Source organism: Heterodontus francisci, chromosome 34 (genome assembly GCF_036365525.1).
Source record: "Heterodontus francisci isolate sHetFra1 chromosome 34, sHetFra1.hap1, whole genome shotgun sequence".
Classification (NCBI taxonomy): Eukaryota; Metazoa; Chordata; class Chondrichthyes; order Heterodontiformes; family Heterodontidae; genus Heterodontus; species Heterodontus francisci.
Window position 1 is genome coordinate 49,170,602 of NC_090404.1, and position 72,089 is coordinate 49,242,690.

Sequence of the window (72,089 nt, forward strand, 5' to 3'; positions counted from 1 at the left end):
AAAATATTCAAAGACTCTGCTTCCACCGCATTCTGAGGAAGAGAATTCCAAAGACCTACGACCCTCTGAGAGAAAACATGTGCCTTCATTCTCCCCATCTCGTTCTTAAATGGTTGCCCCTTATTTTTAAACAGTGTCCCCTAGTTCTGATTCTCCCACGCGGGGAAACATCCTTTCCACATTCACTCTGTCAAGACACCTCAGGATCTTATATGTTTCAATAAAGTCAGCTCTTACTCGTCTAAATTCCTTCTGATACAAGCCTAACCAGATACTAGCCCGCTCTATCCAGGTATTAGTCTTGTAAACCTTCTCTTAACTGCTTCTAAAGCATTTACATCCTCCCTTAAAACAGGAGATCAGTACTGTACAAAGTACTCCAGATGTAGTCTCACCAATGCCCTGTATAACTGAAGCATAACCTCTCTATTCTTGTATTCAGTTCCCCTCGTGATAAACGATAACATTCTATGAGCTTTCTTAATTCCGTGCTGTACCTGCATACTAGCATTTTGCGATTCATGCACTAGGATACCCAGGTTCCTCTGCATATCAGAGTTCTGCAATCTCTTACCATTTAGATAATATGCTACTTTTTCTCTTTTTCCTGCCAAAATGTCCAAGTTCATATTTCCCACATTACACTCCACTTGCCAGGTCTTTGCCCACTCACTTACCCTATCGATAGCCCTTTGTAGCCTCCTTATACTTCCCTACCGATCTTTGTGTCATCAGCAAATGTAGAAACCATACCTTTGGTTGCTTTATCCAAGTCATTGAAATAAATTGTAAAAAGTTGAGACCCAGCACAGATTCCTGCGGCACATCACTCATTATATCATGCCAACCAGAAAATGACCCATTTATGCCTTCTCTCTGAATACAGTTATCGAGCCAGTCTTCTATCCATACCAATATGTTACCCACTACACCATGAGCTTATATTTTCTGCAACAAGCTTTGATGGAGCACCTTATCACATGCCTTCTCGAAATCTAAGGACAATATCTCCACCGGTTCTCAAGAACAAATAACAGTACAGCACAGGAATGGGCAATTCGGCCCTGCAAGCCTGCGCCGATCTTTATGCCTGCCGAAACTAACACCTTCTGCACTTCTGGGGCCCATATCCCTCTATTCTCTTCCTATTCATATATTTGTCAAGATGTCTCTTAAACGTCGCTATCGTATCTGCTTCCACCACCACCCCTGGCAGCATGTTCCAGGCACTCACCACCCTCTGTGTTAAAACCTTGCCTCGCACATCCCCTCTAAACTTTGCCCCTCGCACCTTAAACCTATGTCCCCTCGTAACTGACTCTTCCACCCTGGGAAAAAGCTTCTGATTATCCACTCTTCCAAAATGCATTACCTCACATTTGGATGGATTAAACTCCATCTGCATTTCTCCGCCCAAGTCTCCAACTGATCTATATCCTGCTGTATCATCTGACAATCCTCATCATTATCCGCAACTCCACCAACCTTTGTGTCATCCGCAAACTAACCAATCAGACCAACTACTTTTTCGGTCCAAATCATTTATATATACTGCAAACAGAAAAGGTCCCAGCACTGATCCCTGCGGAACGCCACTAGTCACATCCCTCCATTCACAAAAACACCCTCCACTGATCCCCTCTGTCTTCTATGACCGAGCCAGTTCTGTATCCATATTGCCAGCTCACCTCTGATCCCGTGTGACTTCACCTTTTGTACCAGTCTGCCATGCGGGATCTTGTCAAAGGCTGTACTGAAGTCCATATAGATGACATCCACTGCCCTCCCTTCATCAATCATCGTCGTCACTTCCTCAAAAAACTCAATCAAGTAATTAAGACACGACCTCCCCTTCACAAAACCATGCTGCCTCTCGCGAATAAGTTCGTTTGTTTCCAAATGGGAGTAAATCCTGTTCCGAATAATCCTCTCTAATAGTTTCCCTACCACTGACGTAAGGCTTACCGGCCTATAATTTCCTGGATTATCCTTGCCACCCTTCTTAAACAATGGCTCAACATTGGCTATTCTCCAGTCCTCTGGGACCTCACCTGTAGCCAATGAGGGTGCAAAGATTCCTGTCAAGGTCCCAGCAATTTCTTCCCTTGCCTCCCTCAGTATTCTGGGTTAGATCCCATCAGGCCCTGGGGACTTATCTACCTTACTGCTTTGCAAGACACCCAACACCTCCTCCTTTTTGATAATGAGATGACTGAGACTATCTGCATTCCCTTCCCTAGGCTCATCATCCACCAAGTCATTCTCTTTGGTGAATACGGATGCAAATTACTCATTTAGCACCTCACCCAGTTCCTATGACTCCACACATAGATTCCCTTCTCTGTCCTTGATTGCGCCAACCCTTTCCCTGGTTACCCTCTTGCTCTTTATATATGTATAAAAAGCCTTGGGATTTTCCTTAATCCTGTTTGCCAATGCCTTTTCATGACCCCTTTTAGCCCTCCTAACTCCTCGCTTAAGTTCCTTCCTACTGTCTTTATATTCCTCAAGTGCTTCATCTGTTCCTAGCCTTCCAGCCCTTCATCTCCTTCATCCATGGCATGTGTAACCCTCTCAAAAAACTCTAATAAATTGGTTAAACATGATTTCCCTTTCACAAAACCATGTTGACGCTGCCTGACTACCTTGAGCGTTTCTAAGTGTCCTGCTATAACGTATTTAATAATGGCTTCTAACATTTTCCCTAAGAGAGATGTTAAGCTCATTGGCCTGTAGTTTGCTGCTTTCTGTCTCCCTCCCCTTTTGAATAAAAAAGTTAGATTGTCTATTTTACAACAAAACGGAACTTTCCTCGAGTCTAGGCATTTTCGGAAAATTAATCCATCAGCTGCATTCATATATCTCACTAGCCACATCTTGTAAGACCCGAGGATGTCGTCCATCAGGACCCGGACACCTGTCAGCTCGCAGCTCCAGCAATTTATTCAGTACCACTTCCCATGTGATTGTAATTTTCTTGAGTTCCTCCCTCCCTCCCTCCGATTTCCTGACTTAAAGCTGATTCTGCTATTTTACTTGTATCCTCTCCAGCGAAGACCGATGCAACATACCTGTTCAATTCATATGCCATCTTCTTATTATCCATTCCCTAGACTCACATTCTATAGGAGCAACGCTCACTTTGTTAACTCTTTTCTAAATATCTATAGAAACTCCTACTAACTGTTTTTACATTTATAGCTAGCTTTTTCTCTTACTCTTACCCTTATCAATCTCTTAGTCATCATTTGCTGTTTGTATATTCTATTCAATCGCCTGACCTGCACATCTTTGCACAATAAAAGGCTTTTAATTTAGGTTTGATGCTATCTTTAACTGTTTTAGTTAACTATGCATGGCGGATCCCACCCTTGGAATCTTTCTTTCTCGTTGAAATACATCTATTATGTGTATTCTGAAATATCCCCTTAACTGTCTGTCACTGCATCTCCATTGACCTATCCCTTAACCTAATTTGCCAGTTCACTTCAGCTAGCTGTGCTTTCACGCCCTCGTAATTGCTCTTATTTAAGTTTATATACTAGACTTGGACCCACTCTCTATTCCTCAAACTGAAAGTAAAAGTCAATTATATTATGATCGTTGCTACATAGGGCTGCCTTAGCTACAAGGTAATTAATTAATAATATCGCGTTGCACAATACCAGACAAAGTATAGCCTGCTCTCTGGTTGGCTCCAGAACGTACTGTTCCAAGAAAGTATCCCAAAAACATTGTATGTACTCCTAATCTAGGCTGCCTCTGCCCACTTGATTTTTTCATTCGAAATGTTGGTTAAAATCCCCAACAGTTATCGCTGTACCTTTCTCACAAGCTCCCATTATTTCTTCCTTTATGTCCCGTCCCACAGTGTTGTTAATGTTCGGTGGCCAGTGCCCCACTCCCACAAGTAACTTCTTGCCTTTATAATTTTTCGTCTCTGCCAAACTGCTTCGACATCCTGGTTTCCTGAACTGAGGCCATCCCTCTCTATTGTGTTAATACCATCGTTAATTAACAGAGCTACCCACCCACCTTCACATTTTCCTGGCTTCCTTTTCTTCTTAAATGCCATATACCCTTCAATATTCAGCTCCCAATCTATATCATCCTGCAACCATGACTCCATAATGGCTATCAGATTGTACTTATTTATTTCTATTTTCACTCTCAGTTCATCTGCTCTGTGTCAAATGCTACGTGCATTCAGATACAGAGTCTTTGAGTTTTCTCTTTTTGTTAGCTTGGCAACCTCTAGCATTATCTGTTGATTTACTCTTCGATGGGTACGCAGTTCTGCATGGTGACATTCACTATGCATAGGTGCAGTTCCAAGTCAAGCCTGCGACTGTTGTTTCGAATGTGCACAGGTCGAAATCACCACAAGATGTATTCATTGTGGACAGCTCCAGTTATATTCAGTATTGGTAGGACCAGGTCCAGGTTCCGTTGCAGGTTAGCGGGAGGAATGTTGCATGTGGAAAAGTGCAGCTCAACATGATTAATTTCAGTGTGGACATGTTCACTTCAGCAGGGTTAGAGTCGTGTTCTGATGGAATGTAAAAGACCTGAAATGTTAACTCTGCTTTTCTCTCCATAGATGCTGCTTGGACTGCTGAGTAGTTCCAGGACCTTCTATTTTTTATATTAGAGTTTGTGTGGACTTATTCAGATCAGCATTGTTATCGTTGTGGTTCAGGATCAATTCAGTAAATTTATATTTAGTGTCTACAAGTCCAGTTTTGATTCAGTTTGCACATGTTTCATTTTGCACGCTTACGTTCAGTGTGCATAGGTTCAGTTCTGCACAGTTGCATTCACTGTGGACTGATCGGGTCCAGCAGCTTTACCTTCAGTGTGAACATGGGAAGTAACGACACTGACCTAGATCTGTCCACAATGAATACGCAGACAGCTACGTTATAGTGGCTGTACAATCTCAGAGATATTTGGAACCAAGTGCATGTGACCATAATTAAATGGACTGGAGCTCAATAATGATCAGGGCCTGCATTTAACTTCAGGAAGAAAGTCTCGCTGGACAGATATACTTTGTTCTGAGGCCACCTAACTCTGCAGTAAGGGGTTCAAACCGAAGATACCTCCTACAAAAAACTCACTTTCGCCATTACAAACACCTTTTAAACTTCGATGAATAACTGTAACCAGGATCATACAGTTGTCCCTGGATATTTCAAATTAGAAGCAAAATACTGCGGATGCTGGAAATCTGAAACAAAAACAAGAAATGCTGGATTCACTCAGCAGGTCTGGCAGCATCTGTGGAAAGAGAAGCAGAGTTAACGTTTCGGGTCATTGACCCTTCTTCGGAACTGACAAATATTAGAAAAGTCACAGATTATAAACAAGTGAGGTGGGGGTTGGGCAAGAGATAACAAAGGAGAAGGTGCAGATTGGACCAGGCCACATAGCTGACCAAAAGGTCACGGAGCAAAGGCAAACAATATGTTAATGGTGTGTTGAAAGACAAAGCATTAGTACAGATTAGGTGTTAATATACTGAATATTGAACATCAGCAAGTGCAAACCTGAAGAAAAACAACCTGAAAAAAACAGTGGGTAAGCAAACTGAACAAACTAAGATGAAATGAAATAAATGCAAAAAAAGATTGTAAAAAATGTAAAAAGGAATGCAAAAAAAAGGAAGAAAAAATAACTAAAAATGACTAAAAATGAAAGTAAAGTGGGGGGCTGTCATGCTCTGAAATTATTGAACTCAATGTTCAGTCCGGCAGGCTGTAGTGTGCCTAATCGGTAGATGAGATGCCGATTAGGCACACTACAGCCTGCCGGACTGAACATTGAGTTCAATAATTTCAGAGCATGACAGCCCCCCACTTTACTTTCATTTTTAGTCATTTTTAGTTATTTTTTCTTCCTTTTTTTTGCATTCCTTTTTACATTTTTTACAATTTTTTTTTGCATTTATTTCATTTCATCTTAGTTTGTTCAGTTTGCTTACCCACTGTTTTTTTCAGGTTGTTTTTCTTCAGGTTTGCACTTGCTGATGTTCAATATTTAGTATATTCACACCTAATCTGTACTAATGCTTTGTCTTTCAACACACCATTAACATATTGTTTGCCTTTGCTCCGTGACCTTTTGGTCAGCTATGTGGCCTGGTCCAATCTGCACCTTCTCCTTTGTTATCTCTTGCCCAACCCCCACCTCACTTGTTTATAATCTGTGACTTTTCTAATATTTGTCAGTTCCGAAGAAGGGTCACTGACCCGAAACGTTAACTCTGCTTCTCTTTCCACAGATGCTGCCAGACCTGCTGAGTGAATCCAGCATTTCTTGTTTTTATTTCAAATTAGAGGCATGTCATATCCTTTTAGAAACATTCCATTCCATCAAATCATAACTGTTTGTTTTAATTAGCATAATTAATATGAAAGATCATACCATCACCCTGGAGCATGATTTCAGGTATAAATATGAAAACCTTTGATTGTAATGTAGAGCGCACACATATAAATTCTAAATAAAATGCATGGATCGCCAGAACGACTGGCGTTTGCACTATACTATCCCATCCTTGCAGCTGTCGGTGTTCCAGGGAAGGTATTGTCGTCAGTCATAGTTACTGGAATCAGTTGTTAGCTGCATCAGTGCTCTCATTTCCTAACAGCGCATCACCACTGGACCAATATCCCTTCTCCACTTTAAAGGGGTATTCGGTCCCCTTTAATGTTATCGTATGGTCTCTTGAACTCTACTATTTATTCCATCTAGCAGTACCATTTCGACCCTTTAAAGTCATATTTCGACCCTTAAACAGTACCATCTCAAGGTGTAAATGGAGTTTTACTGTGTTACTGAAACTGAATTTTCATACTGTTTTCATGGCATGCATGGAATTCTGTAATGTGTTTGTGCTGCAACGTGAGAACATTTCTCTTTTAAATCGGTATAGATATTACATTAGCGCTCCTTTGAGCGTCCATAACTGTTGCATCTTTGCTCTTCTCTGCGTATTGAGTAAGGGTTTAATGCAATGCAGTATTGAGTGAGAGCTGCATCATAGGAGGCACTATTTTTGAATGGATCAGAAGTGTCTTTGACCAGAAACGTCTGCTCTCTTTTCACAGTTGCTCTCTGACCTGTGAGAATTTCCAAAATTTTCTGGGGTTTTTTCCCTCCCTCAATCACTGATTCACTGACTATGTCTGTCTTCCTCTTTCACAGCTAATTTGGCAGTGATTGTAATCCTGTTCCGAGGAAGATGCGGTCTCTCCATTTGTAGTACTAACTACCACGTATCCATGGCGGTGACAGATCTGGTCATTATCACCGCTGTGATATTAAACTGGAGTGTGGATATTTATTTCCCATTCTTGTCCATCACTCCAGTCTGTACTTTTAGGTATGGCTAATTTATGGAGTCAGAGATTGTTCTGTCTGGGTAACGATCTTGTTCATCTTTGATCAATATGTAGCAATTTGTTGTCAGAAGCTGAAAACAAAATACTGCACCGAGAAGACGGCAGCCCAGTTTATAGGAATGGTCTGTGCGCTGAGCTGTGTTAGAAACATCCCCTGGTATTTTGTTTATGAGCGTTTTTTCACAATTAATGATGTACCTTGGCTCTGCAACACAAAAATAATATTTAGTACCTCACCGTCATAGGCTGCATTTGACTGGACTCATCGCATTTTAACTCCCTGTCTGCCTTTCATCCTGATATTACTATTCAATGCTCTGACCGTCAGACACATTCCTGCGACCATTAGAATTCATAGAAGAATCCTGGTCCACAGAAATTGAAAATATCGCAGTGACACAGAGATGGAGAACCGGAGAAAGTCCAGTTTCATCCTTTTATGGTCGTTGTTTCTTAGAACTTTCCTCGATGTCAGAGTCGCAAAGGTCAGTTATTTCTCAGGTTCCAATTTCAATGAGTCAAATTTTATCCTGGAGGAAAGCGGATTTATGCCTCAGCTTTTGAGTTCTTGCATCACCCCATTTACTTATGCAGGCACCCAGAGTAAATTTAAAGAGCGGTTAAAGAAAGGGTGAGGTATTCAATGAGTCTGTTTGTTAAATTATTAAAATGATGAAAATAGTAAATTGTAGCTTGAAATGTATATTGCATTATATGCTGTGCTCTTTATGTCAATGCCAGACATGGTCCATCAACCCCCCTCCCCCCTCCAGTGACCTACACACTCAATCTAATATCCTTACCCAATGTGACTTTAAGAACAGATGACGGAAGTTGCAGCATTGCACAATGCACTTTTGCACCCCGTTTTCAGTTAGTTTCCTGTTTTCGTTTCCGTGTTGACCCTGACCTGCTACATCCCCCACCACCACACCCCCCCCCCCCCCCCCACCCACCTTAGTTCACTTAGTTCTGTCAAGCACGTTCTGGCTTTTTTTTGTGCTGGTTCTCAATTAACTGAAACCTCACCAAGAGTCATTTATTTTTCCCCTCATTGTTGCTTCTCAAAACTTACCAACCACTCATGACAAACTGACTGTCGTTACTAGGAATGGCCTTACACCGTTTCTTTCATAACATTGCCACAGTTGCCGCTCTCCAAGCCTCTGACACCTTTCCCCGTTACGAGGGAAGGTTAAAAGATAATGCCCTTTAGCTATGTCCACCCCAACTTTCCTTACATAACTGTGATGCAAGCTTTACAATACATAATTTCTATCAATTTTCACCCAATTTATTCCCTGTACCTTTTCTGCTTCTTCCGACAGTTTGTCAGCATGCTCTTCCTAATTAATCATCTGTACAAAATACTCATTAAGTATTCTAGCATTTCCATGCTCTTCTCAGCATGTAAAATCCCTTCTCCCTAAAAGCACTCACCCGGCCTCTGACTACCCGCTTCCTATTTACAATCTATGGAATATTTCTTGTGTTACCTTTCTGTTAACTGCCATTCTATTCTCATATTCTCTCTTTGCCAGTCTTATTTTCCGCTGCAATGCCTTTTCAACTTGTCTAATTAGGCTTGGTTCTCTCTCCAAGTAATCACTTGACACCCATCATGCACCATCTTGTTTTTTCACTTATCGTATTCTCTATCTCCCTCATCATCTAAAGAGCTGTGGCTTTGGTTCTACTACCTTCAACACTTGTTAGATTGCACCTAATTTGTATCTGAAACAGCTCCTCTGTAAAGATCACCTATAGTTCTGTTGCAGTTTTTCCTTTCAATGTTTGGTTCTATTTTATTTTGGTAATCTTATCTCTCTTTCCATTTAATTTTGCCCTCTTCTAATATTGAAGTTCTAATTTAGATTGTTCCTTACTAATCTAAACTTTTTGATATGATGGTCACTCTTACCCAAATGTTCTCCGACTGACAGATGGTTCATTTGTCCCACCTCATTCCCCCACACCAGAACCAGCAACACCTCTTCCTCGTGAGACTGAGAACATCATGATCCAAGACGTGCTCCTGAACACATTTCAGAAATCCCTCCGTCTCATTTTATTTTACTCTTACATAACACCAATTCATATTTGCATACATAAAGTCCCCAGTATCACTAATCTATAGTTATCGAACACCTGAATGATTTCTCTGCAGCTTTGCTCTTTTCCCACACACACACTATGTGAAGGACTATACAATACCCCACCCCACATTAGCGTGATCATACCGTTCATGCTTCTCAACTCTAACCAGATGATTCTGTCCTTGCTCCCTCAAGGACATCCTTTCTTTCCAATACTGCAAGATTTTCACCAATCAATACTGCCAGCCGACCTCCCCTTTTACCTTGACTATTTTTATGAACATATTGTATCCATGAATGCTAATCACCGAGTCCTCACCATTTTCACCTACATTTCTGTTATTGTTATTGAATCATATTCCCACATGGGTGTTTGTGCTTATTCACCAACCTTATTCACCACACTTTGTGTATTTACATGCATGCATTCTATATCTGTATTTGTATTCTTCATAGTCTTTCTTTAATCTGTTTCCTATGCAATACGGCAATTGCTTTCTTCTCTAGAATTACCCAACACTCCTTTTCCTTTCTGCACCTTATTTCTCTTTTCTACCAGCACGTTGATGCCCATCCCCCTGCCAAGTTAGTCTAAGCTGTCCGAACCACCCTCGTGATCCTTCTGCGGGGCCATTTGTCCCAGTCCTGTTGAGATGCAATCCGTCCCTTTTGAATAGGTTCCTTCTGCCCCAGAAAAAGTCCCAATGTGCCAAGATTCCGAAGCTCGCAATCCTTCACCATTCCATAGACCACACATTGATCTCCCTATCTTCCTATATCTATTCTCACTGGTGTGTGGCACTGGGATTAATACATGGATTACTAACTCGGAAGTCTAGGTTTTTAACTTCCTCCCTAGCTCCTGGAAGATCATAATTCTGGCCCTCGCTATATTATTTATACCGAGGTATAACAGAGATTCTCGGTCACTGTCCTCCCCTGCAGAACCTTCCGTACCTTCACTATGATATCCTTTTCCCTCCCACCAAGGAGGGAGCACACCTTGTAGGGCTCACAATGATAGTTATAGAGATGTCTGCCTGTTTCCCGAACTATGGAATCTTTTATAATTATCACATTTATTCATTTTGCTATTTCCCCTGTGCCATCCCTTGCCCATTAGTGACATGGTCTGGACTGCATTCTTTCAATGACTTCTGAGTCTCCAAAAATGTGAATTCAAATCCCACCATGACAGTAGTAGAATTAAATCACCATTAAATAAATTAGGGATTCCGCTCCTGATTTTCTGTTAGGGTCTACTCCCTTAGCCTTTGTCTCTCCCGAGACGGCCACAAGGCAGTGGGGTTGTTAGCTCCTATCCCTGAACAGGTGCCCTAACAAGCAAAGAGTGCGATTTCATGGAGGGAGAGGGCAGGGGGGAAGGGGTGCGAGGGGGAAGGGAGTGGGGGGAAGGTGTGCTGGGGGGGAGGGGTGCGAGGCGAAAGGGGTGTGGAGAAGGTGTGTGGGGAAGGTGGCGCGAGGGGGCAGGTGGTGCGAGGGGGCAGGTGGTGCGAGGGGGGAAGGTGGTGCGAGGCTGGGAGGGGGTGGAGGGATCAGTCCTATGGCCGGCCATGATGTGGAGCTTCATCTCAGTAACACCTAAGGCGGTCATGTGTCACCTTTGGCTTGTTTCCGGCAGTTCCTGCAGCAATACCGGCGCCAAACATCGTGCTCTGCACTCCTTTGGACCGCACTAGGAAGACCGAGAGGGGGATTGTGACGCTTGGGCAAATCACAACCTCCATACATTCCGCACAGGCATGCACCATGGAGAGGTCACTCCATAGTCACCTTACAGCGACCAAAATAACACAAAAAGCAGCAGTTACAGGTTAAAAGTCCAGCTCAATTGATGTAGAGATTGGGCGCCACGGGTTGCCTTTGTCAGTGGGAAAGGTCATCGCATCGCACTGGACAGCCACCGCCCATCTCAAACCGGGCAGCCCCCGATCAGAAAGGCACTGTCCTGTCGCAGTCCACCTGCTTCAATGGATGCTTGGAGCTCAGGGTTATTGCCCGACAGGTTGACTGTAACACCGCACCAAACAGCATGACAGAAAAAGGAAAGAAGGTGCCAGCCCTTCGCTTTGCAAGCTGGGACGTCAGCATTATGTGTCCTGGCCTGTTGGAAGACCTTACACAAATCAACGATTCTCGGAAGACCACCATCATTAACAACGAGCTCAGTAGACTCAATATGGACATTGCAGCACTTCAGGAGACACGCCTGCCTGCGAGCAGATCTCTAAGAGAGCAAGACGACACATTCTACTTGCAGGGGAGAGATCCTGAAGAACCAAGACAGCATTGAATGGGCTGCACCATCAGAAACTCTTTGCTCAGCATGATGGAGCCACCTGCAAATGGCACCGAACGTATACTGTCCATCTGACTGCACACCACCTCCGGCCCAGTACACCTACTCAGCATCTATCCTCCAACACTCTGCTCCCCACGTGAAGTCAAAGACCAGTTCTACAAGGAACTCCATAATATCACTGGTAGCATTCCTAATACCGAACATTTGTTCCTGCTAGGGGATTTTAACGCCAGTGTTGGGGCCGACCATGACTCATGGCCCTCCTGCCTTGGGCGCCTTGGCATTGAAAGCATGGATGAGAATGGACAGAGACTGCTGGAGTTGTGTACTTATCACAACCTCTGCATCACCAACTCGTTCTTTCATACTAAACCCTGTCACCAGGTTTCATGGAGGCACCCAAGATCACGTCGCTGGCAACGGCTGGACCTCACCGCCACAAGCAGCACGCAGCTTCCACAGTGTGGACTGTGACACTGACCACTTCCTAATGTGCAGCAAAGTTAGATTCAAACCAAAGAAGCTGCATCACTCCAATCAGAAGGCCCGCCCGCGCATCAACACTAACATAATTTCTGTTATATAAGTTTCTGAATTCACTTGAAAATCCCTTCAAAACACTCCTGCAGGGGATGCAGAGACTAAATTGGCCCACATCCGAGACGCCATCTATGGGTCAGCAATGACCACCTTTGGCAAACGTGAGAAGCAGAATGCAGTCTGGTTTCAATCTCACTTTGAACAGCTGGAACCTATCATAGCCGCTCAGTGCACTGCACTGTTCAACTGCAAGAAATCCCCCAGCGAGTGAACATCCGTAGCAATTAAAACAACCAGAAGCCCTGCACAAAGTACAGCCAGGCACTGTGCACATGACTACTGCCAACACCTATGCAGTCGTATTCAGCTGGCCTCCAACACCGGAAACATCAGAGGAATGTATGATGGCATTAAGAGAGCTTTTGGACCAGCCATCAAGAAGATCTCCCTCCTCAAGTCTAAATCAGGGGAAACGATCACTGACCAACGCAAGCAAATTGACCGCTGGGTGGAGCACTACCTAGAACTGGACTCCAGGGAGAATGTTGTCACTGATTCTGCCCTCAATGCAGCCCAGTCTCCGCCAGTCATGGATGAGCTGGTCGAACAGCCAACAAAATCTGAACTCAGTGATGCCATTGATTCTCTAGCCCGTGGAAAAGCCCCTGGAAAGGACAGCATTACCTCCGAAGTAATGAAGAATGCCAAGCCAGCTATACTCTCAGCACTCCATGAATTGCTTTACCTGTGCTGGGATGAGGGATCAGTACCACAGGACATGCATGATGAAAATATTATCACCCTCTATAAGAACAAGGGTGACCGCGGTGACTGCAACAACGACCGTGGAATCTCCCTGATCAGCATAGTGGGGAAAGTCTTCGCTTGAGTCGTTTTAAAAAGTCTCCAGAAGCTGGCTGAGCGATTCTGCCCTGAGTCAAAGTGCGGCTTTCGAGCAGACAGATCCAGCATTGACATGCTATTCTCCCTTCGCCAGCTACAGAAGAAATGCCGTGAGCAACAGATGCAACTCTATGTTGCTTTCATAGATCTCACCAAAGCCTTTGACCTCGAAAGCAGACGTGGTCTCTTCAGACTACTAGCAAAGATCGGATGTCCGCTAAAGCTACTAAGTATCATCACCTCATTCCATGACAATATGAAAGGCACAATTCAGCATAGTGGTGAATCATCAGACCACATTCCTATCGAAAGTGTCATGAAACAGCTGTTATCTCGCACCTACACTGTTTGGGATCTTCTTCTCACTGCTACTCGGACATGATTACAAGTCTCCAGAAGAAGGAAGTTTCCTCCACATAAGATCAGATGGCAGGTTGTTCAACCTTGCCCGCCTTAGATTGAAGAGCATAGTAATGAAAGTCATCATCAGGGAACTCCTCTTTGCTGACGATGCTGCATTAACATCCCGCACAGAAGAGTGTGTGCAGAGACTCATCAACAGGATTGCGGCTGCCCACAAATAATTTCGCCTAACCATCAGACTAAAGAAAATGAACATCATGCGACAGGACGTCAGAAATACTCAATCCTTCAATATCGGCGACTGCGCTCTGGAAGTGGTCCAAGAGTTCACCTACCTATGCTCAACTATTACCAGTAACATGTCTCTCTATGCAGAAAGCAACAAGCGCATGTAAAAGGCGTCCGCTGCTATTTCCAGCCTGGTCAAGAAGGTGTGGGAAAATGGCGCACTGACAAGAAACACCAAAGTCCGAGTGCTTCAAGCCTGTGTCCTCAGTACCTTGTTCCACAGCAGCAAGGCCTGGAAAACGTATGTCAAACAAGCGTGACGTCTCAACTCATTCCATTTTTGCTGCCTCCAGAGAATCCTTGGCATCAGGTGGCAGGACCCTATCTCCAACACAGAAGTCATTGAGGCGGCCAACATCCCCAGCATACACGCCCGACTGAGCCAGCGGCGCTTAAGATGGCTTGACAATGTGTGCCACATGGAAGCTGGCAGGATCCCCAAGGACGTATTGTCCAGCGCTGTCGTCACTGGTATCAGACCCGCCGGCCGTCCATGCCTTCGCTTTAAAGACGTCTGAAAACACAACATGACGTCCTGTGACATTGACCCGAATTCGTGGGAGTCAGTTGCCAATGATCGCCAGAGCTGGCAGAGAACCATAAAGGCGGGGCTAAAGAGTGGTGAGTCGAAGTGACTTAGCAGTTGGCAGGACAAAAGACAGAAGTGCGAGGAGAAAGCCAACTGTGAAACAGCCCCAACAACCAATTTTATCTGCAGCGCCTGTGGAAGAGTCTGCCACTCTAGAATTGGCCTTTATAGCCATTCCAGCCGCTGCTCCACAAACCAGTGACCACCTCCAGGCGCTGACCTATTGCGTCTCGAGACAAGGAGGCTAAAGAACAAAGAACAAAGAACAAAGAAAATGACAGCACAGGAAAAGGCCCTTCGGTCCTCCAAGCCTGCGCCGATCCAGATCCTCTATCTAAACATGTCGCCTATTTTCCAAGGGTCTGTATCTCTTTGCTTCCTGCCCATTCATGTATCTGTCTGGATACATCTTAAAAGACGCTATCGTGCTCGCGTCTACCACCTCTGCTGGCGACGCGTTCCAGGCACCCACCACCCTCTGCATCAAGAACTTTCCACGCATATCCCCCCTAAATATTTCCCCTTTCACTTTGAACTCTTGACCCCTAGTAATTGAATCCCCCACTCTGGGAAAAAGCTTCTTGCTATCCAACCTGTCAATACCTCTCATGATTTTGTAAACCTCAATCAGGTCCCCCCTCAACCTCCGTCTTTCTAATGAAAATAATCCTAATCTGCTCAACCTCTCTTCATAGCTAGCGCCCTCCATACCAGGCAACATCCTGGTGAACCTCCTCTGCACCCTCTCCAAAGCATCTACATCCTTTTGGTAATGTGGCGACCAGAACTGCATGCAGTATTCCAAATGTGGCCGAACCAAAGTCTTATACAATTGTAACATGACCTGCCAACCTTATCCTTTCTGGTCTATCGCCTTTTGACTTAGGGAAGTTGAGATGAAGCCCATACCAGGGAAAAAGGCTGGGATGAGTGAGTCCGATGTTTTTATTGGGAACTAGTGCTTCATATGTGGAGGTTAGGGTGCGGTTCAGCCAATCAGTAGCTGCAGAAATGCTGTGGTGCACTCAGGGCAACATTCCGATAGTTGAGATTTTGACAGTGCAGTTTTAGTAAATAACAGACCAATGATTTCCAGTATAATAAAAGCAAAATACTGCGGATGCTGGAAATCTGAAATAAAAACAAGAAATGCTGGAACCACTCAGCAGGTCTGGCAGCATCTGTGGAAAGAAAAGCAGAGTTAACGTATCGGGTCAGTGACCCTTCATCGGAACTGATAAATATTAGAAAAGTGACAGGTAATAAGCAAGTGAGGTGGGGGTGGGACAAGAGATAACAAAGGAGGTCTCGATTGGACCAGGCCACATAGCAGACCAAAAGGTCATACAGCAAAGGCAAACAATATGTTAATGGTGTGTTGAAAGACAAAGCATTGGTACAGATTAGGTGTAAATACACTGAATATTGAACAGCAGCAAGTGCAAACCTGAAAAAAACAGTGGGTAAGCAAACTGAACAAACTAAGATGAAATGAAATAAATGCAAAAAAAGGACTGTAAAAAATGTAAAAAAGAATGTAAAAAAAAGGAAGAAAAAATAACTAAAAATGAAAGTAAAATGGGGGGCTGTCATGCTCTGAAATGATTGAACTCAATGGTCAGTCTGGCAGGCTGTAGTGTGCCTAATCGGTAAATGAGATGCTGTTCCGCGAGCTTGTGTTGATGTTCACTGGAACACTGCGGCAATCCCAGGACAGAGATGTGAGCATGAGAGCGGGGGGAGTGTTGAAATGGCAAGCAATCGGAAGCTCAGGGTCCTGCTTGCGGACCGAGCGGAGATGTTCCGCAAGGTGGTCACCCAGTCTGCACCTGGTCTCCCCAATGTAGAGGAGACCACACTGTGAGCAGCGAATACAGTATACTACATTGAAAGAAGTACAAGTAAATCGCTGCTTCACCTGAAAGGAGTGTTTGGGGCCTGGGATAGTGAGGAGAGAGGAGGTAAATGGGCAGGTAATCTGAAATAAAAACAAGAAATGCTGGAACCACTCAGCAGGTCTGGCAGCATCTGTGGAAAGAGAAGCAAAGTTAACGTTTCGGGTCAATGACCCTTCATCGGAACTGACAAATATTAGAAAAGTCTCAGGTTATAATGCTTTCCAGTAATGGATACAGAATGAGGTAAGTTTGGGGTGCAGAATGGGAATGCAGCTAGTGAGTGATATCAGGAGGAGCAATCAGAGATGGCCTTATCTGCAATTGATGTGATGGGACTAGCAAGATCGTGTGAGATGGTCAGGTCGAAGGGTGGCTGTGAATATGGGTTGAGGAGTTTACAAGCAGGGAAGATGTGGGAAATGGACTCAGAATAGAAATAACATGCTGTGATGAGATTGAGATTGAGATCGCAGTGGATGGGAAGTCGCAGGGGAAAGAGGCTGAGGAGTTAAGATATCTCGGTTATAAATTTTGTATCATAGTTGGGAAGCGGCGGCAGGGGTTAATGAATGATGATTTTGAATGAGAGGTGAGAGAGTTGCAACAAGGTGAAATACTCTGTGCCAGATGAATAGAGATTTAAACCAAGGTGTGCTCCAGCGATGAGCGCCAAACTGCCACTGCAATGGTGTTGGCACTGCATTGTGGAAGATGTAGCCAGGCAGGGAGGCTTCACCCCCCAGCCAGGTTTCTGTTGAGACCATGATCTCATTGCAATCATCCACAATGAGTTCATGGGTAGCAAGGGCCTTGTTCACAAGTGAACGGCATTCTGGAGAGAAATGCATAGAGGGCTAGAGAGAGCTGCTCCGCTGGCAGAGTCCAAAGAGTTAGCAGTTTGAGGAGTGATTTCGACAGGAAGACGATTGCAAGATTGGTCGCCAGCGGGCCAAATTGCAGGAAAGGTGATGACAAAGAAGGATGGGCCAATTGAGTTGCTGCTGATAAAGAGCCAGTGCTGGGTGCATTGATGAGCAGATCAGAGGATGGCAATATAATCACAGAGGGAGTCTACAGGCTCATCTAATAGGGACAGTAGCAAGACAGCAGCAATGTCGAGGAGTACTTGAAGAGTTTGGGTAGGGAATTGGAGGGCATAGTACCTGGGAGTGGATAAGTGAAAGGAAGCGTGACAGTAGAAGAGATGGGAGTGAGGAGGGGTAAACAGAAAATAAGTTAAAGAGAAAGGGAAAAGAAAAGTAGATTTATGGGCTGAGGTCAAGAGTGGCAGCCAAAATACTCATGCGAATGGATTCAGGGAGATCTCAAGTTAAATAGATCTAGTTATATAAAAGATAACCTACAAAAAAAACATGATAGTAAACGGGAAAGATGAAATAGATGATAGCAGAATGGATTCCAGAGTTAAATTTGGAGGCTTTGGTACAGAATAATGATGACTTACGTAGGGTGGAATCAGCATGGAATATCAACAAGCTCCTGTCCGAGTTTGGAGATAGGTGTAGCGAGGGAAGTCCAGAACATGTTGTGTTGAGAGTATCGCGGGAAACTGATGGAAGTATTTCATAGGAATAAAGATCCACGAGGTGAAGGGTCAGTTGCAGGATATAAAAAAGTGATGGCGAAGTTGGAGGACACCATAAAATCCAGAAGCAGCAGACATATTGGCCTGAATTTTATTTGGGCACCACCGTCCGTGGAAGCACCCTTTGAACACGCTGGTGTGGCCGCAATCAATGTCTGCCGAGGAGCACTCGCGATATTACGCGCAGGGGCTCATTTAAATAGAAAGGGCAGAGCGGCCGCCCCCGATGACGTGTGTGGGGGAGGTGGCAACGCGTTAGAGGCAATGGTGTCCATTGTCACCGCCCCAGGCGCTTGTTCCATTTTTAAAGGGCTTCAAACCCATAGAATAGCCAATGTTGTTCCTTTGTTTAAGAAGGGTGGCAAGGAAAATCCAGGAAACTATAGGCTGGTGAGCCTTACGTCAGTGGTAGGGAAACTATTAGAGAGGATTCTTCAGGACAGGATGTACTCCCATTTGGGAACAAACGAACTTATTAGTGAGAGAAAGCATGGTTTTGTGAAGGGGAGGTCGTGTCTTACTAATTTGATTGAGTTTTTGAGGAAGTGATGAAGGTGATTGACGAGGGAAGGGCGGTGGATGTTGTCTATATGGACTTCAGTAAAGACTTTGACAAGGTCCCGCATGGGAGACTGGTGCAAAAAGTGAAGTCACACGGGATCGGAGGTGAGCTGGCAAGATGGATACAGAGCTGGCTCGTTCACAGAAGACAGAGGGCTACAGTGGATGGGTGTTTTACTGAATGGAGGGATGTGACTAGTGGTGTTCCGCAGGGATCAGTGCTGGAACCTTTGCTGTTTGTAGTATATATAAATGATTTGGAGGAAAATGTAGCTGGTCTGATTAGTAAGTTTGCGGACGACACAAAGGTTGGTGGAGTTGCGGATAATGATGAGTTTTGTCAGAGGATACAGCAGGATATAGATCGGTTGTAGACTTGGGTGGAGAAATGGCAGATGGAGTTTAATCCGGACAAATGTGAGGTAATGCATTTTGGAAGGTCTATTGCAGGTGGGAGGTATACAGTAAATGGCAGAACCCTTAGGAGTATTGACAGGCAGAGAGATCTAGGCGTACAGGTCCACAGGTCACTGAAAGTGGCAACGCAGGTGCATAAGGTAGTCAAGAAGGCATTCGGCATGCTTGCCTTCATCGGTCGGGGCATAGAGTATAAAAATTTTCAAGTCATGTTGCATCTGTACAGAACCTTTGTTCGGACACACTTAGAATATTGCGTGCAGTTCTGGTCGCCACACTACCAGAAGGACGTGGAGGCTTTGGGGAGGGTACAGAGGAGGTTTACCAGGATGTTGCCTAGTCCAGATGTGAGGAGAGGTTGGAAAAACACGGATTGTTTTCACTGGAACGACGGAGGTGGAGGGGCGACATGAGGGATGTTTACAAAGTTATGAGCGGCATGGGCAGAGTGGACAGTCAGAAGCTTTTTCCCAGGGTGGAAGAGTCAGCTGCTGGGGGACATAGGTTTAAGGTGCGAGGGGAAAAGTTTAGAGGGGATGTGCGAGGAAGGTGTTTTACACAGAGGGTGGTGAGTTCCTGGAACTTGCTGCCAGTGGAGGTGGTGGAAGCAAATACGATAGCGACGTTTAAGAGACACCTTGACAAATATATGAACAGGAAGGGAATAGAGGGCTATGGGCCCCGGAAGTGCAGAAGGTGTTAGTTTCGGCAGGCATCAAGATCGGCGCAGGCTTGGAGGGCCGAATTGCCTGTTCATGTGCTGTACTGTTCTTTGTTCTTTGTTCGTTCTTTGTTTTACACGTTCAGCAATCGAGATATTTTGTTAATAATTAATAAAGATGTTGAGGCCCTTCCCCACCGCAACGCCCAATTCTCATTTAAGTGGAACTCATTGTCAAAAAATGCTTCATATCCTTTCCAAACTCCCACCGCCCGCACCTTCTAATATTTGACCTCTAACCCCTTCCCACCATCCCACATCAATAACAGTTGATTTCCCCACTTCTCTACGACTCTCGTCCTGAAGGTTTTATTCCTTCCCTCTCCGCACCAGTTCCGAAGGCGAGCAAAGCAGGAACAGAAGGCTGGTGGGCTGGGGTTAGAGGCCAAATGTTAGAAGGTGCGGCGGTGGGAGTTCGGAAAGGATATGGGTGTGCGATGGCTGCCGCCTACAGCTAAGGATATTTACAAATGATTAATGCCAATTTGCATATGCTGATGAAGGGCCCCGCCAGCAGGCGACTGGGGCGGGGGGTTCGCACCGAGGTCCCACTGCTACATGTAACATGTGCGTGCCCTTCTCGACATCGCGGGCCGAGGCAGGCCTCTCTTTGCAGAATTATACCAGCCCTCACGCCGCAACCCGCGACATCGAGGGGCCGATAAAATTCAGCCCATTTTCTCTTAAGTCCAGATGGATGATATTCAGGCCTGGAACAGACTGAAGTTAAACCAGCAGTACCGCCAGTGGCCAGTGACAGGCTCAGCAGGAGACTGAGATCTTTCAATCACTGTAGCGATGGGTGAAGAGCAGCAGATTGATCAAAGTTACTTCAAGTATCGCAAGGAAGCAGCAAATGAGAAGTTGATTCTTCCAGCATAACACATTTAATCCAGAGCAGAAGCATCTTATTCTTGTCGATAGATGTCCAGAAGTTTGAAGCCAGTTGGAAAGAAGATCGAGATCTACATTTTTCCAGATGATTCCACAGTTTACAGATAAACAAAGGGAGCAGATTATGGACAGACATAGAATCAATTTGTCTTTCCACGCAGCATCATTATCTTGACGTCCAGTGAAGCAGGGAATTTGAAGCAGGATTTGATAGAAAATCCATATCCATGTCTTATCCATATCTTTACCAGAGCTCACAAAGTAAGGCTGGGGATCTCGTTTGAACCATCAGACGGAGGCCTTTTAGATTAAATAAAAGTTTGGGTTAAAATGCGTCCGGTGTTACAAACAGGGGGACTTAAACAGCAGAAAAGAGGATTTGGGGAAGAAAGAACAACGGATTGCAGCAGAGGGCCATGAGTAGATGTGTGCAGCGAAGAGCTCCATGTGGAGTTAACTGCCCTGGGGATAGATAGATAGATAGATAGATAGATAGATAGATAGATAGATAGATAGATAGATAGATAGATAGATAGATAGATAGATAGATATGCAGATAGCCTTGGAGCAATCTAGAATCCTCTCACTGACATTCATCTCAACGTGAAACCTGCTGTCATACTGACTTTGCCAGTCAATTCCCCGATTATCATCTGTCCCTCTGTCAGTCCCTACCTATATCCGATATCTATTCAAGTATCTTCCTAATTGGCACACCCTTGGACGCCAATAGTAAACACTTGCCATCAGCTGGCAGACACATGGTCTCCACGAGCACACTCTTGAGCACCTCAGAACACTATTACCATCCCCTGGCACACTCTTGATCACACCCATAAACCACTTGAGCACCTTCATCACTGCGTTGCTCTGCCTAGCACAAAGTTGTCATTCACCGGCACACACATGGTCACCCTTGGCACCCTCTTGGGCACCCCGAACATCTCTTTCCACCCTCTGGCACGCTCTTGGGCATTCGTGGTATGCTCTTGCGAAATCTAAGCACATTCTTGGTCACCCTTATCACACTTTTGGGCACCTCGAACACACACATGGGAACCCTGAAACACTCTTGAGAACACCTCACATTTTTGGCACTGCCAGAACATACTTGGTCTTATCTATTGCACGTTTGCCATCCATGACACACCCTTGGGCACCCATGGTACACTCTTGGGCACCCCTCTCACACCCTTTGGCACAGCAGCACACACTTGCCATTCCCTGGCTGACACCGGGGCACCCAAGCAGCCTCCTGGGCACCCCAGCACAAGCTGAGCACCCCATCACACTCTTGCCATCCCCTGACGCAGTCTTTGATACCCGTGCCACACGTGTGGTCATCCATACCACACTCTTTTGCAGATTTTCACCCTGTTGCCACCCTTCGCACATGCAGGCATGCCTATCACACTCTTGCGATCCCCAGCACGCTCTTGTGCATCCATGACACACACATGTGCAACTCTAGCACACAATTGCTATCCCAGACACAATAGCGGGTACCCCAATAACACTTTTGGAACATCTAGTAATTGCTTGCCATCCCCGGCAGACTCTTGCAAACATCTATAACACACTTGAGCACCCCTAGAACACACTTGCCATTCCATGGCACCCTCTTAGTCACCCCATCACACTATTTTGCTCCCGTAGCAGTCTCTTGGGACCCATAGCACACACTTGTCATTCCCTGGCCCAATCTCTGGCCACGCTAGCACATTCTTACACACCCACAGCTGATTCTTGCCTTCCACTGGCAGACACTTAATCACCACTAGAACACTCTTGGGCACACACAGCAGGCTCATGGGCACGACTAGCACAGTTTTGACCACGCCAGGACATACTTGTCTACGCCTGTCACCCTCCTGGGCACCTTTATCACAGTCGTAGCCACCCCATCACTCTCTTGGCCACGCCTCGTATACACTTTCCATCCTCTGACCCACATGGGCTAGGCTGGAACATACTTGTGCAGAAAAAGCACATTCTTGACCTCACCTGGCACACCTGGGCATGTCTATGAACACTCTTGGACCCCCCCCCCTGAACACGCTTGCCAGTCACAGTCACAGTCACAGTCCTGGGTACCACCAGCACGATCGGGCACATTTAACATTCTGTTGCCTTCCCCTGGCACACATTTGCACACTTGTAGCACTCTCGTGGGCACCCGTCGCACTTCGGCACCATAGCGCACTCTTGGGTACCCATTTCACATACATGCCATCACCTGGAACACTCTTGGAAACACCTGCCACACTATTGGCGCCTCTATTACTCTTCTGGACACAGCTAGAGAACTCCTGTGCACACCTACGACACACGTGAGCACATCTGGCACTAACTTGGTCAGTTTAGCACGCTGTGGAGCACCATTGTTATAATCTTGTGCACCCATAGCACACACGTGCCATTCCCTGACATTCTCCCAGGCAGCCCTCATACACTCTTGGACAGCTGTAGCATACACTTGCTATCCCCGACACAATCTTGTTTACATCTAGCACACTCGTGTGCACCCCTGGAACACACTTGGTAACCGCTATCACACGAATGGTAACCGCTGGCACACAACTGGGTACCCCTATAACATGCTTGGGCATCCCTATCACAATCTTGCTATCCCCTGGCACCCCAAAGCCCCCTTGCACTCTTGGACACACACAGAGCACACACTTCCCATCCCCTGGCACGATCTTGGGGACACAAAGCACACTCTTGGGCGCAACTAATACTCACTTTGTCACTACTATCACACTCTTGTCATCCCTTTCACACACTTGGGCCATCTTCTGTCACAGTCCTGTCCACCTAACACGCTCTTACGTAACAGTGGCACAATATTGGGCAAACTAGTAAACTCTTGTCATCCCCTGGCAGACACTTGGGCCACTGGCACACTCTTGGGCACTCCTGGAACAGACTCTCTATAGCTTGGCGCACTCCCGGGCACCCAAGCACACTCCTGGGTACCACCGATAAACTATTTCTGTCCTCTATCACTTTCTTGTTCTCCCCAGCAGTCTTGGGCAATGCTGGCACATTCTTGGTCACCCCAAGAAAACATATGCCATCCCAGGACAGGCATTTGGGCACCACTAGCACACTCTTAATCACATCTAGCATAAACTTATAACGAAGTGTCACTGACCTCCAAGGTTAACTCTGCTTCTATCTCCACCGATGCTGCCAGATCTGCTGCGTATTTACAGCATTTTATGTTTTTATCATACACTTCCCATGTCCTGGCACGCTATTGAGCTCAACTATCACATTCTTGGGTGCAGTTAGCACACTCTTTGGCACCCGTATTCCACTCTTGGCACCCCTCTTCTGACACACTCTTGGCACTGGCACACTCTTGGGCAACACTATCACATTCCTGGGCACCACTAGAAAATTCTTGTCATCCCCTGTCACACTCTTGGGCAACACTAGCACACTCCTGAGCACCCCAGCACACTCTTGCCGTCCCCTTGCCACTCTTGGTTACCCCTATTACACCGCGTGCACGCCCATCACTCGCTTGGGCATGCCTAGCACAGACTTGCCATCTCCTATCACACATGTGGGCACACTGAGGACATCCTTGGGCACTCATTGAAAATTCTTGGCATTCCCTGGCACACACTGGGGCAAACCCAACATCTCTTTCCTTCCCCTGGCACATTATCAGGCACTCATGGCAAGCATTTAAGCACGCCAAGAACATTCTTGGGCACCACGAGTGCACTCTTCGGCACCCTAGCACACTTTTGGCTCACCTTGAAAATACCTGGCTACCTCCAGCACACGTTTAACATCCAATAACACACCCTTGGACACCCATGGTAAACCCTTGGGAAACTCTGCCACTCCCTTGGCACACCTGTCACTCTCTTGCCAACGTCTGGCTGAGTCTTGCCAGCACTAGAATGCGACACGCTCCTGGGCACCATTAGCATACACAGACACCACTATCACACACTTGCCATCCCCTGGCATATTATTGGGCACATCTATCACACACTTCGGAACTCTTAGCAGTCGCCTGGGCACACCTGCCCCACATTTGGTATCCAATCACTCTGTTGGGTACCCCTATCACTCTCTTGGTCACGTCTGAACACACTTGTCACCCGTGGCGCACACATGGGCACACCTAACAGCCACTTGGACACACCTATCAAAAACCTGGGCACCACTATCATACTCTTGTCATCCCCCCACACTCTAGCCATCCCCTGGCACTGTATTTGTCACAAGTGGCAATCTCTTGGGCATCCTTAACACACACCTGTGCACATCCGGAACCCTCTTGCCACTCCCTGGCACACTCGGGCATCCCTATCACACTCTTGTGCAACCCTATCACACACATGGCCGACATTAGGACACACCTGCTGTCCCCTGGCCTACTGTGGGCAAACCCTATCACACACTTGGCACGATTAGTAAACTCGTGCCATCCCTGGCACACTCTTGGGCACCACTATTAAACACTTTTCATCTCCTGGAACACCCTTGGGCACACCGAGAACGCTCCTCGGCACCACTCGAACACACTTACCATCCCTGGCACCCTCTTAGGCACACTAGCACGCTATTGTTCACCCGTATTACACTTTTGATCACACTGAGCACACACTTGCCAACACCTGGCAGACACTTGGGCACTCCTATGACACTCTTGGTAGCCTAGAACACACTGGCCAGCACTGGCCACGTTCGTGGTCACCCCTAGCTCACAATTGGGCACCAATACACAAGCATACTCTTGTTCAACTCTATCACACTCTTGCCGTCTTCTGGCACACATGGGCAAAACTACCATATTCTTATGCGATCCAAGCATATTCATGCCCTGCCTGGCACTATCAGGCATGCCTAGTACACTCTTGGGCACACATTGAACATACTTCCATTCGCTGGCACAGTCTTGGCTTCCCCTAGCTCGCTCAGGCACGCGTTATCATACTCTTGCCATCCCTGGCACATATTTGGGCACGTCTAGCATGCTCTTTGGTACCCCTAGCCCGCTCTTAACATCATCTGGCATTTTCTTGGGCACGCTTGTCACACTCTTGGTCATCCCAGTGCAAACTTGCCATCACCTGGCACACTCTTGTGAAAAGCTGGCATACTCTTGCGATCCCTATCAGACTTCTGGCCTCCCCTAGCACACTCTTGGGCATACCTATCACGCACTTGGGCAATCCTATGACACTCTAGGTCAGGCCAGAACACTCTTGGGCACCATTCACACACACTTTGTCACCAATCGCACACTCATGACTTTCCCTGGCATGCACTTGGGCAGCCCTCGCATACACTTTCCATCCCCTGGCAGAATTCTGGGCCCATCTCGAACACACTTGAGCACACTCGCACATTCTTGGTCACCAAGGCACACTCTTGTGCATTCTTGTCATTCCCTGGCACACAAAGGCACGCTGAGTACAAGCTTGGACACCTTTCGCACGCCGTGGCTATACACTGGCACATGCTTGGACACCCTTCTCTCACTGTTGGACACCCTAGCACAAGGCTGGGCACATCTGTCACAATCCTGGGCACACCAGAACATGTTTGCCATCATCTGACTCACTCTTCAGCACCCATGGAACTTCCTTGGGCACTCCTATCACTATCTTGCCACACCTACACACTCTTGCCATCGCCTGGCAGTCTTGGGCACCACGAAGACACCCTTGGACATCTTTAGCATGTTCTTGCCATCTCCTGGCACATTCGTAGTTACATCAGCACCTTCAGACACCCCATCACACTTTTGCCATCCCCTGTCACATTCCTGGTCACTCGTATTAAGCATTTAACACACTCGCAAAATCACGTGGCACACTATTAGGCACAACAGGCATTCTCTCGTGCACACCTAGCATGCGCTGGGCACCCCTAAAATACTACTGGCCAACCCCAGCACATTCCGACCATGCCTTGGCACAATCTTGGGCACCCCAGCAGTATCTTGGGCATCCCTAGCACACGCTTGGGCACCCCGATCATACACTTGCCATCCCCTGGCATACATTTGGACACCACAAGGACACTTTTCATCGCCCCACCACACACTTGGGCACACCTGGCGCCCTCTTGCCATCTCCTGGCATGCTCTTGGGCACCCTGAGTACACAGTTGCCATCCTTGGTACGCGCTTGGTAACGCTGAGCACACACATGGGTAATCCTTGCTATTCCTTGCCCCATTCCTAGGCACTACTATCACACTTGGAAGCCACCTGTACACTCTTGGGCACACCTATCACACATTTAATATCCCCTGGCATGCACTTGGACACCCCTAGAACACACTTGTCCTCCACTGGCGAAAGATTGGGCAAGCATAGCACACATGGGCTCCCCTTGAACACATTTGCCATCCCCTGTCACAGTCTTGGGCATACCTAGCTCACTATTGCTTGGATGCCTCTCGCACGGTTGGACATACCCAGCAAACTCCTACCATTCTCTGGCACACATTTGGGCAATCATAGCACGCTCTTGGCACCCCAACTACTTTCTGCAATCACACCCTAAGACACGATTGTACACCCCTAGCGCCCAGTTGGCACTCCTAGCACATTGTGCCATCACCTGGCACACACTTGCCGCCACTTGCACACTTCTGACTACTCCTAATGCACACTTGTTCACGCCTATGACACTATTGGGCGCACCCATCACACTCTTGAGCACCCGAGTACACTCCTGTGGTCCCTTGGCATACTATTGTTATTTCCTGGCAGATACTTGGGCACCCTTATCATACTCATGGGCACTGGTTGAGCCCTTTTGCCATCCCTTGACAGAAACCTGGGCAGGCCGAGCACAATCTTTCCATTCGCTGGCACATTCTTGGACACCACTGGAACGCTCTTGAGCACTCCCATCACGCTCTTGGCCATAGCTGGCACAATCGTTTCCACCCTAGCATACACTTTCTATCGCCTGTTAAATCCTTGGGCACCCTATCACACACCTGGGCACAACTATCAAAGTCTTGGGAGCCCCTATCATGCTTTCCGCACTCCTAGAATGCACTTGGGTTCCCCTGACCCACACTTGGGCACGCATGGTATCCCTCCCGACCCCCCCCCCCCCCGCGCACTCCTGGCACTCTCTTGCCACACCTAATACACACTTGCCATCACCTGGCAGTCTTGGGCACGACTATCACGCTTTTGGGCACACATAGCCTGGTCTTGCCATCTCCTGGTACACTCCCGGACACCTCTATAACGCTCAGGCACACCTATTACACTCTTGCTATCCCCTGGCACATTGTTGAGCACCACTAGTACACTCATGGGCATCCCTATCACCCTCTCACAATCACCTGTTACACCATTATGCGCAACAAGCACACATGTGTGCACCCCGAGCATGCACGTGGAGAGTCCTTTCACCTTCTTCGCACGTTTGGCTGATTCCTGGGCACACCCAACACTCTTACTCAGTCATAGAGTCATGGAGTCGTACAGCATAGAAACAGGCCCTTCGGCCCACCGCGTCCACGCCGACCATAATACCTATCTATACTAATCCCACCTGCCTGCATTAATTTCATATCCCTCTATGCCTTGCTTATTCAAGTACCTGTCCAGATGCCTTAAATATCGGTACTGTTCCTGCCTCCACCGCCTCCTCAGGCAGCTCATTCCAGATACCCACTATTCTTTGTGTGAAAAATTGACTCCTTGGGTCCCCTTTAAACCTCCTCCCTCTCACCTTAAATCTATGCTCTCTAGTTTTAGTCACTCCTACCATGGGAAACAGACTCTTGCTATCTACCCTATCTATGCCTCTCATAATTTTATATACCTCCATTATGCCCCCTCTCAGCCTCCTTCGCTCCAGGGAAATCAGACCTAGCCTTTCCAATCTCACTTTATAACTTAAGCTCTCCAAACCAGGCAACATCCTTGTGAATCTTTTCTGAACCCTCTCTAGCTTAATCACATCTTTGCTGCAGTGCAGCGACCAGAGCTGTACACAGTACTCCAAATGCGGCCTAACCAGCGTTATGTACAACTGTAACATGACATCCCAACTCTTGTACTCAAAGCCTCGGCCGATGAAGGCAAGCATGCCATATGCCTTCTTCACCACCCTGTCTACCTGTGTTGCCACATTCAGGGAACTATGTATTTTCACTCCAAGGTCTACCTGCTCAACAACACGCCCCAGGGCCCTGCCATTCACTATATATGTCCTTCCCTGGTTTAACTTCCCAAAATGCATCACTCCATACTTGTCTGCGCAAAATTCCATTTGCCACTCCCTTGCCCACTTTCCCAGTTGATCTATTCCTTGTTGTAAACTGAGACAACCTTCTTCACTGTCCACTGTACCACCAATTTCGGTGTCATCTGCAAACTTACTGATCATGCCCCCTAATTCACATCCAAGTCATTAATATGACAAATAACAGAGGGCCCAGCACCGATCCCTGCAGCACACCACTGGTCACCGACCTCCAATCTGAAAAACGACTCTCCTCTACCACCCTCTGCCTCCTATCACCAAACCAATTTTGTACCCAATTTGCTATCTTATCCTGGATCCCATGTGCTCGAACCTTCTGGACCAGTCGACCACGGGGGACCTTGTCGAAGGCCTTGCTAAAGTTCACGTCGACAACGTCCATCGCTCTGCCCTCGTCAGTTCTCTTGGTCACCTCCTCGAAAAACTCAATCAAATTCGTGAGACATGATTAACCACGCACAAAATCATGCTGACTATCTCTCATGAGACGATGACTTTCCAGGGCGGCACCATGGCTCCAGTTTCCTCCCGTAGCCGAAGACTTGCAGGTTGGTAGTTAAATTGACTTTTTTAAATTGCCCCTCGTATAGGTAGCTGGTAGGAGATTTGTGGGGATGTGGTAGAGAATTGTGGCTTAATGCACGATTAGTATAAAATTGGTGGTTGATGGTTGGTACAGACTCGGTGGGTCGAATGGCCTGTTTCAGTGCTGTATCTCTCTACCTCTCTGTCTATCTCAGATGCATATAAATCCTGTCTCTCAGAATCCCTTCCAATAACTTTCACATCCACTGATGTAAGCCTCCCCAGCCTGTAGTTCCCTGGCATATCCCTGCTGCCCTTGTTAAAGACACAACATTAGCTATCCTCCAGTCTTCCAGGACCTCATCCGTGGCTAACAATGAGACAAAAATCTCTGCCAGGGCCCCAACCTACTTCCTTGCTTCCCAGAGCATCCTGGGATGCACCTGGTCAGGCCCTGGGGATTTATCCTGCTTAATGCGCCTCAAAACCTCCAACGCCTCCTCCTTTGTCATCTTGATATGCTCCAGCATATCGGTGTTCCCTCCCATGAACTCACTGGCTTCCATGGCCTTCTCCACGGCAAATACGGATGAGAAATATTCGTTTAAGATCTTGCTGATTTCCAGTGGCTACACACATAGAGTGCCACGCTGATCCTGAAGGAGCCCTACTCTCCCCCTGGCTACCCTTCTACTCTTGATATAGAAGCTTTTAGGATCCTCCTTTATCTCATCTGCCAGGGAAATTTCATGGCCCCTTTTCGCGCTCCTAATTTCCTTCTTAAGTGTAGTCCTACTACCCCTGTACTCCTCGAGGGACTCGCTCTATCCCAGCTGCCTATACTTGACATCCGCCTCCTTCTTGGTCCTGACCAGACCCTCAATGCCCCTCGTCAACCAAGATTCCCTAAACATGCCAACCTTGCCCTTCCATCTAACAGGAACATGTCGGCTCTGAACTCTTCCTACCTCACTTTTAAAATCCTCCCACCTGCCAGCCTCCCCTTTACCTGTAAACAGCCTCACCCATTCAAGTTTTGAGAGTTCCTGTCTGATGCCATCGAAATTAGCCTTCCCCCAATTTAGGACTTCAACCTGAGGACCTGTCCTATCCTTTGCCATAACTATCTTGAAGCTAATAGAGTTATGGTCACTGTTCCCAAAGTGCTCCCCCACTGACACATCAACCACCTGCCCATCCTCATTTCCTAAGAGGAGGTCAAGTGTAGCCCCTTCTCTCATCGGGCCATCCACATACTGCTTCAGGAAACTGTCCTGGACACACTTAAGAAATTACTCCCCATCTGATCCCCTAGCACTAAGGCAGACTCAGTCAATATTAGGGAAGTTAAAATCACCTACTATTGCAGCCCTATAGTTACTACACCTATCTGTGATTTCCCTACATATATGCTCCTCCACTTCTCTCTGACTATTGGGGGTCCTATAGTATAATCCCATAAAAGTGATGACCCCTTTCTTTTTTCTAAGTTCTACCCATATGGCCTCGCTGGACATTCCCCCCCAGGATATCCTCTCTAAGTATTGCCATGATGCCCTCCCTAATGAATAGTGCAACTCCGCCTCCTCTCTTACCTCCACCTCTGTCACGCCGGACGCATTGGTACCCCGGAACATTGAGCTGCCTATCACAATCCTATGTCCCAATCCATGCTCTGAGTTCATCTGCCTTACCTGGAAGGCTTCTTGAATTTAAGTAAACGCAGTTTAGAGTACCAGACTTTCCACGCTCCCTATCTTGCCCCTGCCCAGTCTGCCAACTGAACCTGCTTGCTTTAAGTTAATATCCCCTTTCACATGGTTGGGCACTTCTAGCAGTATCTTGGGCACGCTATCGCATCTTTGGGCGCCCCGATCACGATCCCCAACCCCTGGCACACTCTTTGACAATGCTCAGATACTCTTTGGCGCACCGTTACGCTCTTGGTTACCCCGAGCACACATTTGATAACCCCTGCCACACTCTTGGGCATGCCTAGTACACTCTGAGGCACACAGAGTACACGCATGTGCAATCCTAGCACACCTATTCCATCCCCTGGCACACTCCTGGGTGCCCATTACACGGTTGGGCACTGCTGGCACAGTCTTGGCCACACCTAGCACACATTTTTCATCGCCGGACATGATCTTAGAAGCACGTAGAATCCTCTTGAGCAAACTTAGAACACACTTGCCATTCCCTTGCACCGTCTTTGTCGCACGTTGTACACTATTGCAAATTGGTTGCATCCTCTTGGTCACCCTTAGAACATTTGCCATCCCCTGGCACCCAATTGGGCACCCTTAGCACACAACTGGGCAACCCTAACACACGCTTGCCATTCCTGACACAGTCTTTGGTTCCCGTCGCCCAAAGCTGTGTAACCCAATCAGACCCTTGGGCACCCCATTACATTCTTGCTATCCCCTGGTGCAACGGTGGGCTCCCTTAACACGCTCTTGGTATTTCTAACATGTTCTTGCTATCACATGGCACATAATTTTTTACCCCAGTCACGTACTTCACCCTTAGAAAACTCTTGCCAACCCTGGCACACTCCAGGTTACCCCATCACACACTTGTCATCACCTGACACACCCTTGAGCACACCTGGCATACATCATGCCACCCCTATCTCTGCTGTGCACACATGGCACACTCCTGGACACCTCTGGCATACTCGTGGGCAGGCTAGCACCCTTTGGACACCACTAACACACTCTTGGACACACATAGCACGCTTACCATTCCCGGACTGCCTCTTGGGCACACTGCACACACTTGGGAAAACAAAAACATGCTCTTGCCATCCCCTGGCACACACCTGCCACATACCAGACACATTCCCGGGCACCCGTATCACTCCCATGGGCAGACCTAACACTCCGTGGGCACCCCACCACACTGTTTGGAATCCCTAGCGCACTTTGCGCATCCCTGGAACGCACTTGGGTACCCTGAGCGCACGTTTACCATGGCCTGCCGCACTCTTGGGCACCCATGGCGCAGCCTTGGGCACGCCTGGAACTCTCCAAGCACACCTATCTCACTCTTTCCATTGCCTGCTACAGTTTTGGCAAACCTAGCATGAATATCGGCACCCCTCGCATGCTCTTTTCGGCCACTGCCAACTCTTGGACACCGCTAGCATACACACTTTTGCCATCCCCTAACCCACCCTTGGGAACTCCCTTAGGCTGTCTTAGGCAGTCCTGGCATATTCTTCGCACATCTAGTACACTCTTGACATCTCCTGGTAGTCTTGGGCTCCACTAGCACGTCTTTGGGAGCACCTATCACTCTCTGCCACATCCTGGAACACACTTGGTAACCCCGATCACCCGCAGGCAGATATAACATGCTCCTGCCATCCCCAGCACATTCTTGATCACCCCTATCACGCTGGTGGACACCCCCATCATTCTCTCACAATTACTTGGCGCACCACTGTACACAACAGAGACAAACTTGAGCACCCTTAGCCTTCTCTTGGGATACTCCTTCACCTTCTTAACACCGCTATCACTATCTTGGGCACACTTATTACTCTGTTGGTTATCCCCAGCACTCTCGCTATCCCCTCGCACACTCTTGGGCACCGCTAGATATCTTGGGCACCCCAGTACACACTTGGGCATCCCAGCACACTCCTGCCATGTTAGGGTACACCCTTGAGCACCCCAAGCAGTATCATGGTCACCCCAGCCCTCTCGCTATCCCCTGGCATACACTTGGACATGACAGGTGCACACTTTGACACACTGGCATGCTCTTGGGCACTCCTCGTACACACTTCACATCGCTGGCATGTTCTTGAGAGCACGTAGCACATGCTTAGGCATTCCCAGAACACTCTAGACATTCCCTGGCAGCCTCTTTGGCACACATATCATCTGTATCACTCTCATGTCACCCCTATCACATACCTGCCATCGCCGAACACACTCTTGGCAACGTTAACATATTCTTTGGAACCCTAATCACGCACTTGCCATTTCCCGGCAGATACATGAACACCACTAGCACTCTCTTCATCAACCGTAGGACACACTTTCTATCTCCAGGCACACGCTTGGATGCTTCTATCGCACTCTTGGGCACCACTTTCTTGACCTTGGACATATCTTGTACCCTATTCGGCACCCCTAAAACACATTGCTATCCATGGCACCTTTTGGGCACTCATTGCACACGGCTTGGGCGACCCAGCTCATCCTTAGGCACACTTATCACATATTGCCATTCCCTGGCACACAGTTGGGTACCCTTAATAAGCTCGTGTCATCGCCTGGCACACACTTGAGCACACTTGGCACATTCTCTGTCACAGCTATCACAAATCTGGGCACACTAATCACACAGTTGGGCATCCATATAACACTCTTGGGCAGCCCAGTACCCTTTGGGCACCACTATCACACTTGTGGGTACACATAGCACACTTATGCCGTCCTCTGGCACACTCTTGAGCATCATTTCAATCTTGGGCATCATATCACACACTTTGGAAAAACTAGCACTCTCTATACCTACCTGACACGCACTAAGGCCTCCCTATCACACTCCTGTGCATTCCTCGCACACGTTTTCGATCCCCTGGCAAATGCTTGGGCAATTCCAGCACGCACCTGCGCACCCCACCAAACTCTTTGGAAATCGTAGCACATTTTGGGTACGCCGAGAACGCACTTGGGCACCCTGAGCACATGTTTACTCTTCGCTGGCACACCCTTGGGCACCCATGGCACATTCTGCAGCCCTGGCACTCTCTCGGCACACCTGTCAATGCTTACCATCACGTAGCACGGTTTTGACACACCTAGCATGCACTTGGGCACCCCTAGCATGTTCTTGCCAGCCACGAGCAACTCTTGGGCACTGCTAGCACACTCGGGCACACCTATCACACACATATCACCACCTGGCACAATCTTGGGCACCCCAGAACTCTCTTGGACTCCCCTGGCACATTCTTGCTATCTCCTGGCAGACCCCTAGTACATTCATGTGCACACATTGCACTTTCTTGCCATCCCCTGGTACAAACTTCAGCAGGCCGAGCACACGCTTGGGCAGCCTTAGAAATCTCTTTCCATTTACTGGTACATTCTTGGGCACCCCAATTACACTCTTCGCAACCCCTTTCACAATCGTTGACACCTAAGCACACAGTTTCCATCTCCTGTCACATCCTTGGGTACCCCTATTACACTTTTGGGCAATCTGGCACACACTGGTCACCCCATCACACCTTTTGCAACCATAGAATGCACCTAGGCACACCTAGTATACATTTGACATCCCCTGACCTACGTTTGGGCAGTCATGTAACCCCCTTTGGCACTCACGGCACTCTCTTGGCACACCTAGTACACTTTTGGCATGTCCTGGGAGACTTTGGCACCACTGGCACGTGTAGGAGTACACCTATCACCATCTTGCCACCTCCTGGACACTCTTGCCATCCCCGGAACATTCTTGAGCAACACTATCACAGTCGTGGGCACCTCTATCATATTCTCACAATCACTTGTCACACCATTTGGCACAACAGGCACACACATATGCACCCCTAGCATGCTCCTGGGCATTCCTTTCACTCTCTTGGCACCCTTTCCACACACTTTGACACACCTTTCACTATCTTGCTCACCCCCATCGTGCCTTTGGACACCCCCAGCAGACTCGCCATCCCCTGGCACACTCTGAGGCACCGCTGGCTGCATCTTGGGCACTCCAGAAGGCAATTGGGCACCCCAGCACACACTTGTCATCTCCTGGCACACTCTCGGGCACCCCTGGCAGTATCCTCTGCACGCCCAGCACTCTCACCATCCTCGAAGCACTCTTTGACACCACGCGGACACTCTTTGGTGCACCAGCACACACTTGGGCACACCAAATACACTCCTGACATCTCCTGGCACACCCTTGCGTATGCCTATCACACTCATGGGCAGCCCTAGAACAGACATGGGCAATTCTAGCTCACCCATTCCATCCCCTGTCACACTCTCGTCACCCCATCACGCTCTTGGTCACACCTAACACATTCTTAGTCACACCTAACACTCACTTCACATCGCCTGGTCTGCTCTTCAGAACAGTAGCACACTCTTGAGCATCCCAAGAACATACATTACATTTCCTGGCGCCTCTTTGGCCCACTTAGCATCTGTATCACACCCTTGGAACAACTATCACATACTTGCCATCACCTACACACTCTTGGCAATGCTAGAACGTTCTTGCGAACCCCAAGCAACCTCTTGCCATCCTGTGGCAGACAGTTGAGCCCTGCTAGCACACTCGCGGACACCCACATGACGGCCTTTGAAACATCTAGCATCCACTTGGGAACCCCCAGAACACATTCCCATCCCAGAACCCTCTTGGGCAGCCATAGCACACAAGTTGGGCAATCCTAGCACACTCTTGGGCACATCTATCACTTTCTTGACAGCCCCTGGCACACACTTACCATCCCCTAACAAACTCTTGTGCAGATCTATCACGCCATTGAGCACCTGCAGCACACTCTTGCCATCCGCTGGCATACTCCTGGGCACATCAATCACCCTATTGCCTTCCTCTGATCCACAGTTGGGTACCCCGATCACGCTATTGACCTTCATAGAATTTGTTGGCCTCTCCTGGTACATTATTTTTCACACCTAGCAAGCCCTTCTGCACAATTAGAGCACTGTTGCTATCTCCGAGTGCACTCCAGGGCACACCAGTCACGCCGCTCTTGGCATCATCTGGCACACTCGAGCATACTTGGCACTCTATTTGGCAAACCTATTATACATCTGGCCACCACCTAGCATTAACAGAGGCACCCATATCATACTCTTGGGCAGCCCAACTCCCTTTGGGCAAGACAATCGCATCTTGGGCACACATAGCACACACTTGCCGTCCCTGGCACACTCCTGGGCACACATCATACACGTGGGCACCCTTTTTACAAACTTGGGCAGCACTAGCACTCTCCTTACCTACCTGGCTCATTCTTGGGAAGCCCTGACACGCAGGTGCACAACCATAGCACACTCATGTGCGTCCCGAGCACACAATTTCTATCCCTGGTAAATTCTTGGGCACACCTAGCATACGTCTAGGCACCCCATCACTTTCTTTCGAAATACTAGCACACTTTGCGCACCCACAAAACGCACTTGGGCACCCTGAGCACACGTTTATCATTCCCTCTAACATTCCTGGGCAACGATTGTCTGAGTTGTTGCAGGTGCGATTGGTCACTCATGGTACCCCCTTGGGCATTCCTGGCACTCTCCTGGCACACCTCTTGCCAACTCCTGCCAGTCTTGGGCTACATTAGCACGCTTTTGGGCGCACCTATCACTCTCTTTCTGTCTCCTGGCACACCCCTGGGCACATCTAACAAGCTCAGGCTGACCTATTACACTCTTGCCATCCCCTGACACATTCCTGAGCCCACTCGTGGGCTTCCTCAACACCTTCTCACAGTCATCTGTAACACCATTGGGCACAACTGGCGCACACCTGCGCATGCTCTTGGGCAAATCTTTCACCCTCTTGGCACCGCTATCACACTCTTGGGAGCACCCATTACACTTACCAGCCCCTTTCACACTCTTGGGCACCCCGAGGAGTATATGGGGCATCCCAGCAGACACCTGGTCATCCCAGCACACGCTTGCCATCCCTGGCACACTCTTGGGCTACACTCAGACACTCTTTGACACACAGTCACGCTCTTGGGCACAACGAACACACATTTGATAACTACAGCCACACTCTTGTGCATGTCTAGCACTCTCTTAGGCATACCGATTACACATGGGCAATCATAGCACACCCATTCTATCCCCTGCCACACTCCTGAGCGCCCCATGACAATGTTGGGCACAGCCAGCACGCACTTGGCCACACGTAGCATACATTTCTCACCCCCGGCATGCTCTTGAGATCACGCAGCACACTCTTGGGCATCCTTAAAACACACTTGCCATTCCCTGGCACCGTCTTTGCCACAATTTACACACTATTGCGCATATGTAGCACACACTTGCGACCCCGATCATCTACTTGCCATCACCTAACACACTCTTGGTAACGCTGTCACATTCCTGGACACCACAAACACACTCTTGCCATCCCCTAGCACACACTTGGGCACCAATAGCACTCTCTTGAGCACCCCTAGGACACACTTGCCATCCCGTGGCAAACTCTTGGACACTTCTAGAACATTCTCCGGTACGCCCAGCCCACAATTGGTCAAACGTAGAACGCTCTTGGGCACCCGTAGAACAGCCGCTATCCCTGGCACCCTCTTAAGCACTCATATCACACAACGGGGTAACCCTAACACAGTCTTAGGCACAGCTATCACACTCTTGCCATCCCTGGCACACTCTTTGGTGCCCCTAGCCCAAACATGTGCATTCCGATCATGCGTTTGAGCACCCCTATCACGTACTTGCTATCCCTTGGTGCACATGTGGTGACCCCTATCACACTCTTGGCATTCCTAACATGTTTTTGCTATCCCATGGCACATTCTTTTGCACCCAGGTCACGTTCTTCTGCACCCTTAGCACACTCTTGTCATCCGCTGGTACACTCCAGCTAACCCCTATCAAACTCTTGTCATCACCTCGTATGCACTTGAGCACACCTGCCACACATCTGGCTACCCCATCACTCTCTTGGGCACACATAGCACACTTCTGGCTACCTCTGGCACACTCATCGGCAGGCCAGCACCTTTTGGATACACTTGGGCAACACAAGCACACTCTTGCCATCCCCTGGCTAGACTAGCTATCCCCTGGCACACTCCCAGTCACCCCTGTCACACTCTTAGCCAGCTCGAACACTCCCTTTCTGTCCCATAACTCTTTTGAGCACCCCTGGCACGCACTTGGGCACCCCAGCATACACTTGTTCATCCCCAGCACACACTTTCTATCGCCTGGCAAATTCATGGGCACACCTAATGCACACCTGGGCATCCAACCATACTCTCTGGAAACCTTAGAGCACTTTTGGCATTCCTAGAACGCACTTGGGCACCCTGAGCGGTGTCTGACACATCCTTGGGCATCCATGGCGCACCCTTGGGCACCCCGGAACTTTCTAGGCACATGTATAACAATCTTGTCATCGCCCGACACAGTTCTGGCACATCTAGCATGCACATTAGCATCCCTAGCATGCTTGTTCCAGCTACGGGCAACGCCTGGGCACTGCTAGCACACTCTGGCACGCCTAGCGCACTCATGTCACCACCTGACAAACACTTGCTAACTGCTGGCAGACACTTTGGCACCCCTATTACACTCATAGGTACCCGTTGAACACTCTTGCCACCCCCTGACATAATCTTGTGCAGCCGTAGCACTCTTTTTCCATTCACTGGCACATTCTTGGACGCTCCAGTCACTCTCTGGGGTACCCCAATTGCACACTTGGCCACCCCAGCATTTTCATTGGCATCCTAACATACACTTTCTATCCCTGTCACATACTTGGACACACCTATCATATTCTTTGTCACCCTATTACACACCTGGACAGCCCTAGCACACATTTGGGAAACCCTACCACACTGTGTGCATGCCTGGAATGCACTTGGGCACGCCTATCACACGATTGCCATCCTTGGGCACACATGGTACCCTCTTGGGCACAGCTAACACTCTCAGCACATGAAGTACACTCTTGCCATCTCCTGGCAGTCTGGGGCACCACTAGAATGCTTTTGAACACACCTATCACTCTCTTGCCACTTCCTGGCACAATCACGAATGCCCCTATCACGTTCAGCACACCTGGAACACATTTGCCATCCCCTGACACGCGCTTGTTTACCCCAGCACATGCTTGGGCAGCTGTAATACACCCTTTCCATCCCCATCACTCTTTTGGTCACCGTGGTATGTACTTGGGCAACACAGCACTCTCTAGTTCATACCTAGAACACACTTTCTATCCCCTGGCAAATTCCTGGTGACACCAAATACACACCTGTGCACCTCACCACACTATTTGGAAACCCTAGCAGAATGTGGGCACCCCTGAAACTCTAAAGGCACAACTATCACATACTTGCCATTGTCTGGCACAGTTTTGGCACACCTAGCATGCATTTAGGCACACCTTGCATGCTGTTGCCAACCATTCTTCACTCTTGGGCACTGCTAGCACACTCGGGCATGCCTATTGCACTCAAGCCACCACCTGGCACACTCGTGGGCACCACATCACATTCTCGCGCTCCCTTGTACACCCTGACTATCTCCTGGCAGACATTTGGGCACCCCAAGTACACACATGGGCACCAGTTGTACACTCTTGCCATCCCTGGCACAATCTTGACCAGGCCGAGCACATGCTTGGGCAGCCATAGCACTCTCTTTCCATTCGCTGGCACATTCTCGGACACCTCTTTCACATACTTCGGCACCCCAAGCACACAGTGACCATCCTTAGCACAATCGTTGACACCCTAGCATAAATTTTCTAACTCCTGTCACATCCTTGGGCACCCCTATGACACTCGTGGGTAACACAGCTCACACCTGGACACACCATTGCAGGATATTCACGCCTGGAATTCACTTGGGCACACTTATCACACGTCTGCCAACCCCTGACCAACTCTTGGGCACTCATGCTACCCCCTTGGGCACTCCTTGCACTCTCTTGGCACACATAGTACACTGTTGCCATCTTCTGGATGTCTTGGGCACCACCAGCACGCCTTTGGGTGCACCGAGCACTCCTTTGTCACTTCCTGGCTCACTCCTGGGCATCCCTAACACTCGCAGGGAAACCGAGCACACATATGCCATCCCCACACATTCTTGAGCACCCCTATTACACATGCATGCATCCCTGTCATGGTCCCACAATCAATTGGCACACTATTGGGCACAACAGGGACACATTTGTGCACCCCTAGCATGCTCTTGCGCACCCCTATCACGCTCTTGGCCATCCCCTGGCACACGCTTGGGCACCGTCGGCACTATTTTGGGCGCCGCAGCACATCATATCAGTATTCTGGGCAGGCCCAGCGCTCTGGCCATCTTCAGTACCATTTTAAAGCCATGTGGACACACCTGGGCGCACCGTCTCTGTCTTGGGTACCCCAATCACAATCTTGATATCCCTTGGCACACACCTGACCATGCCTAGCACACTCTTGGGCACACCTTTTACACACATGAACAATTCTAGTACACCCATTCCGTCCCTTAGCACTTTCTGGGTCACCCCAATGCCCTCTTGGTCACATTTACCATGCTGTTGGGCACATCTAGCACACACCGTCCTCTGGCAGACATTTGAACACTACAACACTCTCTTAAGTACTCCTAGGACACGCATGCTATCCCCTGGGACAGTCCGGGGCCCCTCTAGCAAACTCTTGGACACGCCAACTGCACTCTTGCCATTCCTGAACACACACTTGGGCACACTTAGCACAAACTTGGACAACACTAGAACTGGTTTTACCTACCTGGCACATTTCTGGGCAGCCTGGTACTCATTTCGAAACGTGAAGAACACTCTCGTACATCTCTAGCATACCGTTTCTTTTCCCCATCAAATATATGAGCACATCTAGCACGCTCCTGGGAATCCCAGGCAGACACCTGGTCACCCCACCACACACTTTGGAAACCCTAGCACACTTTGGGCACGCCGAAGACGCCGAAGACGCACTTGAAAATCCTGAGCACACGTTTACCATTCCCTGATACACACTTGGGCACCCATGGCGCACAATTATGCACACCTGGAACTCTCTAGGCGCACCTTTGGCTCTATTGCCATCGCCTGGCACAGGTTTGACACATTTAGAATGCACTTGGGAACCTGTAGCATGCTCTTGCCAGCGACTGGTAACTGCTGGGCACTGCTATCACACTCATGCCACCACCTGGCACACACTTGAGCACCCCTAATACACTCTTGGACTACCCTGGCCCACTCTTGCTGTCTCCTGTTAGACACATGGGCACCCCTAGTACACTTATGGGCATCTGTTGTACATTCTTGCCACCCCCTGGCAGACAATTGTGCATCCCTAGCATCCTCAGGCAAACGTAGCACACTATTGCCATCCCCTGACACATTATTGGGCACCCCTATTATACTCGTATGCATCCGTGTCATGCTCCCACAATCACCTGTCACACTATTGGGCACAACAAGCACCCCTATGACACTCTTGGGTCGCCCAGCTCACACCTGGACACCCCATTACAGGCTTTGCACCCCTAGAATTCACTTGGGCACAGTTATCACACGTTTGCCAACTCCTGACCCACCCTTAGACACTCATGATACCCCCTTGGGCAGTCCTTGCACTCTTTTGGCACACCTGGTGCCCTTTCGCAACCTTTTCACCCGCTTGGCACCCCTATTATTCACTTAGGCACCACTATCACTCTCTTGATCACCCCCATTACGCTCTTAAGTATCCCCTGGCACAACCTTGGGCAGCTTAGCAGTATCTTGGGCGCCGCAGCCCATACTTGGGCACCCCAGCACACCCTATCAGTCTTCACGGCAGGCCCAGCTCTCTCGCCATCCGCGGTACACTCTATGACACTATGTGGACACTCTTTGCCGCATCGGCACTCTCTTGTGTACGGCAATCACCATCTTGAAATCCCTTGGGACACTCTTGTGCATGCCTAGCACAGTCTTCGAGCGGAGAAGGCTGAGGGGGGACCTGATTGAGGTATACAAAATTATGAGGGGCATGGATAGCATAGATAGGGAGAAACGTTATTCATAGCAGAGAGGTCAATAACTAGGGTGGCATAGATTTAAGGTAAGGGGCAGAAGGTTTTGCGTGGCTGATAGGAGAATTTTTTTTCACCCAGAGGGTGGTTGGCATCTGGAACACACTGCCTGAAGAGGTGGTAGAGGCAGGAACACTCACGACATTCAATAAGTATTTAGATGAGCACTTGCAACGCTATAACAAACAAGGCTATTGGTCAAGTGCGGGGAAATGGGATTAGTTTGAACGGGTTCTTGATGGTCAGTGAAGGCGCTCTGGGCTGAAGGCCTGTTTCTGTGGTGTAAAACTGTTTGGACTCTATGACTTGCCATCTCTAAGCACACTCATGCCAACTTGGCACACTCTTGGGCACCGCTATCACACATTTCGACAGTCCTAGCACCGTCTTGCCATTCTTTGACACGCACTTGGGCACCCTGGCAGTATCATGGGCATGCCTAGTGTACTCTGGGGAACACCTATCACACTCTTGGTATCCCCTGGCGAACTCGTGGGCGTTCCTGGCACACATCTGGTTACACCTATCACACTGTTGGCAACACATACCATACTCGTGGGCACCTCTATCACACTTGCCCTTCTTGGTACACTCTTGGACAGACCTAGAACAGCCTTGGGAAACATGAGCACATTCTGAGCACCTTTCCACACACTTGTCATGCCGTGACACTGTCTTGGGCACGCGTAGCATAATCTTGGGCATCTGTAGCACTCTCTTGGGCACACCTTTATAACTATTTCCAGCCCCTGGCGCACTCTTGGGTACCACTTCTACACTCTTGGGCACCGACAGCACACTCCTCGACACCCCGGAACACTCCTGCCATTCCCTGGCATGCCCTTGGGCAGCGCTAGCACACGATTAAGCGCTCCTGTTATGCTCTTGTTTCCAAAGCACACTTTATCTCACCTTTAGCACACACCTGGGCATTCCTAGCAACCTCTTGCCATCTCCGGCACACTATTGCCACTCCTATCACACGCTTGGGCACCTCTATTACAATCTGTCAAACCTGTGATATACACTTGGTGACCACACGCATGCTCCTTTTTAAAATTTCATTCATGGGATGTGGGCGTCACTGGCCAGGCCAGCATTGATTACTCATCCCTAACTGCCCTTGCGAAAGTGGTGGTGAGCTGCCTTCCTGAGCCGCTGCAGACAATTTGGGGTAGGTATACCCACAGTGCTGTTAGGAAGGGAGTTCTAGGATTTTGACCCAGCTACAGTGAAGGAATAGCGATATAGTTCCAGGTCAGGATGGTGTGTGACTTGGAGGGGAACTTGCAGGTGGTGGTGTTCCCATGCATTTTCTGCCCTTGTCCTTCTAGTTGGTAGAGGTCGCGGGTTTGGAAGCTGCTGTCGAAGGAGTTTTGGCGCATTGCTGCAGTGCATCTTGTAGATGGCACACACTGCTGCCACTGTGCGTCGGTGGTGGAGGGAGTGAATGTTTGTAGATAGGGTGCCAATCAAGCGGGTTGCTTTGTCCTGCATGGTGTCGAGCTTCTTGAGTGTTGTTGGAGTTGCATCCATCCAGGCAAGTGGAGAGTATTCCATCACACTCCGGACTTGTGCCTTGTAGATGGTGGAGAGGCTTTAATGAGTCAGGAGATGAGTTACTCGGCTCAGGATTCCTAGCCTCCCACCTGCTCTTGCAGCCACGGTATTTATATGGCTACTCCAGTTCAGTTTCTGGTCAATGGTCGCCCCTAGGATGTTGATAGTGGGGGAATTCAGCGATGGTAATTGCTTTGAATGACAAACGGAGATGGTTAGATTCTCTCTTGTTGGAGATGGTCATTGCCTGGCATTTGTCGGGCGTGAATGTTACTTGCCACTTATCATCCCAAGCCTGGATATTGTCCAGGTCTTGTCCTGCTTGCCAGAGCACACACTTGGGTACCAATAACACACTCTTGCCTTCCCCGTCACACGCTGGTCACCCCCAGCAATCACCTGGGCATCCCGATCACACTCGTGCCATCTCTTGTACACACTTGTTCACACCTGTCACTCTCTTGGGCACCAGTAGCACACTCCTACTATCCCTGGCACACTCGTGTGCACTTCGGACACGCTCCTGGTCACCTCTAACACTCTCATACCATTCCCTGGCACACAGTTGAGCAGCCCTACCGCACTCTTGGTCCCTCTATAACACACCTGGGTACCTGTAGATCACGCTTGCCATTCCCTGGCACATACTTGGGCACACGTAGCCTAAGTGGACGGCGCTGTGGTTAGCACCACAACCTCGCAGCTCCAGCGACCCGGGTTCGATTTCGGGTACTGCCTGTGCGGAGTTAGCAAGCTCTGCCTGTGACTGCGTGGGTTTTCGCTGGGTCCTCTGGTTTCCTCCCACAACCAAAAGCTTACAGGTTGATAGGTAAATTGGTCATTATAAATTGCCCCGAGTATAGGTCGGTGGTAGGGGAATTGAGGGATGGTGAAGATGTGGTGGGGATATGGGATTAATGTCGGATTGTATAAATGGGTGGTTGATGTTCGGCACAGACTCGGTGGGCTGAAGGGCCTGTTTTGGTGCTGTATCTCTAAATAAAATATATAATCTTGGGCAATCCTAGCACACTCTTGATCACCCCATCATACACTTGGCTACTCATTGCAAATACTTGGGCACCCGTTTCACACTCTTGTCTTCCCATGGAATACTCTTGGAATCCCCTGGCCCACCATCAGGCATGCAGGTTGCAAGTCGAGTGTGGAGATTTTAAGTGTTGTTATCTTTACAAAAATCTGGCCTGAATTTAGCATTTATCTAGGATTTATGCTCTAGATAAAGTAAGGTTAAGAAAGTAAAGTAAGTTTCAAACAGTCTTACTCAGGGTGTTTTCTGAATGAAGAGTTCAGTGAACGGGGAGAAAATGCTTCTTTTTTTCTTTAGTTTAACCGTCCAGTATTTTCTTCTTGCTTCGGTGCAGGGGAAGGAACTGGTTGGTGAGTACCTGGTAAGCTATTCTAATTATAATACATAATGTATAGAGTTAAGGTATGTCAGAACAATTCGACTGAGTGCAATGTACAGTCTGTGACATGGGAAGTCAGGGACGCATCATGTTTGCACAAGGTTGAGCTCCGGTTTTGGAACTCGAGCCGCAGCTAGAGTCACTGTGATGTATTCATGAGGCAGAGAGCTATGTAGATAACTCATTTAGCGAGGTGTTCACACCACAGGCTAGGAGCATGCATGTAGCTAGGGAATGGGTGACTGACAGTCTGTCAAAGAGGAAAGTAGTGCAGGAGTCCCCTGATATGATCTTGCTTGTTAATCAGTTTTCGATTTTGGATACTGGTGTGGGTGATGGTTCTTCGGGGGAGTGGAGCCAGAACCAAGTTTGTGGCACCACAGATGGCTCACCTGCAAAGGAGGGGAGGATGAAGAGTGGAAGAGATGGATTCGTTAGTTGAGGGAGCAGACAGGCGGTTCTGCAGCCGGAGACGGGACGCCAGAATGGTGCATTGCCTCCCTGGTGCTAGGGTCAATGATGTCAAGGAATGGCTGCAGGTGATTCATGTGGGGAGGGTGAACAGTCAGAGGTCATGGTGCACGTTGGCACCAAAACATATGCAAGAAGGGGGAAGAGGTCCTGAAAGCAAATTTTAGGAAGCTAGGCAGGAGATTAAAATGGGATTCAAAAGCGGTAATCTCAGGATTACGCCAAGTCACACGTGCAAGTAAGCAAACGAACAGGAGAATTGAGTGATTGAATGCGTGGCTGTAGAACTGGTGCAGGAGGGAGCGCATGAGATTTCTGAGGCATTTGTGAACGGTTCTGTGGCAAGTGGGTCCTATACAAGATGAACGAGTTGTATTTTAGCAGGACTGGGACTCATATGCTCGCATGGAGCGTTTCTAGTGCTGTTGGGGAGGGTTTAAACTAGATTGGACGGGGGATGGGAACCTGACAGAGAGATCATATTGGAGGGAAGCAACATTGATAACTTATAAGGGGCATGGCAACCAGGAGCAAATATCAGAGAGGAATACCAAGGTGCACAGAATACTGGGGGAGATAAATAGCACTAGACGGGGGAATAGAAAGTGGGGTTAGAGTCAGGCAGAAAGTAATAACATCTATGTTAATGTGCATGCATGTGAAGGCACGGAGTGTGTTTAATAAGACTGGTGAGGTAGAGGCACAGTTTGTCATGTGGAAGTATGACATTGTGACTCTAACAGAGACCTTGGTCAAAGAAGGGCAGGACTACGAGGTAAATGTTCCTGAATACAAGGTGATCAGGGAAGATAGGAAAGCGAAAAAGAGGGGAGGGAAGGCAGTACTGATTGAGGGCAGCAGTGTATTGCTGCAGTAAAAGGATTTCCCACAGGGGTTGAGGACAGAATCAATTGGGCTAGAACTAAGGTGGCACAATGGCGCAGTGGTTAGCACCACAGCCTCACAGCTTCAGCGACCCGGGTTCAATTGTGGGTACTGCCTGTGTGGAGTTTGCAAGTTCTCCCTGTGTCTGCGTGGGTTTCCTCCGGGTGCTCCGGTTTCCTCCCACATGCCAAAGACTTGCATGTCAATAGGTTAATTGGCCATTATGAAATTGCCCCTAGTATAGGTAGGTGGTAGGGAAATATAGGGGCAGGTGCGGATGTGGTGGAAATGTGAAATTTGTGTCGGATTAGTATAAATGGGTGGTTGATAGTCGGCACAGACTCGGTGGGCCGAAGGGCCTGTTTCAGTGCTGTATCTCTAAACTAAACAGAGCAATATAACATGTCTGTTACATTTTTTGGTCCTGTCCATCGGCCAACAGCAAATGGGAAGGACGTCGACAAACACGTTTGCAAAGAAATTGCAGAGAGGTGCAAAAATTTTAGGGTAGTTAAAATGGAGGTGTTTCATTATCCAAACATAGACTGGAATAGTAGTAGCAGAAAGGGCAGTGAGGACCAAGAGTTCTTAGAGAGTGTTCAGAAAAATAATTACAGCCATTTGCTGCAAGACCAATGAGCTTTTAGTTTCGGGACTGCAGCGTTGATAGCAACGGAGGTGCGTGAACGGGCTTACAGCTGAGAAGTCAATTTCAGCGTAAGTTTAAAAGTGAATTCCCTTTTGTTTTCGGAGGACCAGGGGACTGCTGGGTAAGGAAAAAGTTATATATTTGTGTGGTGGCTGTACCCGAGACACTACACGTGTAGTGTCTCCCACCCACCCTCCTCCTCTAACCAAAAAAAAAGGACTCTGGTGTGTTGATAAGGTAAACTTTTTATTTGGGAAGTTCTGTCCGCTGGATTGCTAACCTAACAAGTTTTGACTTTTTGTTTTTTTGGTTTTTCAGTAGATTTGTTGGGAATTTGGAATAGTGGGAATGGAGATTAAGGCAGTTGTATGTTCCTCCTGCAGAATGTGGGAGGTAAGGGTCGCCAAGAGTGTCCCTGCTGACTGCATCTGTGGGAAGTGCACTCAACTCCAGCTCCTCGAGAACCGCGTTAGGGAACTGGAGCTGGAGCTGGATGAACTTCGGATCATTCGGGAGGCGGAGGAGGTTATTGAGAGGAGTTATGGGGAGGTAGTCACACCTCAGGTAAAAGAAGTAGGTAGATGGGTTACCGTCAGGGGAAGGAGAGGGAACCAGCAGGCAGTGCAGGGATCCCCTGTGGCTGTTTCCCTCAACAACAGGTATACCGTTTTGGATACTGTTGCGGGGGACGACTTACCAGGGGTAAGCAATGGGGTACAGATATCTGGCACAGAGTCTGTCCCTGTTGCTCAGAAGGGAAGGGGGAAGAGGAGCAGAATATTAGTCATTGGGGATTCCATAGTTAGGGGAACAGATAGGAGGTTCTGTGGGAACGAGAGAGACTCACGGTTGGTATGTTGCCTCCCAGGTGCCAGGGTTCGTGATGTCTCGGATCGTGTTTTTGGGATCCTTAATGGGGAGGGGGAGCAGCCCCAAGTCGTGGTCCACATAGGCACCAACGACATAGGTAGGAAGAGAGATGAGGATTTAAGACAGAAATTTAGGGAGCTAGGGTGGAAGCTTAGAGCAAGAACAAACAGAATTGTTATCTCTGGGTTGTTGCCCGTGCCACGTGATAGCGAAGCGAGGAATAGGGAGAGAGAGGAGATGAACACGTGGCTGCAGGGATGGTGCAGGAGGGAGGGATTTTGTTTCCTGGATATTTGGGGCTCTTTCTGGGGTAGATGGGACCTCTACAAACAGGATGGTCTTCACCTGAACCAGAGGGGTACCAATATCCTGGGGGGGGAGGTTTGCTAGTGCTCTTCGGGGGGGTTTAAACTAATTCAGCAGGGGAATGGGAACCCAAATTGTAGTGCCAGTGTACAGGATGTTGAGAGTAGTGAGGTCAGGGATATGGTTACAAGGAAGCAAGAGGCCGCTGGCAAGCAAGAACCTGGTTTAAAGTGTGTCTATTTCAACGCCAGGAGCATCCGGAATAAGGTGGGTGAGCTTGCAGCATGGGTTGGTACCTGGGATCTCGATGTAGTGGCCATTTCGGAGACATGGGTAGAGCAGGGGCAGGAATGGATGTTGCAGATTCCGGGATTTAGATGTTTCAGTAAGAACAGAGAAGATGGTAAAAGAGGGGGGGGGTGTGGCATTGTTAATCAAGGAGAGTATTACAGCGACAGAAAGGACGTTTGAGGACTTGTCTACTGAGGTAGTATGGGCTGAGGTTAGAAACAGGAGAGGTGAGGTTACCCTGTTGGGAGTCATTTATAGACCTCCGAATAGTTCCAGAGATGTAGAGGAAAGGATAGCGAAGATGATTCTCGACAGGGGTGAGAGTAACAGGGTAGTTGTTATGGGGGACTATAACTTTCCAAATATCGACTGGAAATACTATAGTTCGAGTACTTTAGATGGGTCAGTTTTTGTCCAGTGTGTGCAGGAGGGTTTTCTGACACAGTATGTAGACAGGCCAACCAGGGGCGATGCCACATTGGATTTGGTACTGGGAAATGAACCCGGCCAGGTGTTAGATTTAGATGTAGGTGAGCACTTTGGTGACAGTGATCACAATTCGGTTAGGTTTACCTTAGCGATGGGCAGGGACAGGTATATACCTCAGGGCAAGAATTATAACTGTGGGAAAGGAAATTATGATGCGATTAGGCAAGATTTAGGATGCGTAGGATGGGGAAGGAAACTGCAGGGGATGGGAACAATCGAAATGTGGAGCTTATTCAAGGAGCAGCTACTGCGTGTCCTTGATAAGTATGTACCTGTCAGGCAGGGAGGAAGTTGTCGAGCGAGGGAGCCGTGGTTTACTAAAGAAGTTGAAGCGCTTGTCAAGAGGAACAAGAAGGCATATGTTAGGATGAGACGTGAAGGCTCAGTTAGGGCGCTTGAGAGCTACAAGCTAGCCAGGAAGGATCTAAAGGGAGAGCTAAGAAGAGCAAGGAGAGGACACGAGAAGTCATTGGTGGATCGGATCAGGGAAAACCCTAAGGCTTTCTATAGGTATATCAGGAATAAAAGAATGACTAGAGTTAGATTAGGGCCAATCAAGGATAGTAGTGGGAAGTTGTGTGTGGAATCAGAGGAGATAGGGGAAGTGTTAAATGAATATTTTGCGTCAGTATTTACAGTAGAGAAAGAAAATGTTGTTGAGAATACTGAGATTCAGGCTACTAGGCCAGATGGGATTGAGGTTCACAAGGAGGAGGTGTTAGCAATTTTGGAAAGTGTGAAAATAGATAAGTCCCCTGGGCCAGATGGGATTTATCCTAGGATTCTCTGGGAAGCTAGGGAGGAGATTGCAGAGCCTTTGTCCTTGATCTTTATGTCGTCATTGTCGACAGGAATAGTGCCGGAAGACTGGAGGATTGCAAATGTTGTCCCCTTGTTCAAGAAGGGGAGTAGAGACAGCCCTGGTAATTATAGACCTGTGAGCCTCACTTCGGTTGTGGGTAAAATGTTGGAAAAGGTTATAAGAGACAGGATTTATAATCATCTTGAAAAGAATAAGTACATTAGAGATAGTCAGCACGGTTTTGTGACGGGTAGGTCGTGCCTCACAAACCTTATTGGGTTTTTCGAGAAGGTGACCAAACAGGTGGATGAGGGTAAAGCAGTGGATGTGGTGTATATGGATTTCAGTAAGGCGTTTGATAAGGTTCCCCACGGTAGGCTATTGCAGAAAATACAGAAGTATGGGGTTGAAGGTGATTTAGAGCTTTGGATCAGAAATTGGCTAGCTGAAAGAAGACAGAGGGTGGTGGTTGATGGCAAATGTTCATCCTGGAGTTTAGTTACTAGTGGTGTACCGCAAGGATCTGTTTTGGGGCCATTGCTGTTTGTCATTTTTATAAATGACCTGGAAGAGGGTGTAGAAGGGTGGGTTAGTAAATTTGCAGATGACACTAAGGTCGGTGGAGTTGTGGATAGTGCCGAAGGATGTTGTAGGGTACAGAGAGACATAGATAGGCTGCAGAGCTGGGCTGAGAGATGGCAAATGGAGTTTAATGCGGAAAAGTGTGAGGTGATACACTTTGGAAGGAGTAACAGGAATGCAGAGTACTGGGCTAATGGGAAGATTCTTGTTAGTGTAGATGAGCAGAGAGATCTTGGTGTCCAGGTGCATAAATCACTGAAGGTTGCTAACCAGGTTAATAGGGCTGTCAAGAAGGCATATGGTGTGTTAGCTTTTATTAGTAGGGGGGTCGAGTTTCGGAGCCACGAGGTCATGCTGCAGCTGTACAAGACTCTGGTGAGACCGCAGCTGGAGTATTGCGTGCAGTTCTGGTCACCGCATTCTAGAAAGGACGTGGAAGCTATGGAAAGGGTGCAGAGGAGATTTACTAGGATGTTGCCTGGTATGGAGGGAAGGTCTTACGAGGAAAAGCTGAGGGACTTGAGGTTGTTTTCGTTGGAGAGAAGGAGGAGGGGAGGTGACTTAATAGAGACATATAAGATAATCAGAGGGTTAGATAGGGTGGATAGTGAGCGTCTTTTTCCTCGGATGGTGATGGCAAACACGAGGGGACATAGCTTCAAGTTGAGGGGTGATAGATATAGGACAGATGTGAGAGGTAGTTTATTTACTCAGAGAGTAGTAAGGGCGTGGAATGCCCTGCCTGCAGCAGTAGTAGATTCGCCAACTTTAAGGGCATTTAAGTGGACATTGGATAGACACATGGATGAAAATGGAATAGTGTAGGTCAGATGGTTTCACAGCTCGGCGCAACATCGAGGGCCGAAGGGCCTGTACTGCGCTGTAATATTCTAATTCTAAAAAAAAAAGAAAGGAGAAACCGGTTCTTGGGAATGAGGTGTACCAAGTGGATCAATTAGCAGTAGAAGAGAATTTAGGTGATTTTGATCATTAAATCATAAGGTTCAGGCTGACTATGGAAAAGAAAAGGAGCAGCAATCCAGAGTAAGAATCATTAACTGGAGGAATGCCAACTTCAAAGGGGTAAAAATGGAAGTGGGGCGAATAAATTGTATTCAACTGATGGCAGAAAAACTGGTAAGTGAATAATGGGCTACCTTCAAGCAATAGATGGTTCAGGCACTGTCAAGGTATGTTTACTTAAAGGGTAAAAGTAAGGCAAACAAATCCAGAGCTCCTTGAGTGAAAAGAAAGAGGTAGAGATTGAGATAAAAAAGAAAAAGCGTGTTTATGACAGATGCCAGCTAGAAAATATTATTGAGAACAGGCTGAAAATAGAAGGTCCTGAGGGGAAGTGCAAAGGCAAACAAGAGAAGCAAAGAGCGAGCATGAGAAGGAACTGGCAGCTTGCATTAGAAGAAATCCCAAAGTTTTCTATAGACATATAAATTGTAAAAGGGTGGTGAAAGGAATAGTGGGGCCAAATAGGGACCATAAGCGTCCAGACAGAGGGCATAGCTGAGGTATTAAAGTGATACTTTGCCTCGGTCTTTATCAAGGAAGAAGATGCAACCCAGTCAATGATGGAACAGGAGGTGTTTCAGACACTAGAGATGTTTAAAATTGATAAATTGGAAGCATTAGGTAGGCTGCCTGTACTTAAAGTGTATAAGGCACCAGGACCAGTTGAAGTGCATCCAAGGATACTGAGGGAAGTGAGGGTGAAAATCGTGGAAGCACTGGAAATAATTTTCAAGTCTTCTTTAGACATAGTTGTGGTGACAGGCGACTGGATAATTGCAAACATTGCACCCTTCTTCAAAAAGGGCGGAAAGATAATCCCAGCAGCTACAGACATTTAACTTCGGTGGTGGGAAAAATTCTAGAAAAATAATTCTGGGCAGAAGTAATAACTGTATAGACAAATGGTGGTTATTTAAGGAAATCCAACATGGATTTGTTAAGGGGAAATGGTGTTTGACAAATTTGCTGACGTTTTTTTGAGGAGGTAACAGAGAGGTTTGATGAATGAAATGCTGTTGATGTGATGTACATGGACTTTCAAAAGGCGTTTGATGCAGTGCCACACTTGTGAGAAAACATATACCTCATAGAATAAAATGGATTCTAGCAACATGGATACAAAATTGGCTGCGTTATAGGAAACAAAGAGTAGTGGTTAATGGATGCTTTTCTGGTTGGAGGAAGGTTTGTACTGGAGTTCCCCAGGGATCGATGTTGGGACGCTTGCTTTTCCTAATATATCTTAATGAGCTTGACCTTGGTGTGCAGGGCACAATTTCAAAGTTGACAGATTATACAAAATGTGTAAGCATTATGAATTGTGAGGAAGATAGTGTTGAGCTCTAAGAGGACATAGACAAGTTGGCAGAATGGGCAAACAGTTGGCAGCTGAAGTTCAATACAGATAAATGTGAAGTGATTCATTTTGGTAGGAGGAACATGATGAGACAATATAAAATAAAGGGTCAAGTCTAAAGGAATGAGGAGCAGAGGGACCTGAGTGTATATCGGCCAAAGTGTTTGAAGGTGGCACATCAGGTTGAGAGAGCGGTAAATAAAGCAAAGAGTGTACCGGGCTTTATTAATAGGGGTGTAGTCTACAAGAGCAAATAAGCTATGCTGAATTGTATAAGACACTAGTTCGGTCTCAGCTGGAGTATTGCATCCAGTTTGGGGTACTTTAGGAAAGATGTGAGGATACTGGAGGGAGTACCGAGAAGTTTCATGAGAATGGTTCCAGGGATAAGGAGTTTTAGTTATGAAGATATATTGGAGAAGTTGAGACCGTTGTCCTTGCAGAAGAGAAGACTGAGAGGTGACTTGATAGAGCTATTCAAAATCATGAGGGGTCTGGACAGAGTAAGTAGGGAGAAACTGTTCGCAATCATGGTAGGATCGAGAATGAGAGTGCACAGAATTAAAGTAATGGGTCACAGAAGCAAACGCAAGATGAGAACAAAAACTTTTCATGCAGCGTGTCGTTAAGCTCTGGAATGCACTGCCTGAGAGTGTGACGGTGGCAGGTTCAATTGAAGCTTTCAAAAGGGAATTCGACTGGTACATGAAAAAGGAAGAATGGGCAGGTTTATGGGGAGAAGGCAGGGGAAAGGAACTGAGGGAATTGTTCCTTTGGAAAGCCGGTGCAGACACGAATGGCCAAATCATCTTCATCTGCGCTGTAACAAGTCTATGATTCTTGTGATTCTGTAATTCCATTTTGTCCATTTTCCACCATCACCTAAGTGTCCCGATTGTGACAGTAAGACACGCATGAATGAACTCAACAACATACCTAATGTCCCTCACAATGACGAGGCTGTCTACTTCATATAACACAACAGATCACAACACTTGCCAACATTTTGTCAAAAGGTGTGTTGACCTGGCTAGAATTAGATTAAATTAGCCGGGTAGAAATTAATCTCTGATGGTGGCGCAAGATGCGTGATATCAGATCGGCCACCCGTTAAGTGCAGTGGCTGATCTTCAGTCCCATTAACTGCAATGGAACAGAATATCAGGCGCTCCATTTAATGGGTGGTTGATTTGATATTCCCCGTTTTGCACTACCGCACAAGATGTGTTTCTACCCCTGAATGAGCATCTGAAATGAAGGATTCCAGATATGCTAATTTGGGTATGATATTTAGAAAACAAAATAGGTTAACAAGTAGTTTTTTCTTTTTTTGGGGAATTGAGCTGCCATTCAATGCTTGGGACGTGGGATGTTGTCAGGGAGAGGTGGGAATGAAGCATGAAATTTAACTGGACTCTGCCGAAACACATTCAATCGTTTTCAATATTTGACTACTTTAATTATCAGATTCACTGGAGATTTCAACATTTTCATGAATTCGTCTCTGAATTTCGTTTGGGTCACTGCGTAAATACACGTGTTGGTGCAGCAACTGAGGAGCTGGAGCATATTTCCGCTTTCCTGGAGAATAAACTTTGGATCATTGAAACCTGAGATCTTGTATTCGTTTGTAATTCGCACATACAGGAAATTTACAACATAGGTCATCCATAACAGGATGGAAGAGCCCGAGATGGTGAAGAGTAAAACAATGGACTTTTTTCGGCTCTCCATCTCTTGGGTCAATCTGATTCTCTGCTTTACTATGGGCCCGGAGTCTCCTGCGTACTCTACTGGTTGCCAGAATGTGTCTGACAGTCAAAGCATTAAAAAGTAACATCAGGAGAAAAGGGACAAAAGGGTTTGAAATCCGGTCAATCCAGTCAAACACCGTCCACGCGAGTTCAGAAATAAAGCTTAACTTAATGTTGCAGTACCACGGGACATCATTAATTATGTACAAAGGCTCATATACAAAGTACCATGGAAAGTTTTTTAAACAGCTAAGAGCACACACCGTCCCAATAACCATTGCTGCTCTTCCTCCGGTGCAATGCTTTGTTTTTAGCTGCTGGCAACAAATGGCTACAAATCGATCAAAGGTGAAAGCGACTGTTAACCAGACCGAGCTGTCGCTGGCTGCATAGATTAGAACGATTTTTAGGCTGCAGACTGGAGTGATAGACAGGAAAACAACTGGGAAATAAATGACACTGATTCGGTTTAATATCACCCCAGTGATAATGACCAGGCGGTCAGTCACCGCCATCCCCACCAGGGACCGAGTGATACATCTTGAGAGACCACACCTTCCTCGGGACAGGATTACAATCGTTAGTATGTTAGCTGTGAATGGAAACGAACAGGTAAGTAAAGTCAGTACTGTACCCTTCATTATCTGTTGACTTGTTTTGGATAATTAATTGTATTGAAATGTAGCTTCAGAGCAGGATGTTATTTTGTAACTTTTGCTGCTTGGAAATCATGGTTCTGACGCCTGTTTTATGCTCTGGTCCAATTTAATTTCCATTTACGTGTCACTGGATGGATCACCAACGATTTGGGCTCCGAAATGTATCCTGAAATGGTGAGAGGCCTCAAGGAATCTTCCCTGTCTAATCTGCCAGTGTCCAGACCAGAATTAACGCTCATTAGAAACAGCATTTCAGACAAAAAATGGATTGAATCTCTTAAAACAAAGAGACAACTGGAGCCAGTGACACTGACATGAGTGAGGGACCGCGATTGCTGTGGGAGTTGAACAGTGATGAGTGGGAAGGAGGCTGAGAGAAGCCACGTTTTCAGAGAGATTCACCAGTTCAGGATCCAGGGAACTTAACCAAAGCGAAAGTGACCACGAAAGAGCTGCAAAGATTCATGGAAGAAGGCTCAGTTGTAGAAATGATAGAAATAATTAACTTTTTCATGTTCGTTAACTGTTATCAGCCTCTCATTGGGATATTACAACCCCTAAGTAAATACATATTGACTAAATGCTATCAGTATTCCTTTCCTTTTCACATCCTGTTCCCAATATAATATAGCATTGAAATCTGAGAACTGAGCATATCCACTCAGCAGAATTGTAGCTAGTAATGAAGTAAATAATGCTCAAAATTAATTAGTTACGTAATTATTAAACCAAGTCAATTTTGCTGATATCATTGCACATCAGTAAGAAATGAAATAATTTCCAAAGTCAGTGCAGTGCGGCACCTTTCCAGTTTTACTCAGAATGCATGGAATCAGAGGCCATTTACATCTACTTTCTTTCAGAAACATCACAGGTTTGGCTTCATTTTGTCATGGTGTGATTGGAGAGGTGAGTTTTATCGATACATCGGGAAGGATCCCCGATCTTCAGGGGAGGTGGTGGAATATTGGTAACGTCACTGGACTAATAGCCCAGCGATAAAAAAAAATAAAATACACATAAAGCGGGCACGCCCAGCCGAGTTGCCGCACAGTGGTATACAGTCAGAAGCGAGTTGCCCTGGGAGTCCTCAACATTGACTCTGGACCCCATGTAGTCTCACGAGCATCAGGTCAAACATGGGCAAGGAAACCTCCTGCTGCTGTTCATAACATACTGCAAACCCTCGGCTGATGAATCAGTGCTTCTACATGTTGAACACCAATTGGAAGAAGCACGAAGGGCATAGAATGTATTCTGGGTGAGGAACATCAATGTACATCACCAAGAGTGGCTCTGTAACATCACTGCCAGTCGAGTCATAAAGAACACAGCTGCTAAACTGGGTTTGTAGAAGATGATGAGGGAACCAACAAGAGAGAAACACCTATTTGAACTCGGCCTCATCAATCTGCCTGGCGTACATGCATCTGACCATGGCGGTGTTGATAGTAGTGACCACCACACAATAGTTGTGGAGACAAAGTCGCATCTTCACATTGAGGATACCTCACGGTGTTGTCGCCTCTGCCACCGTCCCACAAGGGGCACATTTTGAACTGATATAGCAACTCACAACTGGGCATCCATGAGGTTCTCAGGGCCATCAGCAGCAGCAGAATAATCTGTAACCTCATGGCCCGGCATATTCTCCAATCAATCAGTAGCAGGGGACCAACGCTGGTTCAATGAAGAGTGCAGGAGGGCATTCCAGGAGCAGCACTAGGCATGCATAAAAATGAGGTGTCAGCCAAGTGAAGTTGCAAAACAAGCTTAAGCGATCCCACAGCCAAGGGATCAGATCTAAGCTCTGGAGTCCAGCCACACCCAGTCGTGAATGGTGATGGACAATGAAACATCTAACCAGAGGCGGAGGCTCCTCAAATATCCCGATCCTCGATGAAGGTGGTCTCTGTCACATCAGTGCAAAAGACAATGTTGAAGCATTTGCATTCAACTTCAGCCGGTAGTTCCGAGTGGTTCATCCATCTCGACCTCCTCCTGAGGTCCCCATCATCACAGATGCCAGTTTTCAGCCAATCCGATTTTCTCTCCATTATATCACGGAAGGGCTAAATGCACTGGATACTGCAAAGGCGATGGGCATTGTCAACATACCGGCAATAGTACTGAAGGCTGTTGTTCCAGAACTTGCTGCGGCCCGAGCCAAGCTGTTCCAGTACAGCTACATCACGGACATCTACGCGACAATGTGGGAAATGGCACAAGTATGTCCTGTACACAGAAAGCAGGACAAATACAGCCCGACAAATTATTTCCCTATCCGTCTACTCTTGATAATCAGCAAAGTGATGGAAGGGGTTGTCGACACTGCTTTTCAAGAGGCACTTGCTCAACAAGAACCTGCCAACTAATGCTCAGCTTGGGTTCCACTAGACCCTTTTAGATCCCGACCTCTTTACAGTCTTTGTCCAAACACGGACAAAAGAGATAAACTCCAGAGGTGAGTTGAGAGTGACTGTCTTTGACATCAAGGCAACATTTTACCGAGTATAGCACCAAGGAACGCTGGCAAAACTGGAGTCAATGCGAATGAGGGTGAACACACTCCGCTGGTTGGAGTCACACACAGCAGAAATGAAGATGGTTGTGGTCATTGGAGGTCAATCATCTCAGTCCCAGGACATCACTACAGATGCAGGAGTTTCCCAGGGTAGTGTCCTAAGCCCAATCATCTTCAGCTACATCATTAATGAATTATTCTCCATCATCTGGCCGGCAATGGGGATGTTTCCTGATGATTGCACAAGGTTCAGCCCCATTCACGACTCCTCAGATGCTGCAGCATTTTGAGTTGAAATGCAGCAAGACCTGGACAATATCCAAGCTTGGGCTTATAAGTGGCAAGTAATGTTCACACCATAGAAATACTAGGCAATGACCAACAAGAGAGAATCTAACCATCTCAGTTTGATATTCAGTGGCATTACCATCGCTGAATTACCCCTGCATCAACATCCTGTGGGTTGCTGTTGACCAGAAATTGAACTGACGCAGCCACTTAAGTACTGTGGCTACAAGAGCAAGTCAGAGGCTGGTAGCTCTCCGGCGGGTAACTGACCTCCTGTCTCCCTATGCCTGTACACAATTTACAAGATACTAGTCCGGAGTGTAATGGAATTCGCTCCATTTGCCTGGACAGGTGCAGCTCCAACAACACTCAAGAAGCTCGACACCATCCAGGACAAAGAAACCCACTGGATTGGTACCCTATCCAACTACATTCACTCCCTCCAACACCGACACACAGTGGCAACAGTCTGTACCATCTGCAAGATGCACTGCAGCAACTCACCAAGGCTCCTTCAACAGCATCTTCCTAACCTGCAACCTCTGCTAAACAGAAAGACAGGGGTAGCAGATGCATGGAAATGCCACCACTTGGAAGTTCCCTTCCAAACCACACACCATCCTTACCTGGAACTATATCAACGTTCCTTCCCTGCCGCTGGGTCAAAATCCCGAAAGTCGCTTCCTAAGAGCACTATGGACTGAAGTGCTTTAAAAAGACAGCTTCCCACCACCTTCTCAAGGGCAGTTCGGGATGGGCAATAGATTCTGGCCTTGCCAACGATGCCAACATCCCATGAACGAATAAAAAATAAACTATCTGTGAATACTTGAGGGGCACATGACACAACGTAATAGGTAAGGAGGCTTAGATGTTAGCTCATCTGGTGAATAGCAGCTCTGGTCACAATGTTCAGCCTCAGTACGATACTGGAGCGTCTACATAGATAGAGAACTCAAATCCAGAAATTCAAGCCAACAGTCTTTTCTCTGTGTACACCGATTGTAATGTATTTTCACCATCATTCTATTGGTATGGACGATGGCCCTGGATTGTACATTCAAATACCGGACTTCCAGGTTGATGTCCTCTTTCAGTGTTCATGGTTACAATGCATTTTCATCAGCATCCTATCGGTATGGAGGGAAGGTCAGGATGGGAACTCACATCCCGGAGTTACAGGCTCTCTTTGAATACAAATATTGTATTTTCATCAGCAATTTACATTTGTCGTACATATAAGTTTATTCCCGAGAATGGTGCAAGTATCCAACAGCTGTCTGTGTCTTTGGAACGGCCCAGATTTGTATCAGCATGGAGATAAGAAGGGAAGAAAAGAGGTAAAGTTTGGATAACACCGCGAATAATCGAAAGCCAAAAGTAAAAGTGAACATCTGGACAGTTGCCCCAGAGCTCTGAGAAGCACCAAAGTACATTTAATTATTAGAACTTTCCAATATCCTGCAGTTAAAACCACTTTGAACAATTTATGCGAAGGGACTAGAGGATACCATAGAAACCTACCTCAGGTCCAAAGTAGACGACTGATTATTATAAATTTGAATAAATAAAATTGCTTGGAGTAGACAGAAGATGGAAAATTTGAAGAAAGTTTATCTGCGATCGTGCTAATAATTTTCTCTGATCATCATCCACAAGCGGTGACCATGCTTCCTATTGGATTGTGGCAGATACTGTGTAATTGTTGAATGTTCAGACACATTTCAAACTGTTGATGCTGGATGTGGATGGGGAGCATGGTTTTCCATCTTTGTCCGTCCCCACTCCAGCCCAGTAAAATAATCAGCGTGAGGTGAAGCACAGTTCCAAGTGTTGGTTTTGGACGTATGTGGGGAGTAATTTTTTCTATTCAATAACTTTCTCCCCTCCCATTCCAATAAAATGAGCAGAGTGAAGTGAGACTCAGTTCTATGTGCTGATGCCAGACATGGATTGTGAGTGCTGTGTTCTTCTGTACTTATCAGTCTCGGTATAATAGAATGCAAAGCAAGAATCCATATTTAGAAGTTCATAGCCGCATTTTTCTATTTACTAGAATATAGAGGACAATAATCGTCACATAACACCATTTATATTTGAAGAAAAGTTTTAGGGAAAAATCTTCAAGACATCAAATTTGACAAACATGTGAATATTATGGAGTGTACCAAAATCAGAGAAGGGCTCTGTACAAAGGGAACCTTCAGCAACAGCAGGGAGACAGCTCAAAATGATCAGAGCACAAATAGTTGATTGCAATGACATACCTGGGGCTCCAAAAGCTGCAAGAATGGGATAGTAAATGGCATAGACTGGGCCTGTAACTTGTCCGTGCATTTTCTCAGATTTTTAATGGCGTCCCTTCAACTGCACCTGAGGTCTGACTTGCACTGTGTGGAATATTCAATGGTCGCTCCTTTATACTGGTTGAAATCTTCCAGTAGCACAATTAGGTATGATCAGCATCTACATCAATTACAACTATTTGAACAAACAAATTACGTCATTCGGCTTAGCTAATTGTTTGAATAAAAAATGGAATGTCTGTTGCACAATTTAACGCAAAGCACTGAAAATCCGCAGTGATAGTTTCATCTGACTCTCGAGAAAACCATCTGCCCCAGAGACCCCAGGGTCGGGGAGAAGAAATTCACTTCTTGTTCTTGCTGGTGATTTCTGATGAGTGGTTCAGGGCTCATAACAGAATTCAGCTGAATTGCGATGCTCTCGAGGTCAAACAATGTATAAGAAATAAATGTGGTAACCGTCTTCGAATCACTGGCATGTCTTATGTAAAGTGAACTTGCTCGCTAATTTCTGTCATGGCTGTGTAAGAGGATTTATCTCTTTAATATTGACGATGAAGATGTAAACTTTAAATCTCTCTATATCTCTATAAATCTCCGCCATATCTGTGTCACGTCAATTCTCTCTCGAATAACTGCCATGTCACTTAATTGAATGTAAGTTCAACTAGCTGCTCTGGTGGAATTTCAACCTGTGTCCGCAGGACACCTGGATTATTAGCTCAGCGATATCACCACTATGTCACCGTCTCCCCCTATCTACAATGAATGCATCCGCATTGAACTGAGCTTAAAGAGGCCTCTGGACACTAAGGGTCAATTTTCTGAACAGGTCCTGTCCACACTGAATTTAAACTTTGTTAAAGTGGATCTCTCCCACATAAATTCCGCCTTGCTGGACTGAGCATGTGCACGGTGAACGGAACCACCCTAATCCGGACCGATGCACACAGAATACAACAATGTTGAACTGGATCAGTCCACACTGAATTTACACGCGCTGAACTGGACCTCTAAACATTAAATGTATCCATGCAGAGCCTGAGCTACTCACACCGAATATAACAACACATATCTGGACCAGTCCACCCTGGAAGCAACTGCATAGAAATGTACCTGTCCAGACTGACATTAAACAAGCTGAACTGGACCAGTTTAAATTGAACTTTACCATTCTAGTCCAACATGGTTGCATCCAATATTAACTGGCCATGTTCACTATAGTTGCATTCGATGGAGACACGGGGATAACTAATGTGGGCTGCACCAGATCTGCCTGGTGTTGTTCAGTGAAGCAAGTTCCAGGTCAGCGCGATTACATTTCAGAGTCAACATGTGCAGTTATGCATTGTTGATTTCAGTGTGGACTGGTCCATTGCAGTCAGGTTATATTAAATGTGGACTTGTCCGATTCAGCACTATGACTGCCATTGTGAATTTGCCCACATCAACGCAGTTTTAATTTATGCACACATGGCTAGTTCAACATGACTATATTCAGCGTCAACAGGTGCAGTTCCAGTCCAAGGTCAAGCCTGTTGCATTTCATTTGGTATTGGTCAGCTCGGTACGATCAATTTCAATGTGGGCATGTCCAGTTCAGCAAGGTTAAATTCAAGATGGAATTGTCCAGGCCATTGCATTTATAGTTATGGTGAACACGTTAGATCAGTAAATGTACAGGCAGTGTTGACACGTTCAGTTCAGAATGAGTGCATTAGGTGCGCACAGGTTCAGTGGTGACAGATCCATTTCGGCACAGTTACGTTTATTGCACACGAGTCCGGTTCCACCCGGTGTGGTTTCATTCAGTACAGCACAGGTGCTTTCAGCATGAACATGGCTAGATTATTTTTTTTAGATTAGAGACACAGTACTGAAACAGGCCCTTCGGCCCACCGAGTCTGTGCCAAACATCAACCACCCATTTATACTAATCCTACACGAATCCCATATTCCTACCAAACATCCCCACCTGTCCCTGTATTTCCCGACCACCTACCTATACTAGTGACAGTTTTATAATGGCCAATTTACCTATCAACCTGCAAGTCTTTTGGCTTGTGGGAGGAAACCAGAGCACCCGGAGAGAACCCACGCAGACACAGGGAGAACTTGCAAACTCCACACAGGCAGTACCCAGAATTGAACCCGGGTCGCTGGAGCTGTGAGGCTGCGGTGCTCACCACTGCGCCACTGTGCCACCCTATATCTATCCAGTTTGCACAGGATCAGTTCTGTACTGTTAGATTCTGTGTGGACTAGCCTGCTCAGCATGGTTACATTTATTTTGGAAACGCCCAGTTCAGCACAATTATATTCGGTATGGGGAGATCCAGCTCAGCACAGTTTTTTTTAAATACGGTTAGCGAGAGTTGAAGCCCAAGAATTTAAATCAAATTATTGACCTGGTTAGGGAATTAGCTGAGTGAGAGAAAACTGAATTCGGGTTAATAAGCAGGTACTCTATAATTGGCAGATTATGACTAGTGATTTGCCACCAAGATCTGTGTTGGGTTCTCAATATTTCTTCGTATTTATCACTGACTAATATGATGGGACAGAAAGCCACGAATCCACATTTGTCAATGACACAAGGCTGGCGGGTTTATAGGCAGTTTAAGTGGAAGAAATATTACAAAATGTTATCGATCAATTACGTGAATGGGCAAAACGTGGCAAATAGATTTCAATGCAGGCAAATGTGAGGTCATTCACTTTGTATCTGCAAAGCATAGAGCAGGGTCGTTTATAAATGGTGAAAAGCTGGAAACTATGAATGTATAAAGAGAGTCGGAGGTCCACGTACAGAAATCATTAAAAGTTCATGGCCAGGTATGTAAAATAAAGTAAAACACGATTGGAGTGCTGGCCTTTCTATCTAGGGGGGCTATAATGCAAGGGGACAGAAGTCATGCCTCAGATATAAAATTGTCTGGTTATCCCACACCTGGAGTCCTTTGATCAGTTCTGCTCAACAGGCCACAAGGTGGATATATTGGCCTTAGAGGAAATGCAGCGAAAGATTAGCAACTGATGCCTGAAATCCAAGAGTAAAAATACGAGTCAAAATACTAGGGCGACCAGATTGGACAGATAGACATAAAATATTTTCGCTTACTGGGGAATCTAGGGTGTGTGGGCATGGACCAACAATTAAAGCCAGACATTCCAGGAGTGAAAGCAAGAAACAGTTTTACACAAGAAAGGTAATGGAAATTTGGCACCCCTTTGTGGCAACTGCCAATTGATGCTAGATCAATTGGAAATTTTAAATCTATGATTTCAGTTATAGAAATTTTAAAGAGTGTGAAGCGATATTAGGGGTTCATATGCCTAGATCTTTGAAGTTGGCAGGGCGTTTTGAGCCTGCACGTCGAAAGTCGTACAATAGAAGGGGAGGTAGTGGACCTAATCTTAGGGAATGAAGCCGGACAAGCGATAGAAGTGTCAGTGGGGGAGCAGTTCTGGGATAATGACCATAAATCTGTAGGATTTAAGGTAATTTTCAACAAAGGACAAGGAAGAACCAGAAATAAAGGTACTGAACTGGGGGAAAGCCGTTTTCAATATGATGAAACAGGATCTGGCTAAAGTGGACTTGGAGCAGCTACTTGTAGGAAAGTCCACATCGGATCAGTCGGAGTCATCCAAAAGAGAAATAGTGAGAGTTCAGGGCCAACATGTTCCTGAAAAGGTGAAGGGGAGGACCAGTTAACCCAGGGGACCCTGGATGTCAACGAATATAGAAGATTGGATCAGGACAAAAAAGGAGGCCTACGTCAGATTCAGATGGCTGAAAACAGTGGATGCCCCAGCGCAGTATAGAAAGTGTAGCGGGGTAGGGGGAATACTTAAAAGGTTATTAGGAGAGTGAAAGCAGGAATGAAAACACACTGGTGGGCTAGATAAAGGAAAATCCCAATCTTAAAATAAGAATATTAAGGGCAAGAGGATAACCAGGGAAAGAGAAGGGCCCATTAACGACTAAAGTGGCAACCTGTGTGTGAAGTTGGAGGATGTCGGTGAGGCTTTAATTGATTTCATTTCATCTGTGTTCACTATTGATAAGGATGATGTAGGTGTAGAGATTGGGGAAATGGATTGTGATATATTTGAACAAATTAGCATTGATAGGGAGAAGGTATTAGTGGTTTTGGTGGGCTTAAAAGTATATAAATCCCTAGGCCCAGATGAGATGTATCCCATCCTCCTATGTGGGGCAAGCGAGGAGATTGCAGGAGATCTGAAACAAATTTTCAAATCTTCTCTGGCCACAGAACAAGTGCCAGAGGACTGGAGGACAGCGAATGTGGTACCATTCTTCAAGAAGGGCAGTAGGGATAAACCAGGTAATTGCAGGCCAATGAGTCTAACATTAGTGGTAGAGAAACTACTGGAAAACATTCTGAGGGACAGGATTAATCTCCACTTGGAGAGGCAGGGAATAATCAAGGATAGTCAGCATGGGTTTGTCGGGGGAAGATCATGTCTAACAAGCTTGATTGAATTTTTCGAGGAGGTGACTAGGAGTGTAGATGAGGGCAAAGCAGTTGATGTAATTTACATGGATTTCAGTAAGGTTTTTTATAAGGTTCCGCAAGAGAGATAGGTTAAGAAGGTAAGAGCTGATGGAATCCAGGGCATTTTGTGAAATTGGATCCAAAATTGTCTCATTGGCAAGAGACACAGGGTGATGGTCGAGGGTTGTTATTTGCAATTGGAAGACTGTGACCAGTGGTGTGCCACAGGGATCGGTGCTAGGACCCTTGCTGATTGTAGTGTACATTAATGATTTAGACGTGGGTATAGGAGGTATGATCAGTAAGTTCACAGATAAGACGAAAATTGGTGGTGGCATAAATAGTGAAGAGGAAAGCCTTAGGTTACAGGACGATATATATGGGCTGGTAAGATGGGCAGAACAGTGGCAAATGGAATTTAATCCTGAGAAATGTGAGGTGATGCACAGCGAATGTGGGACTATTGTTCAAGAAGGGCAGTAGGGATAAACCAGGTAATTGCAGGCCAATGAGTCTAACATTAGTGGCAGAGAAACTATTGGAAAACATTCTGAGGGACAGGATTAATCTCCACTTGGAGAGGCAGGGAATAATCAAGGATAGTCAGCATGGGTTTGTCGGGGGAAGGGAATATACAATGGATGGCCGGACCCTAGGAAGTACAGAAGGTCAGAGGGACCTTGGTATTCTTAACCATAGATCACATAAATCAGCAGCTCAGGTAGATAACATGGTTAGGAAGACATATGGGATACCATATTAGCTGAGGTATAGAATATATCATCAGGCAAGTTATGATGGAGCTGTATAAGACCCGAATTAGGCCATATCTGGAGTACTATGTACACTTCTGGTCGCCACACTATAGGAAGGATGTTCTTACTATGGAGACGCTGCAGAGTAGATTCACCGGGATGTTGCCTGGACTGGAGCAATTCATCTATGAAGAAAGACTGGATAGGCTAGGGTTGATTTCTTTAGTGCAGAGAAGGCTGAGGGGGACCTGATTGAGGTATTCAAAATTATGAGGGGCATAGAAAGGGTAGATAGGAAGAAACATTTTCCATTAGCCAAGGTGTCAATAGCCAGGGTGCATAGATTTCAGGTAAGGGCAGGAGATTTATAGGGGATTTGAGGAAAAATATTTTCACCCAGATGGTGATTGGCATCTGGAACACATTGCCTGAAGGAATGGTAGATGCAGGAATCCTCAAAACATTAGTTGAGGACTTGAAACGCCATAGCATGCAAGGCTACGGGTTAAGTGCTGGAAAAAGGTTTTAAAATAAGTAGGCTTGATGGCCGGCGCGGACACCGTCGGCCGAAGGGCCTGTTTATGTGCTGTTTAACTCCAGGACTCTATGACTTTATTAGTAAGCAAAGCATGTGGGATATCGGGCTTCATAAAAAGAGGCATTGATTACAAAAGTAGGGGAGTTATGCTGAATCGCTATAAAGCTCTGTGAAGGCCCCAACTAGAGTACTGTGTCCAGTTCGGGTCACCACACTTTAGGATGGATGTAAATGTCGTTCAGAGGGTGCAAACGGGACTTACCAGAAAGGATCCAGGAATGAAGAAATTCAGCTGCAATGTCAGGTTAGAGAAGCTGGAGTTGTTCACCTTGGGGCAGAGGAGATTGAGAGGAGTTTTTATTGAGGTGTGCAAGATTATAACAGATTTACATAAGGTGGGAAAGAAAAGCTGTTCCCATTAACTGATTGTACAAGAACGAAGGGACACAGATTTAGGGTTTTGGGCAAGTGATGCTGGGCCGATATCAGGAAGAGCTTTTTTTGAACACAGAGAATTGTAATGACCTGGAACTCACTTCCTACAAACGTCATGGAAACAGAGACGATGAATGAGTTCAAAAGGAAATTTGAAGGGTATTTAAGGGAAATAAAATTTGCAGGGCTATAGAATAGAGTGGCAAATGGGACCGATTGGATTGCTCTATAGACAGCTGGCATGGACTGGATTGACCGAATGGACTCATTCTGTGTTCTACTGACTCTTTGTCCCCAGAAATCAATTAAGCAATATGGGGCAAAGAAAAAGAAGAAATAGGGACAGGAGTCGACCACGGGTCCGTCATGTTAATATTTAAGTCCTGTTGATGGATGTTAACTTCCTAGTTGTTGAAGGTAATAGAGTAAACAGTCGTTGTGTGTTGATTATATATACATCTGAGTACAATCAGCTAAAGAAGAGCCAGCCAGCACTGGATGGGTGCTGTTCGGAGTGGAGAGGTAAGCTCTGTGCCAAGCAATAGACAGTCTCCACCAAAGCATCCTAGTCTCAGTGTCTTCTTCACATACAGGCTTGAAACTTTCTCAAACACGTCAAGCTGCCCCGCTATTCAATTTCATCACGTCTGATCTTGGGCTTCAACTGGACCTCTCTGCCCGCTCCTTATATCCTTTGATTCCATGGAAACCAAAAAATTCAATCCCATCCATAAATGTAACAAACGATGGACCTCTCTGGGGTAAGGAATTCCACAGATGCACAACCCTTTGAGTGAAGAAATTTCACCTCATCTCAGTCCTGAATGATCGTTCCCATATCCTGAGGCTGTGCCCCGTGTTTTAGATCCCCCAAACAGCAAACAACATCTCAGCGTCAACCCTGTCAAGGTGCTTCAGAATCCTGTAGGTTTCAATGCAATCACCTCGCATTCTTCTAAACTCCAGAGAATATGGGCTCAACCTGCTCAGCTTCACATCATAGGACAACTCCCGCATCCCAGGGACCAATCTAGTGAACCTTCCCTGTACTGATTCCAATGTTAGTATGTTCTTCCTTCGATATTCAGGTGGAAACTGCTGAGCAGTATTCCACCTGTGCTCTCGCCAAAGCCCTTTACAGTTGCAGAAAATCTGCTTTATTCTTGTACTCCAAACCCCGTGCAATGAAGGATGACATGCCATTTGACTTCCTAATTGCTTGCTGTGCCTGCATGTTAACTTTCCTTGTCCGAGCCTCTTTGAACAACATTTGCAAGTTTCACGCCTTATAAAAATATTTTGCTCTTCTATATGCATGACAAAAATGAACGTAGCACTTTCAAGTCTCGCTGTTCCCGCCTACTTTTCTATAATCAACAAACTAAGATACATTATTCACTGTCTCTTTGGCTAAGTGATTAACATAGATCATAAATAGCTGAGGCCCCAGCACTGATCCCTGTGGCACTCCACTAGAAATATTCTGTAAATTTGAAAAATGCCCCTTTTATGTCTATTCTTTCTTTCCTGTTAACGAACCCTCTATCCATGCCAATGTATTACCGCCGACTCCATGAGCCCTTATCTTGTCCATCAAGATTTTGTGTGGCATATTTTTGAGTGCCTTTTAGAAATCCAAGTATATGCCATCTAATGCCATCACTTTATATACCCTACCAGTTACATCCACAAAAAAGCCTAATACATTTTTCAAACACAACTTTCCTTCCATAGTGGATGTGTGCGTGGAGTTCGGTCACAGATCAGACATGAATGGTGGAAGAGGCTCGAGAGGCGAAATTACCAACTCCTATTCCTGTGTTTCTATCTTGCTATGGTTGTCTTCAGGGTGTACAGGTCCAGGTCAGTGAGATTGCATTTGGTGTGGGCAAGTCAAATTCAACATAATTACATTTAGTGTGTACAGTTGCTGTTAAGCGATATTATATTCGATTTGACCAGATCTAGTGCAGTGTGGTTACATTCACTGTGGACAGTTTCAGGTCAGTTGGATTACATCAAGTGCTGACTAGTTCTGTTCAGCATGGAACTTTGGAAACCACAACTTCAGCAATGTAGAAAGGTTCAGCTCATCACGGTTGCATTAAGTGTGCACAGGTTAAGTTCATCTAGATTACATTCGGTGTTAACAGGTCTAAGCCAGTGCCGTTACACTCACTGCACACAGGTTACTTTCAGCGTACACATGGCTAGTTCAGCACTGCCTCTTTCAATGCAGAAGTATGAAGCCCCATTATATTCAGTGCTTACAGGTTCAACTCTGGACCATTACATTCGGTGTGAAAAAGTCCACTTCAACAGAGGGAAGCATGTGCAATTCAGCAGTGTTATATTGATTGCAGATAGCTCCCGATCAGCGCTGTTGTAATCAGCGTGGACAGTTCCAGTTCAGTCTGCAAGCAAGACCTTGAACTTCCGGTTGCTTGCCATTTCAACACTCCCCCTGCTCTTATGCTCACATTTCTGTCCTGGACTTGCTGCAGTGTTCCAGTGAACATCAACGCAAGCTCGAGGAGCAACATCTCATTTACCGACCAGGCACACTACAGCCTGCCAGACTGAAGGTTGAGTTCAATAATTTCAGAGCATGACGGGCCCCCATTCTACTTTTATTTTTAGTTATTTTTTTCTTTTTCATTTTTTAATATATTTTTTCTGTTTATTTTATTTTATTTCATCTTCGTTTGCTCAGTTTGCTGACCCACTTTTTTCATGTTTGTACTTGCAGCTGATCAATTTTCAGTCCATTAACACCCTATCTGTCCGAATGCTTTTTCTTTCAACACACCATTAACATATTGTTTGCCTTTGCTCCATGACCTTCTGGTCAGCTATTCTGTGACCTTGTCCTATTTACACATTCTCCTTTGTTATCTCCTGCCCCACTCCTGATTTACTTGCTTCGAACCTTTTACATTTCTATTATTTGCTAGTTCTGAAGAGGGGTCACTGACTTGAAACGTTAACTCTGCTTCTCTCTCCACAGAAGCTGCCAGACTTGCTGACTTCACGCATACTGACTTTAATTCCTGCTCTCTGGGTCAATGTATTTCTTTATTATCGTTCTTATGACACCCTTTATAATCATGGTTGCCCTACCTCTTTATCGATTTTGTTGGTCCTCTCGAAACTTAAATCCTGGATTTTTTTTCACAACTTTGCTGACCACATCGTTAGAATGGGTATTAGGTCAAAATAATCCTTTTCAACCACTAATCGTCCACCTTGTTTCAAACCCCTCTGAAACTTTCCGCAGAAGTGCTTAAAATGTTAATCTTCTGCTATTTTTCTCTCACATTCTGCTTCATATACCCAAATTGCTGCACTGATCTGTGATCAGTAGCCCCATCAATAGCCCTAGTTACTCAATTAAGCAAAACTTCGGTCCCAGCCCAGTGGAGCCCTTCCCAAAACCCAGTTTCCTCTTTGCCACTATTCGAGCCACCGCCCCGTGATTCAAAACTTCGTCGCCCACATCATATCTGAGCTACGCATTCATCTTATTATATTGGTCAGTTTTTGCTATATTACTGGAACATTCTGCACTGTTCACCAAACACATGCGATATGGTAAATATTATTAGATCAGAGCATCCTCGATTGCGCATATATTTTGTCCCATTGAATGAACGATAGTAGCCAGGTAAGGGTACTTTTTGGGGTGAAGTGCGGCAAGTTCAGAGAGGGACAGGTTAAATGAGTGAGGGAGGCAGAGAAATGGAGATTACCAATGTCTCACCAAAGGTTTTCAATGAAAAGAATACATTGATCATCTATTCCACCATTAATCTAACATTCACCGCATATTTTGCGTGCAAGTGTGCAAAAATATGCACTGTTTTTAGTACATTTGGTGAGTTTCAGGCGCAATAGGCACTTGGAAATGTGATATTGTGACGATAACCGAGGCCTGCGTCAACATAGGGGATGATTGAGTGTTTTAATATTCCTGCTTACAACGTATTCATGAAAGAAAGTATAAGAAAAAGAAGGAGGCAGTGTGCTAATTTTGAAAAGAGATAATGTCACTGAGGGCTCAAAAGCAGAATCGATTTTGTTGGAGTTGAAAAACACAAAGGAGCTATTATGCGATTGGTGTTTGCTAAATACCACCAGCAGATAGGAAGGAAATAGAGGAGATATGCAAATAAATTACTGAAAAAGTAGAAGAGCTTTTGAGTAGTGACAATGGGAGACTTTGACTATCCCAATCTTTAATTGGCAGAGATTGCATTAAGGACAGGGAGGGGGAAGAATTTCTGAAATGTTATCAGGTGAATATTCTTGATCACTCTGTTTTCTGCCCAAAAAGGATGGGAACATTGCTGGATCTAGTCTTGCAGAAGGAGTCAGGATAAGTGAAGAATGTCACTTTCAGGAAGCATTTTTGGAATAGTGATTATCGTATTGTAAGGTCTCGATTAGATAAGCGAAGGACAAGCAGCAATCTGGAATAAAAATATTGTGTTGGTGGACGGCTATTTTCAGCAAATTGAGGAAGAGCAAATTGGAGTCAAAGACTGGCAGGAAGAAATGGAATAAAACAATGGGCAACAATAAAGAGGAAATGGTTCTGGTGCAGTATGGCAACATTCCTACAAGTGGGAAAGGGAGAGCAGCAAAACCAGAGTTCCCTGGATGATGAAACGATTACAGGTTAGGATGAAACAGATAAAGGGGGTGTATGACAGCTTTCAGCTCGATATATTTAACTCTTTCCTGGGATATGGGCTTCGCTGACAAGGCCAGCATATATTGCCCACTCCATATTGCCCACGTGAAGGTGGTGGTGAGCTGCCTTCTTGAAACGCTGCTGTCCATCTGGTGTGGGTACACTCACAGTGCTGTTAGGGAGAGAATTTTAGGATTTTGATCCAGCGACAGTGATGGAATGGTAATGTATTTCCAAGGCAGGATGATGTAAGACTTCCAGGGTGACATGCAAGTGGTGGTGTTCCCATGTGTCTGAAGTCCTAGTCCTTCAAGTTGTTAGAGGCAATGGCTTTGGAAGGTGCTGTCAAAGGAAGAGTGGTGAGATCCTGTAGTGCATCTTATAGATGGTAGACACTGCTGCCTCTGTGCATCGGTATTGAAGGGAGTGAATGTTTAATGTGGTGGATGGGTGCCAATCAAGTGGGCTGCTTTGTCCCGAATGGTGCCTTATTTCCTGAGTTTTGTTGGAAAAGCAATCATCCAGTCAAGTGGAGAGTATTCCATCACACTCCTGACTTGTGCCTTGTATGTGATGACAGGTTTTGGGAAGTCAGGATGTGGTTTAATCGCCACAGAGTTCCTAGTCTCTGGCCCGCCCTTGAAGCCACAGTATTTCTGGTCAATTTATGGTAAATGATAACCC